Here is a 61,080-nt window from a genome sequence, read left to right on the forward strand (position 1 = left end):
GATAATGCAAGAATGGGTTAACATCCGTCAGGATGTGGCCCAGAAATTAATTGACAGCATGCCAGGGTGGATTGCAAAGGTCTTGAAAAAGAAGGGTCAACACTGCAAATATTGACTCTTTGCATCAACTTCATGTAATTGTCAATAAAATCCTATGACACTTATGACCTGCTTGTAGTTATACTTCAGTATTCCATAGTAACATCGGACAAAAATATCTAAAGACACTGAGGCAGCAGAGTTTCATTAATATTTGTGTCATTCGCAACACTTTTTGGCCAAGACTGTACACTACTTACCCATACAAAGCTACATGTTCATTTGTCTACAGTACACACAAACATCTATTTATATGAATGACACTCTACCTGACCTGCCCATTTCTTTACTGACACAGATTGTGGATAGACCTGGAAAGGCTGGAGATGGCAGAACAGTTTCAGCAGCATACATTTGGCTAGATTTTGTAGCTAGCACACAAAGTTAACTTTCATTGGCTGCCACATCGGCAAACTAGCTTGACAGATTATGGCAATTTTTTTGTTCTATGTGCATTTCATATGTTAATTATTGCTCAAATGGCGTAAACAAGCTCCAGCAGTAAAACCCTGCTTCTTAGAAACGCTGGTCGGAGCTACGTTGTTAGCCACATAGCTACCTGGATAGTGAAAAAGTTATTGAATCAGTTCCAGGTCGTCGTATTGCAATCCTGCTGAGCAGACGGTCAGATCTCACAACGCCCAGATAAGTGTTTACCTTTCAGGATTACGCAGCGCGACAGCAATAAAGTCGACCTGGAACGTAACCATGCTGACTAGCAAGCTAAACGTGTCGTAAGTTTTACAACTGTAGATATACATTGTTTAGCGATTACATTAAACACAACAATTACCCCCTGAGCAACATCCGACGAAGTCATCTCGGAATAAAGCAGCTAATAGCTACAAATACTAACAGGCTGTAAAGAAAATAGGCTCAACTAAAAAAGTTGAAAAATCGACCATCTACGTAGCCATGAGAGGAATGTAGGCTTGCACACTTTTTTCATGGTTGGGGAGACACGAGTGATCGTTATGTTTGTGTTTAACAAAATCAACTATATATATGAAGTACTACATCTTCTGATTTTGTGTTATGTATTCATCAAATTGTGAGTACAGGGTAGTTATTTTGAACTGCAGGATTGTTAGTTACTATATAGCGACCCCCATAGAATGAATGGTATAAACCACTTTTCCGGAAATTCGTTGGACATACATGGTGTGAAACTAAGTAGACATTTTGGTTCCCTGCGCGACTTTGACTGACCGACCACTAATATAGATTCCAAAATGGCGTTTCAGGGGTCACAGTTTCCCAATGTTGTGGTTGCCTATGAGGCGTGGACAGAGATAATTTTGGGGAGATGGGAAACGCCATTGGAATCTTATTAACGCTCAGTGTGTACGTTGCCCATGCATCGTCTATGGCCCACGCGGTACATTTCTGGGACTAATGAGTGACTGGGCGTTAGCTCAAAAACACAACATTAGCATGAACATAAGTATTTTCCGAGATTTTAGATAATTAACTTGTTCTCTGAAATCGTGAAATGACGTACTTTCAAGGAAAATAGGCAGGTTTCTCGACTCATACCCTGATTTTGATAAGGGATTGTGAGAAGATTCGTTTGCAACCACTCGAAGCAGCATTTACAAGTGAACGCGATCGCTTGACATTCTGCTGTTTGGGGCGTTATGCCACGTTCAAGACAGCTGGGAAAGAACGAGCTCCGACTGGGAAAATCGATTTGAACAGCCATCCAACTAGGAATTCCAACTCTTCCTAGAGCTCTGACTTTCCGAACTTAAAATACAGACTTCATTATTTGACCTCGTATTTTTCCGAGTTTCCGGGTGTTTTGAACGCTGCATTATAGACAGATAGACATTGAGCCAGATATTAAACCGGATGTATAAATGTGAAGCATCCGGTTGGCGTTTCCTCTCACTACCAAATATGTTAATGCGAGGAAGCCCAGTGACCGGCATGGTGAGAAGTTGGATTGAGATGGATTTTGGCCAACATTCTGCTAATTTTCTAATCGATGAAACATTTGATCTCCATACGGTTTTATGTTTCCAAAACTATAATCTATAACAAACAGAGTGGACTGCGTTTTGCAGACTTTACCCTTTGCCAAAGTAAAACAAAAATGCGTTGTTTAGGAGTGCGAATTGCCTTATTGAGCACTTCATAGTATGCGTTCCCTAACGAAAATATGCAAATAAATACTAGAACGTGCCATTGAGATCTCACTAGCTAGTGCATGGCTCTTCCCATCTCCTTGCTAGTTCTACCCACCACGATTAATTTCCTCCCATTGGAAACGACAGCCTCTGGTCTATCTTGGGTTAGTTATAAAAATCTTTAGTGTTACGTTCATTACACAAGGGTAACTATCTCCTCCTTTCTCTAATGTCTCTGTAGTGGATCGCTGTAACCATAGAAATAAAACGGATAGACAGGTCTGCTTGCAAAAGTGGGTCCTTCCTTACTCAACTCTGGGTGGGTAACAGTTCTATTAATTTCTATTCTGTATCAAAGAAGCACAAGGTCTGAGGATGATGTGATGAGACAACACCAACCAGGGCAGGTGAAAATCGTATTTGTACGGGCTGATTAAACTCTAGCTAATTTATAAACATAAAAAGGAAGATCTTTTTTTTTTTTTAGATCTGTAAGTGGTTTACCGTAGCCTTTTAATTAATTTTTAATCAGTAATGGCGACCGAGTGCACCCAAGAAGCGGTTGTTCAATTTCTAACCGAGCGAGGAGGGAGAGTGAAAAACAAGATATTCATTGGCTATTTCAAAGCTGTTTTCCCAGAAGACCCTGACCAGAAAGCAATTGTTCGGGAGAAATTCAAGGGATACGTGGACAATGTCGCATTTGTAAAGTTGGAGAATGGAGTGAAATGTGTATGTTTAAAAAAGAAGTATCGAGTTTCATTGAAGTGTACAGTGGAAAAAGACAGCGAGTGCAATGGTAACGGGACAGGCACCTTATTGGAACAAGAGGACAGCGGTGCTGCTATATCAACATCATATAAGAACTTTATAGAAGATAGATGCAGTTGTGGTGCACAGTCAGTATCATCTGCTGGGCATGTGCACTCTTGGGAAATCACTGCAAACGAAGAGGCACAAGACATTTCACTTGGCTCAGGTTACGGAACTGACAATGCCACGAGAGCGAGACCGCCTGACATTTCTGGAATTATTTTGGAAGGTAAAATTGTAGAAAGAGCTGCGTTAACAAGGTCTGTAGTTCAAAATAATAGTCTATCAGACAATATGGGAAATGCGTTAGGCATTGGTGGTAATGCAGAGCAGAAATTGACCAAGAGGGACATTCATTGCAACCGCACGACATTGCAACCGCATGACATACCGAAAATTGCAGTGATTGAGGCGTCACCTTTACCTACATCCGCGGATGGCTCTATGTTCCCCTTACCCATACGTCCATTTCCAACTAATGCACAGGACAGCCTGCTGTCCCGTCACCCTTCAACAGAGGACGGGGCAGACGAAAGCCAATATTATGATTTTCAACAGAGCATATCTGGGAGTGACAGCTACACACCTAAAAGTAGCCGTAATAACTTTATTGAGCTCATGATGAACAGCTCCCTCCAGGTGCGACGCAGCATGGTGTTGAGGAACTCGGACTCCGCCTCTGTGGTTTCCTCTACTACAGACGAAGACGGTGCTTCAGTCACTCTGGACCCGTTGGAACACGAATGGATGATGTGTGCATCCGACGGCCAATGGGAGAGTCTCCACCGTCTCCTTTCCTCTGAACCGAACCTTGTCATGAAGAAGGATTTTGTGACTGGGTTCACCTGCCTGCACTGGGCCGCAAAGCAGGGTAAACAAGAGCTGCTGGCGCTTCTTGTGAACTTTGCCAAACAACACACAGTGCCCATCAACATCAACGCCCGATCAAGTGCCGGCTACACGCCCCTACACCTAGCAGCAATGCACAACCAAGTTGAGGTGGTGAAGTTACTGGTAGGAGCCTATGACGCAGACGTAGAGGCCAGAGATTACAATGGGAAAAGGGCGTGTCAGTATCTTACAAACAGTGTGGCCGTTGATATCCGTGACATCATCGGGGCGGGTGTTGGCGGCGACTCGGACTCAGAGAACACAGACTATGGGGATGGGGGGCGTTGGAGGTTGTCTAAAGTTCTCCAGTCTAATCTGACGCCCCTCAAACTGCACAATCACAGCGAGGAGGACACAGGTGATGGAGTAGACCAGGCCAGACAGAAACCCTTGCTGAGGAAATCGTCCTTTAGCAAGATGAGGCCCAAACTCCAGAAGATCCGCTTCAGATCTTCGCAGATAGTTCACAGCACTTCGTTCCCAGCACACTGTGAGACAGAGGAGCTTAACGGGTCCAGGAAAAGCTCATTTAAATCCAGACCCATGTCAAATCTGTTTGGCTGAGGAATAGCCCCTAAATTCACTCGACAAAGAGAAAGTAAACTACTACAGAGCAGAATGACTTACACAATGGGGTATAGTTTGATGTTACAAGTGTTTATGTTTTTTTGTGGCATAGACCAAGTCTGGTGTTACACATACTTAAGGGTTTTCCTCTAGGCATTATATGAATATACTGAACTAACAGAATATGGTATTACATAATCTATTGAGTAACTGGCCAGATTGTCACCCCTGGTTAGGCTAAAAATGTCTGTGATAACTCTCTTATCATTCCGAAGTATCCAAGTAGGTCTTATTGTTTGTCTGCTTGAACGCTTAACGTATATGTAAAGCTGTCTGTAAACCCACTGGGCAAAGATGTCATTTTAACGTCTAGTTTTGATTTCCATTTGGTTGAGTATAACTAATTTGAATTCAGTGTGAAATCAACAAAAAAATGACACAATGTCATTGGATTTAGGTTAAAAGTTGGGTGATTTAAAAAGATACGATTAACTTACATTGATTACTTTTTTTCAAAGTCAATCAGTTTTCCACGTTGATTTGATGCCTTCATATTGACTTTTTGTTGTTGGTTGAAATGACTTGGGAACCAGGTTGACTCAACCTGTTTTTGCCTAGTGGGAAGTGTTTAAACGTCAAGTTATTTCACCACATGGTAGAAACAATGTCATTGATTTCACAACGCTTGGGAACAATTCTATCTTATTACTGTCAGACTGTTATTTGTTTATTCTCCCTTTTATATTTACGTTGCTTAAAGCACTTTGATTTTAAACTGTTATTGATCCAGCTTTCCTGCGGTTGATGCCATTCAGTCCACCTGAAAGACTTTGAGAGGGGAATTTACTTCCTCTTTGTGTTCAAGTGGACGATTGGAGGCCAACGAAAAGGCCTCTGGTCCTTTACGTCTGTAATCAGGATCAGTAGAGGAGATTTCTGTGTCACAAGGTACGCGGTTGTAGAGTGCATGGTAGGCCGACTGTTTATAGTGATGAAAGATCAGGTTTCACAACTATTCACTTTTAAAAATGTAAATTTTTTTGACCTGATAGCTCCTTATTTTGAGTTGTCTAAGGTTGCAGTCGTCTGGTATCAAGTTGTAGGTTACCCTTTGTTCTGTTTTATATCAACAAGCTCAGGCTTGCTGACCCAGGAGAGCCTAGCTCAGCTGAGAGTGAGCAAGAGAGACTAGTGTACATTTAGTGCCATCAGAAAGTGTTCATACTCCTTGACTTATTCCACATTTTGTTGCGTTACAGCCTGAATTCCGAATTTATTAAATATATATGTGTTTCTCACCAATCTACACACAATACGCCATAATGACAATGTGAAAACATGTTTTTAGAAATGTTTGCAAATGTAATAAAAAAAAAGCATGAATATCTCAATGACGAAAGTATTCACACCCCTGAGTCAATACTTTGTAGAAGCACCTTTGGCTGCTATTACAGCTGTGAGTCTTTCTGGGTAAATTTCTAAGAGCTTTCCACACCTGGATTGTACAGCATTTGCCCATTTTGTAAAAAAAATATTCAAGCTCTTCAAATTGGTTGTTGATCCTTGCTAGACAACCATTTTCAGGTCTTGTCATAGTTTTTCAAGTAGATTTAAGTCCAAACTGTAACCCGGCCACCCCGGAAAATTCACTGTTATCTTGGTAAGCAACTCCAGTGTAGATTTGGCCTTGTGTTTGAGATTATTGTCCTGCTGAACTGTGAATTCATCTCCCAGTGTCTGGTGGAAAACAGACTGAACCAGGCTTTCCTCTAGGATTTTTCCTGTACTTACCTCCATGTATTTGTTTATCCTGAAAAAAATCCCCAGTCCTTAATGATTACAAGCATACCCATAACATGATGCAGCCACCACTATGTCTGAAAATATGGAGAGTGGTACTCAATAATGTCTTATTGGATTTGCCTCAAACATAACACTTTGTATTCAGGACAAAAGGTTAATTGCTTTGCAATTTTTTTTGCAGTATTACTTTAGTGCCTTGTTACAAACAGGATGCATGTTTTGTAATATTTTTATTCGGTACAGGCTTCCTTTTCACTCTGTTAATTAGGTCAGTATTGTGGAGTAACTACAATGTTGTTGATCCATGCTAAGTTTTTTCCTATCACAGCCATTAAACTATTTCACTGTTTAAAAGTCACCATTGGCCTCATGGTGAAATCCCTGAGCGGTTTCTTTCCTCTTCGGCAACTGAGTTAAGAAGGACGCCTTTATCTTTGTAGAGACTGGGTGTATTGATACACCATCCAAAGTGTAATTAATAACTTCACTATGCTCAAAGGGATATTCAACTTCTGCTTTTTTATTTGTACCCATCTACCAATAGGTGCCCTCATAGCCGTGGGGAGTAAGGGTGCTGAGGGTGCTACAGCACCCCCTGAAAAATCATAATAGTAAAAACAATATGAATGAAATATAAATAATCTTTTGGAAAATATATATATTTTTCACAAAAGTGATGCACTGGGCCTTTAATAGTCCTGTATTAGTGAACTGATTTAGCCTTCTGTTATAGCCTTTAGTTTTTGTGCAATGTTGCACTGAATTCTAACACTTATTTTTACTCTGCACTTTTGTTATTTGTTAATATAACTGGAGTGTATTTAAGATTTTTATTTTTTTTTGCAAATCATTGTCTCACATGTACTAGTCTAATTGTTTGTCTAGATTAGATTTAAGGCCTACTACATATGGCATTAGCTGTTTTGGGGGAATTTAATGGTTTCTCAGTCAATGGTTTTTATTGCTGAATAGCCTACAGTAATGCTACATAGGTTACTGATTTTGCTACTTGATTTATTGTACAGTTACCTTTTTATTATGCAATTATTCTTTGTTCTTTTATCAACCACCTGCTGCTAATTACGATATTCAAAGGGCTGGAACGGTATTTCTCGTCTGTCTGTACATTAAATTATATTATAGTCCTCTTTTTGATGATCAAACAAAAGAATGTTAACATAAAAAAATCTGACACCTCACTGTCTACAATCATTTAAGATCCCATGTTCAATACTCTGTCTTCAATAATGTTTTCAAAGCTAGATTGTGGAGTCTGTATTTTTATCATTTGGAAATGTATTCCTACATCTTTGTGTTGCTTAACAGAAATATCAAACTACTGTTAGCTCTGCCTTTACCCGACCTGATAAATTAACTGTCATACTGTCACTATTGAGATCTGTCTTGTTCTGTTTAATGCAGCAGTCTGTGACAGTAGTAACTAATACACCGTGTCCATAGTTCGGAATATTTCTGCACAACCAGTAGTGCACGCATGTATTTATTTACTTATACTGTGTGCAAGATGGCTTTTATGTTCTCTTAAGGGCTCTTAAACAAACATTGTTTTTATTGCATGTGAATTTCTGTGCCCCAAAATAGGATGCCACGTTGGGTTCATTGTGGGAAATGAGTATGCCACGTTTTCAATGGTAATTGCTGTATGACTAATCTTAGGCAAATCTCAGCAGGTATTTTTTGTATTTTATTCCTCCATTGAGTAATGGAGTGGAATAGCATTGACACAACCTTTTTGTTGTAAATCATTCAGTGAAATGAAACGGTACATATGGACCATCTTAGCTCCACTCTACAGAGAGATGTGTTTGTCCTTGACCGGGTCAATACATTACAGTCATTACAACCTAGATTGATTGAAATTATATAACTATAGAATATATATACTGTACAGTGCATTCAGAAAGTTTTCAGGGCCCTTGACTCTTTCCATATTTTGTTACGTTACAACCGTATTCTAAAATTGATTTTTTTTTTTTAATCCCTCTTTAATCTACACACAGTACCCCACAATGACAAAGTGAAAACGGGTTTTAAGAAAATTTTGCACAATTATACAAAAAAACCAGAAATACCTTATTAACATAAGTATTCAGACCCTTTGCTATGAGACTCAAAATTAAGCATAGGTGTATCCTGTTTCCATTGATCTTTGCGGTGTTTCTACATCTTGATTGGAGTCCACCTGTGGTAAATTCAATTGATTGAACATCATTTGGAAAGGCACACATCTGACTATATATGGTCCCACAGTTGACAGAGCATAAACCAAGGCATTGTCCGTAGAGCTCCGAGACAGGATTGTGTCAAGGCACTGTCCGTAGAGCTCCGAGACAGGATTGTGTCAAGGCACTGTCCGTAGAGCTCCGAGACAGGATTGTGTCAAGGCACAGATCTGGGGAAGGGTTTCAAAATATTTCTGCAGCATTGAAGGTCCCCAAGAACACATTGGCCTCCATCATTCGTAAATGTAAGAAGTCTGGAACCACCAAGACTCTTCCTAGAGCTGGCCAAGAACCCAATGGCCACTCTGACAGAGGGCCAGAGTTCCTCTGTGGAGATGGGAGAACCTACCAGAAGGACAACCATCTCTGCAGCACTCAGCGGCCTTTATGGTAGAGTGGCCAGACGGAAGCCACTCCTCATTGAAAGGCACATGACAGCCTGCTTGGAGTCTCTCAGACCATGAGAAACAAGATTCTCTGGTCTGATGAAACCAAGATGAAACATTTTGGCTTGAATGCCAAGCGTCATGTCTGGAGGAAACCAGGCACCGCTCATCATCTGGCCAATTCCATCCCTACGGTGAAGCATGGTGGTGGTAGCATCATGCTGTGGGCATGTTTTTCAGCGGGATGGACTGGGAGACTAGTCAGAATCGAGGGAAAGATGAACGGAGCAAAGTACAGAGAGATCCTTGTTGAAAACCTGCTAGAGAGTGCTCAGGACCTTAGACTTGGGCGAAGGTTCACCTTCGAATAGGACAACGACCCTAAGTACACAGCAAAGACAACACAGGAGTGGCTTCGGGAAGTCTCTGAATGTCCTTGAGTGGCCCAGCCAGAGCCCGGACTTGAACCCCATCGAACATCTCTTGAGAGATCTGAAAATAGCTGTGCAGCGACACTCCCCATCCAACCTGTCAGGGCTTGAGAGGATTTGCAGAGAAGAATGGGAGAAACTCCCCAAATATAGGTGTGCCAAGCTTGTAGCGTCATACCCAAGATGACTCGAGGCTGTAATCACTGCCCAAAGGTGCTTCAACAAAGTACTGAGTAAAGGGTCTAAATACTTATTATTGTAATACATTTGCAAACATTTCTAAAAAACAGTTTTTGCTTTGTCATTATGGGGTATTGTGTGTAGATTGAGGGGAAAAAAACTATTTAATCAATTTTAGAATAAGGCTGTAATGACCAAAAAGGTGGAAAAAGTCAAGGGGTCGGAACGCACTCTATATATAAAACCATTTCAGGTCGTCAGTGATGTGCACGTCGCGGAAGTTGAAGCTTTTGACGCTCTCCACTGAGGCCCCGTCGATGTGGGGACGTGCTCCCTCAGCTGTCTCCTGTAGTTCACCATCAGCTCCTTTGTTGACTTTGAAGGAGAGGTTATTTTCCTGGCACCAATCCGCCAGGTCTCTCAGTCTTGAACTTTGGGGCTTATGGTGTATAGGGCAGCCCGACAACCTAAACCTCCTAACCAATAGGTACTGTTCATCCCTTAAAAGACAGCAAGTAGAACTTAGCTTTGCATCCCAAATGGGATCCTATTCCTTACATAGTGCACTACTTCTAACCAGAGCACTATGGGCCCTGGTCAAAAGTAGTGCACTATGTAGGGAGTAATGTGGCATTTGGGACGTATCCCAGGGGATAGAGCCCAGACAGTAGAGAGAGTTGGAGGACATCAGAGAACACAGGGCTTTGTGGAATTGCGCACAGTTGGAGTTTGAAATTGAAACGGCTGACGTGGAATCAGAATGAGTCACCAGAGGGACTGCTCCCTTGCTATCTCTGTATTCCTCTCTCTCTCTCTTGCTATCTCTGTATCCCTCTCTCTGTCTCTTTCTCTCTCGCTATGTCTGTCTGTCAAAGGATGTTCACCTAGCTCAAGAATTATTATCTCACACAGGCCAACCAACAAGGTCAGTATGACAGTCTCTCCATATCTATTTATGATTCAGGTTTTAAGCCATGTCTAAATTCTTCCACTGAATCCTGTCAGACTGATAAGGTCTGACAGGATCCAGTAGATCCTTGATATGTTGAATGTCCTTTTACTTCTGTTCAAGCCTAAGCCTGCACATCTCCTTTGAATTACCAGTCCGATGCGTTAAATATATTGTTTGGGCGTTACCTTAATAGTCTACTCCACCTACATGACTCAAACCATGTGTTTTGGTTACCTCCAAATACAGACTTCCATCTAGTTTTCCATACCCTTGAAACACTCTTTACCACATAAATTGGTTCATAAGACCTCAAGGCCTTTGTTTTGCACAATCCAAGGTTACTATACTCAAGAGGTTTTTATGACCTATTTTACAAATGAAACTGGTATAGTTGACATTTACAGTGAGATATAAATCTGACCTTGAGTTGGTGCTTTCTGAGCAAGACACTGAACTGCTCTAGCAAGTCCACAAGGTGGCACTGAATGGCAAAGCCATTCTCTCTCGCTCTCTCTTTCCCCTCTCACTCTCGGTCTCTTTCTCCCCACCCCTTCTTTCCTCTCTCTCTTCCCCCTATCACTCTCTCTCCCTCTTTCTGTCTGTCTGTCTGTCTGTCTCTCGCCACTCTTTCTCGCTGGTTAATATCATGGATGAGATGGGAGTGTATCATAAATTCAGCGGGAGGTGTACTAAATCCTATGTGGCTTAGCCTTCACATTGTTACAGACAGTCGCTAGCTGTGTTAATGAGGACACTTAATCTGACACCGCTGGGGACTGGAATGGGATGTGGGCTACATGAATCAACCGCTCTGATGACTGTGCATCCCAAATGGCACCCTATTCTGTATATACTGCACTACTTTTGAGGGCTCTGGTCAAAAGTAGTGCACGATATGGAATAGGGTGCTATCTGGGATGTTCACTATGACCCTGACTAGACTAGACTAACTGAGCTATACGGTATATGCCCTTATTCAATTTAATCAAGTCTCTCTGATCTAAAGTAAAAATACAATTTAGTTTGTTGCCTTCTACCAACGTGTACGGCTTACCATTAGGCAGACGAGTCAAATGCCTCAGGCTACACATCATTAAGGAGCCTTGTGAGCTGGGCATAAAATAAAATCATTTCTCCGCTTGAGGCTCATCCATGCTCCACTCGAGACATAATAATAAAATCCCCCTCAAAATATGTTTTGTTTTAAGATAGAGATATTTTTGCATGGGCTGCGTCTCAATCCGCCTACGTCGGCCTTCCGCATCTGCGGTGGAAGGTGGTAGAGCTCCAGCGGTGATTGTCAGACACAGGAGGTTGGTGGCACTTTAATTGGGGAGAACGGGCTCGTGGTAATGACTCGTGGTAAATACATCAAACACATGGTTTCCAGGTGTTTGATGCCATTCCATTTGCTCCTTCCCAGCCATTATTATGATCCATTCACCCCTCAGCAGCCTCCACTGTTGTCAAACCAGGAGATATCGCGAAAATCCGTCTTCTCACGAAAGCGGTGGTGTTCTCCATTTTTCTCTCTGACACCCACAAGTGTCAACCTGGAACTGGGCCGAAAAATGAATGGATGTGAAAGGGCATTACCCACGTCAAAGGTGTACAGGTAATTCCAGGATAAAAACAATTTTCACATTTTCTTTCATGAGAGTTCTTATATCTCTCAGATATAGGACAGACACTTCAAAACATACTTCCTTTTGACTACATGTTTGACTATCTGTTTTTCCATGTATGAATCTGTTACTGAATGGGTTTCTATGGGCTAATAGAAGCAAGGCCAAATTCAATGTCTCATCCAATATTTGTTTTATATATATATATATATATATATATTTTATACCTATAGGGGTCCTAAAATTCTAAATCAAATAGCTGGTATCCTTGGTATGACCATCTTAAAGCAATTCCATATGTTACTTTAGTAGGAGTCTCACATTGCCATACCTCCAAAATCACGACGCTCTCACGACTCCCTTGGAGGTTTGAATGGTACACAGGCTCCCAGTAGCAAGATTATGATTGGATGTAACATTTAAAAAACCCTCCCCCCGCACGCCCGTTGGTTCTTCGTGATATGTCCGTCATTGTTGTAAGACTAGAAAGGACACATTTTGCAGAGAGTTGGACCGTATGCTAGTTTGCAACATTGCAGAAAATTAAAAAAAACCTGAAGGAAAAACTGAATTCTGTTTCGTCAGACGTGTGCTCTCTACACACATTCCACATACTACATTAACATATTTTGATGGGATTTTAATCAGTGATTTTCCGGTCATCCTCACCATAGACTGTCAAATGAATCGCCACGCACTGTTGCACCTACGACACTAATCTAGTGAGCACTATTGGAGCGCCGGACAAGCAAGGCATTTGATTGGTTTGGCGTGTAGCAAGGAGTTACTGATTTACACTGGGTCTACACCCTTGTTTAGCTATTTTTCTGCCATGAACGTCTTTAGGCTTTCCTGTATTAGGGAAGCCTGGTTCTCGACGAGGCTAGCTTAGTAGAAACCTAGTCTCAAGGCCATTAGACTCTAGGGCAGAACCCTGCTGGTGGCCCATGGGCTGAATTTGGCCCGCGGGTGATTTTATTTGACTCCCCAATTCTTCTGAGCAAAAACAAACAAACTAAAAAAGATATATATTGTAATGAAACGGGCAGGGAGCAGGTCTCGAACCCTCGACCTTCGAGCCCGAGGTCCGGCGTGTTATCGATTGTGCCGCAAAAACATGCTCGTGCGGCAGAGTCGATTTCCGCGTTTATAAACCCAGGGTCGTTACAATACTCCCTCCTTTCAAAGAGCGCGTCCTCACGACTCTACGTCTTACAGGAACGCGCTCACCGGCCAAGCACACGCACTGTCGTGGATGCAAGGTCCGATCACTTCTGACACCAATGTAATGAAACAGGCAGGGAGCGGGTCTCGAACCCTCGACCTTTGAGCCCGAGGTCCGGAGCGCTATCGACTGTGCCGCAAAAGCATGCTCGTGCGGCAAGATGACGATTTCCGCAGTTATAAACCCAGGGTCGTTACAATATATACAGTGCATTCGGAGAGTATTCAGGCCTCTTGACTCTTTCCACATTTTGTTAAGTTACAGTCTTATTCTAAAAACGTATGATGTTTTTTTGCCTCATCAGTCTACACACAATACCCCATAATGCCAAAGTGAAAACAGAAGAAACAAAGTATTCAGACCATATGCTATGAGACTCGTAATTGAGCTCAGGTGCATCCTGTTTCCATTGATCACCCTTGAGATGTTTCTACAACTTGATTGGAGTGCACCTGTGGTAAATTAAATTGATTGGACACAATTTGGAAAGGCACACACCTGTCTAAGGTCCCACAGTTGACAGTGCATGTCAAATCAAAAACCAAGACATGAGGTTGAAGGAAATGTCCATAGAGCTCCGAGACAGGATTGTGTCGAGGCACAGATCTGGGGAAGGGTACCAAAAAATGTCTGCAGCATTGATGTTCCCCAAGAACACAGTGGCCTCCATCATTCTTAAATGGAAGAAGTTTGGAACCACCAAGACTCTTCCTAGAGCTGGCCGCCTGGCCATACTGAGCAATTGGGGGGAATGGTCAGGGAGGTGACCAAGAACCCGATGGTCACTCTGACAGAGCTCCAGAGTTCCTCTGTGAAGATGGGAGAAACTTCCAGAAGGACAACCATCTCTGTAGCACTCCACCAATAAGGACTTTATGGTAGAGTGGCGAGATGAAAGTCACTCCTCAGTAAAAGGCACATGACAGCACGCTTGGAGTTTGCCAAAAGGTACCTAAAGGACTCTCAGACCATGAGAAACAGGATTATCTAGTCTGATGAAACCAACATTGAACTCTTTGGCCTAAATGCCAAGCTTCCCGTCCAGGCCAATACCATCCCTACGGTTAAGCATGGTGGTGGCAGCATCATGCTGTAGGGATGTTTTTCAGCGGCAGGGACAGGGAGACTAGTCAGGATCGAGGGAAAGATTAATGGAGCAAAGTACAGAGAGATCCTTGATGAAAACCTGCTCCATAGTGCTCAGGACACTCCCCATCCAACCTGACAGAGCTTAAGAGAATCTGCAGAGAAGAATGGGAGAAACTCTGCAAATACAGGTGTGCCAAGCTTGTAGCATCATACCCAAGTAAACTTGAGGCTGTAATCACTGCCAAAGGTGCTTCAACAAAGTACTGAGTAAAGGGTCTGAATACTTATGTAAATGTGATATTTCAGTTTTTTATTTGTTATACATTTGCAAACATTTCTAAAAAACAGTTTTTGCTTTGTCATTATGGGTTATTGTGTGTAGATTGATGAGGGAAAAAAACAATTTAATTAATTTTAGAATAAGGCTGTAACATAACAGAATGTGGAAAAAGTCAAGGGGTCTGAGTACTTTCGGAATGCAGTGTATATACAGTACCAGTCAAACGATTGGAAACACCAACTCATTCAAGTGTTTTTCTTTACTTTTACTATTTTCTACATTGTAGAATAATAGTGAAGATATCAAAATGACAAAATAACACATCTGGAATCATGTAGTAACCAAAAAAGTGTGATTCTCCCAAGTAGCCACCCATTGCCCTAATGACAATTTGCACACTCTTGGCATTCTCTCAACCAGCTTCATGAGGTAGTCACCCAGAATGTATTTCAATTAACAGGTGTGCCTTAAAAGTTCATTTGTGGAATGGCTTTCCTTCTTAATGCATTTGAGACAATCAGATGTGTTGTGACAAGGTATGGGGTATACAGAAGATAGCCCTATTTGGTAAAAGACCAAGTCCATATGATGACATGAACAGCTCAAATAAGTAAAGAGAAATGACAGTCCATCATTACTTTAAGACATGAAGGTCAGTCAATCCGGACAATTTCAAGAACTTTGAACGTTTCTTCAAGTGCAGTCACAAAAACCATCAAGCACCATGATGAAACTGGCTCTCATGAGGACCACCACAGGAAAGGAAGACCCAGAGTTACCTCTGCTGCAGTGGATCATTTCATTAGAGTTACCATCCTCAGAAATTGCAGCCCAAATAAATGCTTCACGGAGTTCAAGTAACAGACACATCTCAACAGCAACTGTTCAGAGGAGACTGCGTGAATCAGGCCTTCGTGGTCAAATTGCTGAAAAGAAACCACTACTAAAGTACACCAATAATAAGAAGAGACTTGCTTGGGCTAAGAAACGGAGCAATGGGTGGAAATCTGTCCTTTGGTCTGATGAGTCCAAATGACAGATTTTTGGTTCCAACCGCCATGTCTTTGTGAGACGCAGAGTAGGTGAACGGATTATCTCTGCATGTGTAGTTCCCACCGTGAAGCATGAAGGAGGAGGAGTGATGTTGAAGGGGAGCTTTGGTGGCGACACTGTCTGTGATTTATTTAGAATTGAAGGCACACTTAACCAGCATGGCTACCACAGCATTCTACAGCAATACACCATCCCATCTGGTTTGCGCTTTGTGGGACTTTCATTTGTTTTTAAAAAGGAAAATGACCCAACACACCTCCAGGCGGTGTAAGGGATATTTCACCAAGAAGGAGAGTGATTGGAGTGCTGCATCAGATGACCTGGCTTCCAGAATCACCTGACCTCAACCCAATTGAGATGGTTTGGGATGTGTTTGAGAGCAGAGTGATGGAAAAGCAGCCAACAAGAGCTCAGCATATGTGGGAACTCCTTCAAGACTGTTGGAAAAACATTCCAGGTGAAGCTGGTTGAGAGAACGCCAGGAGTGTGCAAAGCTGTCATCAAGGCAAAGGTTGGCTACTTTGAAGAATCTAAAAAACAAATCTAAAATATATTTAGATTTGTTTAACACTTTTGTGGTTACTACATGATGTGTTATTTCATAGTTTTGATCTTTTCACTATTATTGTTCAATGTAGAAACTAGTAAAAATAAAGAAAACAATTGAATGAGTAGCTGTGTCCAAAGTTTTGACTGGTACTGTATACATTTTTTAAATATTTTATTGTTAGACATAAAAGACTGTAAAAACACCAGCAAATCAGCTCCAAGTGATTTTAATTTTGGAAATCTGTTCCAAAGTATTCCCATGCATAATAAAGAGCCATACAGTATGTGATCGTATACAATATTATATCCGTTTAGGCTTCTTGTGGCCAATTTACGGTTGACAAATTATTAGTAATTATGGTCCGGCCCCCTGACCATCCGCTCAAGAGAAACTCGGCCCGCGGCTGAATCTAGTTGATAGTCCCTGCTCGAGCGGGATACAATACACATTTATTTTGTAAAAAGACAGGTGCTGCTGATAATACTGCCATCGTCGTCAAGGCAGAGGACATGTATGTATAACCCATGTATCTGATGCTGTCTGGCCAAAAAGAGTATGGCATGTCAGAGTATGGCATGGGTTTACATATAGTAAGACTGGGGGGTGCCGTTTCGCTTGCTCGGATGCTTGCACCGGTGAGATCGTTTCAGCCGCTTGCAAATTGACAGAAAGTTGGCGGGCGCACAGTTTGAACGCTGGAATTATTTGGGATGAACGTGCGAAGGTAACCTACTCTTTTGATGTGATTTGTTTGACAATCAGATGAAAACATCATGACTCGTTGTGTTTATGGTACATTTAAAAAGGTAATACGTTTTTTAATTATTTTTTTTAGGTGGGGGGAGCTCAGATTGGCCTCTGCCTGGGCCTCCAAATCACATGGGCCTCCCTGCCCATTCATCAGATCACAGAAACATACAGGAACTCAAATCCTTCTGTTCACCTGATTTAGAATTCCTCACAATCAAATGCAGACCGCATTATCTAACAAGAGAATTCTCTTCGATTATAATCACAGCCGTATATATTCCACCCCAAGCAGACACATCGATGGCTTTGAATGAACTTTATTTGACTCTTTGCAAACTGGAATCCATACATCCTGAGGCTGCATTCATTGTAGCTGGGGATTTTAACAAGGCTAATCTGAAAACAAAACTCCCTAAAATGTATCAGCATATCGATTGCGCCACCAGGGTTGGCAAAACCTTGGATCACTGTTATTCTAACTTCCGCGACGCATATAAGGCCCTGCCCCGCCCCCCTTTCGGAAAAGCTGACCACGACTCCATTTTGCTGATCCCTGCCTACAGACAGAAACTGAAACAAGAAGCTCCCACGCTGAGGTCTGTCCAACCAAGCTGATTCCACACTCCAAGACTGCTTCCACCACGTGGACTGGGACATGTTTCGTATTGCGTCAGGCAACAACAGTGACGAATACGCTGATTCGGTGTGCGAGTTCATTAGAACGTGCGTTGAAGATGTCGTTCCCATAGCAACGATTAAAACATTCCCTAACCAGAAACCGTGGATTGATGGCAGCATTCGCGTGAAACTGAAAGCGCGAACCACTGCTTTTAATCAGGGCAAGGTGACTGGTAATATGACTGAATACAAACAGTGCAGCTATTCCCTCCGTAAGGCTATCAAACAAGCTAAGCGTCAGTATAGAGACAAAGTAGAATCTGAATTCAACGGCTCAGACACAAGAGGTATGTGGCAGGGTCTACAGTCAATCACGGAATATAAGAATAAATCCAGCTCAGTCACGGACCAGGATGTTTTGCTCCCAGGCAGACTAAATAACTTTTTTACCCGCTTTGAGGACAATACAGTGCCACTGACACGGCCTGCAACGGAAACATGCGGTCTCTCCTTCACTGCAGCCGAGGTGAGTAAAACATTTAAACGCGTTAACCCTCGCAAGGCTGCAGGCCCAGACGGCCCAACACACTGACTCAACTCCAGCCACTTCAATAATGGGAATTGATGGGAAAGGATGTAAAATATATCACTAGCCACTTTAAACAATGCTACCTAATATAATGTTTACATACCTTACATTATTCATCTCATATGTATACGTATATACTGTACTCTATCATCTACTGCATCCTTATGTAATACATGTATCACTAGCCACTTTAACTATGCCACTTTGTTTACATACTCATCTCATATGTATATACTGTACTCAATACCATCTACTGTATCTTGCCTATGCTGCTCTGCACCATCACTCATTCATATCTTTATGTACATATTCTTTATCCCCTTACACTGTGTATAAGAAATTAGTTTTGGAATTGTTAGTTAGATTACTTGTTGGTTATTACTGCATTGTCGGAACTGGAAGCACAAGCATTTCGCTACACTCGCATTAACATCTGCTAACCATGTGTATGTGACAAATAAAATGTGATTTGATTTGATCATAGTATCAATGGGGGTCATAAATGTCTAACCTAGGCTCTGTGTATGTCCATTCTGCTCAAACCAAAAATGCACAATACCATATGAAATCCACAATGAGACCAATTCTGTGTCCATGTTCATTAATTATTCTGTATCATCAGAGGCATCATCTGTTGGCTGGCACAGACTTCAATACATCCTTGACTATCCGGTGCCCCCGCACAATTGACTCTGTACCCAGTACCCCCTGTACTATATATAGCCTCGCTATTGTTATTATACTGCAGCTCTTAATTATTTGTTACTTTTATTTCTTATTTAGGTATTTTTCTTAACTGCATTGTTGGTTAAGGTCTTGAAAAGTAAGCATTTCACTACACCTGTTGTATTCGGCGCATGTGACAAATAACATTTGATTTGATCTACCATTTACCTTACCATGACCTCCCCTTAACCTTAGTTGTGAACATAATGAACATATTGGATTATCTGTGAAATGTTCTCTGACACTGTTGTTTGGCAGAAACCAGAGCCACGAGAAGGACATACGCTCCTTTCCTCTAGACTTGAGAAGGTTCTGAGGCTGGTTCTGAAGCTGACTTAGGATATTAAGCCCTCAATGTGCCTGTACTGCATGTTCACTAACAGAGGGTGCTGTGGCTGTCACAGATGATGTGTACATCTATTCCCTGGATAACGTCAAATCCTATTTTACAGTCTGGCCATGCCTTATTGAAATGTCTGCCCGAGACACAATCCATTTCCTCTGAAAAGGCATCACAAGGGAGAGTGGTGTGTGTGTGTGGTGGAGGGGATTTCCAAGAACAGTCTTTCAGCCACAAAATAGGCTAGACCCATTTTCTACATGAGCAGATTCATTATACTGCTATTCCTTGTTGCATTACACATCTAATTAACTTTAAATAGGCCCTCTACTCAAGTATGCTAAATTGAATCCTGAGCTGACATGGTTAAGTAAATCTCCAGTGGTTCAAGAGAACATTGCATAAATTGGAAAGGGGATGCATGTGAATGGCTGTGTCAGGATTGTTTAAATTATGGCAGAGTTTGTGTAAGTAATTGTAATAGGAAACAATGTATTGTGGATGTAATTAGTGAGGCAAGAATGCTGTTTGTGCGAGTGTGCTTGTACAAAAATGACAGAGTTTTCTGTTTGAACTTAAACACATATATATAAAAAGCATAAATGTTCATGCAAAGGCATAACTTCTTACACGATCATTGATGCAGAGGCCTCTTCTATCATGCTCTTCTTTAAACACATTGGGCCCGATTCCAACCCGAGTTCAGTGCAGGTAAATGGAACGTTTTTTTTCTCTTTTTGTGCACTTGTTAATTCTGACCTTGAACTTAAGCGTGAGAACAGCATGCGTGCTATTCACCCGCTATTCGTTTTGGGTGGAGATTGAATAAATAAACAAAGGTGTGGCGGATTCCATAATAATTCCACCACCTTTGCGCACGAGGAAACCATGAATGAGGTCTAGTGAACCTACCAGTTTCAAGAGAAAAAAAGCATCCACCTAATTTTTTCCAATAGAAATAACATAATTCTCCATACACTGTAATTTACAACTTGATAAGCGCTGTCGATAAGAGCTAGGTAAATTAGTCATCTGTTTGGAGAAGGGAATTGTGAATATAAATTACACTTGTTTTTAGATCTATTTGACCTTATAATCGCTGGAGACGTGAAACCAGTCATATGGCAACAAACTGTAGCATATCAACAACAAAACAATCTTTGTCCAGTTTGAGGTGAGTAATCGCTGTTCTGACATCCAGCTCTTTTCGGTCATAAGAGACAGTAGCAGGAACATTATGTACAAAATAAGTTACAAACAATTTTAAAAAAAACATAACAAAATAAGCACAGTTGGTTAGGAGCCTGTAAAACGGCCGCCATCTCCTCCAGCGCCATTATATGATATTAGCTACTATCAGTATCAACCGTCAGTAGGCCTAATAACCAAACATTTTCAACTGCCAATTTACTGTTAGTTCCCTTCAGTTGGTATAGCCTACATTCATTTGCATCCTCTGTAAACACTGTCACTGCCAGTGTGATTGTTGATGAGGATCATTAGTAAAAGTTAACAGTATAAAAAACAACAACCTGTAGGCTTACGACAATGAAGCAGAGTGCAGACCAATCCGTGAGAGTTTGAGCCCAATGCATGGCGCAATACTTGGCTGTCACCACACAGTTCCATGGTTAGCGCAGGCAATAGACGAGGGTATATTCTTGCTATTATAATTCTATGTACACTCATCTTTCAACATTACCATGGGTTGAAGAACTGAATGTGCCAATTTTCTGAATGAATCAAACCAATGTTTTCTTCATTTTGTGTGTAAAGGCTCTCCGGACGTGTTTTTTTTAATGATTCTTAATTACTTTCCTAAACCTAAATAATATACAAGAGTATCTTTTTTATCTACCAATTGGTGCTAAAACAGAGACGAATATGTGTATATTTAGATTGATTTCTTTCATTGATCCCTAATTTTCTGAACCCGTTCTCTCGATATATTCTAGTGAGTCTGTGAACACAATTCTAGCTAAAAGCTACACCATATTTAAAGGGAGGGCTTTGGATAAATCCACTGAAACCACTATTCAATGAAAACTCCCATGAGAAAATCTGTTGGCCAGCAAGTGGGAGGGTCTTCAGCAGTTGAATTCAAATTATTCAGAGCACAAGGTAGCCACACCTGCAGAGCGTGTTACTTGTCTGAATACCAAATACTGAGAAGGGCGTAGGAAAGGCGTACATTTCCTATATCTGAATTGCCCCCTAGTGACAGACTGTTGCCTATTGGAAACAGATCACTCATCATCACTGTCTATTAGCATTTGATCTGAGAGCTCCTCTCCCTCCTTTTTACAGAGAGGAGACAGGGAGAGAAGGAAAGAGAGAAAACGAGAGGGGGGACATGGGGGAGGAGCCCAACGTACAGACCACCCTATTGGTGGAATGACATGAGATTAGATGATGAGATTATTAATTGTTGCAATACTTTCTGATTGACCTTGAAAAGCCTTGTTGGATGTCATTGTTGGATGATAAACATTTTGAGGTCAGGGCTTAATTATATGGCCTTGAAAATGTCATTAGACCTACCTACCTACCTAACTAACAGCATTTGTCAACATCTAATAGACCACAGGGAGGAAGAGGGTTTTGGTACGCTTCATCATTGTGGAATTTAGCATTCACAGCCTGTTCAAAAGGGATGGATTCTCTTCCCATGACTCTAGGCTGTCTCCAACACAAGGATGTACTCAGTTGCCCTTTTTAAAAGGGGATTAATCATAATATAGATAAATTAAAGGTTCAGTCCTCAATGGATTGTACCAGTGACTCACACTACCGGCAGGAATCAGTCTGTATTGCGGAAGATCCGCATTAAAATGTAAAGGTCATTTCCGATGCAACGTTTACTGTGCAGCATTTACCGTGAATGCAGTCTCCGCAAAGCGGGAACATTGCCTTTAAATTCCAATCGAGCGATACTGATTGAATCCAGCCGTAAATCAAGTTATGGTACTGCCAGCGATGCAGCTAGCAGATTGTGCATTCTCTTTTTAAATTATGGTTATTTGATTTGGTGTTTTTCCATGACAGAAAATATAATTATTGAAGCTTTTAGCACGAGCTCGTTTGAATAATCAGAACGGTAAAGTAGCTTCAAAACCCACAGGGATCTTTGTCCCAACTCGGCTTGATTTTCTGCTTGATTTTAATCTCACTCTTGCACAAATATGAGGAATGAATCGATAAAATGCCTGAATGAATAACATGGGTTTTAATCAGCCCTATGCTCTCACTAGGGCTAAAATCCAGTCTTGCTCTTGTTGTTTTGTAATTAAAAACGTTAATTCGCCAACATGGCAACATCCACTCACACACAACAGCCATATTAATAATAATTAAGCCAACAGCCACACAATACATCAGTGTCCCTTTCCTGCAGTCAAATGACCTAGGGGCCTCATGGGTGGAATGTTTATATTTTTCATAATTTAATAATTAATAAAAAAAAATCAAAAACCGCCAAAAATCCAGTGTTTCTATGTGAAATGGTTTTGCTATATTTCAGTCTTCTGTGATGTACATAAAGTGTAATATTGGGATGCAAACTCAAAATGAAATACCCTTCAACACTATATCTGACATGGTACAGCGGTCTTCATTTTTAAGCCCATAATCATGTGTGTAAGGTGTATACTTCTGTTTCAAAGTAGTTTTTGTTTAAGATCCTGATTTAGCCCACTGCTTTGAAAGGTTAACAGGTTGAGCAACTCATGATAGAGTCACTACACTCTTTGCAGGTTAATTAAACTTAAACCTTAACTCAACCCTAAATTTATCCCTTACCCTAATCTAGCCATCGAGGATGAACATTGCATCTGGACTTTCCTTGAGCAAGAAACCTCACGGTAGAAGCACAGGGAAATGGAATCCTTCTCCTAACCTAACAATAGCTTCATGTCCACATCCTGGTTCAACCCTAACCCTATCTTCATGTCCACATCCTGGTTTAACACTAACCCTAGCTTCATGCCCACATCCCAAATCAACCCTAAATCTAGCTTCATGTCCACAACCTGGTTCAACCCTAACCCTAGCTTCATATCCACATACTGGATCAACCCTAATCCTAGCTTCATGTCCACATCCCAGTTTAACACTAACCCTAGCTTCATATCCACATACTGGATCAACCCTAATCCTAGCTTCATGCCCACATCCCAGTTCAACCCTAACACTAGCTTCATATCCACATCTTGGCTCAACACTAACCCTAGCTTCATGCCCACATCCCAGTTCAACCCTAACACTAGCTTCATATCCACATCTTGGCTCAACACTAACCCTAGCTTCATGTCCACATACTGGATCAACACTAACCCTAGCTTCATGTCCACATACTGGATCAACCCTAACCCTAGCTTCATGTCCACATCCTGGTTTAACACTAACCCTAGCTTCATGTCCACATCCCAGTTCAACCCTAACACTAGCTTCATATCCACATCCCAGTTCAACCCTAACTCTAGCTTCATGTCCACATCCCAGTTCAACCCTAACCCTAGCTTCATGTCCACATCCTGGTTCAACCCTAACCCTAGCTTCATGTCCACATCCCAGTTCAACCCTAGCTTCATGTCCACATCCCAGTTCAACCCTAACCCTAGCTTCATGTCCACATCCCAGTTCAACCCTAACTCTAGCTTCATGTCCACATCCTGGTTTAACACTAACCCTAGCTTCATGCCCACATCACAGTTCAACCCTAACACTAGCTTCATATCCACATCTTGGCTCAACGCTAACCCTAGCTTCATGTCCACATCCTGTTTCAACACTAACCCTAGCTTCATGTCCACATCCCAGTTTAACACTAACCCTAGCATCATGTCCACATCCTGGTTTAACACTAACCCTAGCTTCATGTCCACATCCTGGTTTAACACTAACCCTAGCTTCGTGTCCACATCCCAGTTTAACACTAACCCTAGCATCATGTCCACATCCCAGTTTAACACTAACCCTAGCATCATGTCCACATCCTGGTTTAACACTAACCCTAGCTTCATGTCCACATCCTGGTTTAACACTAACCCTAGCTTCGTGTCCACATCCTGGTTTAACACGAACCCTAGCATCATGTCCACATCCTGGTTTAACACTAACCCTAGCTTCGTGTCCACATCCTGGTTTAACACTAACCCTAGCTTCGTGTCCACATCCTGGTTTAACACTAACCCTAGCTTCGTGTCCACATCCTGGTTTAACACTAACCCTAGCTTCGTGTCCACATCCTGGTTTAACACTAACCCTAGCTTCGTGTTCACATCTCGGTTTAATCCTAACCCTCAACCTTAACTCGAGCCCTACACCAAAAGTGAAATAAGAAAATAACGGCCTTCTTAATAAACATCCGTCTTTCCGCCGCATAATACTCTGGAGTTGGCAGCTATTTCAACCATGCTGTATGAGTGAAGCTGACAGAGCCAGATGTGCTTCCCTGTGGCTCCGGCTACATTGCTAATGCTAACTAGCCCCCAGTGCTTTCCCCCCTTTTTACTTTTTAAGGACTTCTACTCTTCCACAGTACAGTTCACAGAGGCAAATTACACTCTTTAGGGCCAAACGACTGGTCTATGTGAATTAGTTTCTTATTATTGTTATTCAGATATATGCCACATACTGTATGTGTATAATCCCTGCGGGACTTGAACACACAACCTTTGTGTTGCTAACGCCACACTCTAACTGAGCCCCGCGGGACCACATGGAGCTATTACCTCGCTAAGGAGCCCCAGGACCCGGTCTTATCTACGCTGACTATCAGGTCTGCTGGAACGACCGCAGGGAACAAGGCGATAAGTGCTAGTCTACAGCTCCCCTGCACCACCCTGTGACAGAACAAGAGGATGTCATTTGCATATATAACTAGAGATGGCTGACTTCCCCCAAAATCACTACAGTCAATTAAATACTATTCAGTACTCACTATATATCACATAGCACACATAAACATAGAAACACATCTGAACACGGGGTTAGTGATCTTGTGGCTCTAAATCTTTAGCTGTCTGCTTGAGACTGTAATAAATTGTACTGATGCAAAATAAAAGGCTAGGAAAGGAAGCAACCTGATGCAGAGCTACGGGTCGAAGCGTCGTCTCCGTAACACATGCATGGGATCACAATGACTTCCTTTTTGCTCAGACCTGATGCAATTCTTTCTTCTTAAAAATAAAGAGAGGAAGAAAAAGAAAAACACGAAGACCAAATCATTGACTCTTTATCCTCTGGCCATTGAGACATGGCTGTGCTGCTGAGGCCGGCCCAGTATAGTTTATAGATTCACACTGATATGACTCTCCTCTCTCAGTATGGATTTATAGAAGAGCCTTACCCAATCTCAGGAATAATATGGAGACAGAGACGTGGTAAAAATCCTTGTGTAACTCGTGAATAAAACATTGGATTCCCCAACGTGTGTGTGGCCTACTCTACTCATGGTGCCTGAAGAGCACAGTGTTCTAAGCCGTCCTCTTTGACACACATTAGGTATGACGTGCGAGTCTGAAGAATGACAGATTGGTTTGTCAGATGCTTCGAAAAGACTGATGCCCTGCTTGCAAGCTGTAGGGGTATTACTTCCACACAGTAACATAATACATGTCATGGCCTGTCACACACACACACAGAGACAGAGACAGAGACAGAGAGAGTCCCCGTGGTTATGAGAGTAATTGGATCCTTCTTACTTACCTTTACACAGAATGAATGTCCTTGAATGAATCATCTCCCATCATTCTGACAGTGCCTGTGTTTGACTTGAACAAGACACCCCCCCCCCCCACACACACACACTATTGTCAATATGTTGAAAATGATAATACAATTTCGTCAACCATTATGCATTACTGCACATAGTAGATTTTATGGGGGATAGCAATTAATTTACAATAGATTTTTATTTAGATTTGTGTCCAATGTGGACATCCTTCTCTATGACATGAGTGAGGACAACACAGTCACATCTAAGAACCACTCAATGACTTGAAACTCAAATGAATAACTACTTAATTAATTAGTACAGTACAACTAAAGAAAACATGGAAAACAAGGCATCGTTCACAGTGATTGTGGTAATACAATGGACAACCGAATTACTTCAGATGAAAATGCCCTACTGAAATGTTTACACCTTGGATGTATTATATCTAATGTTTACGGTGTTTATTATTTGTTATTATTCTCTTACTTTTTTGTTGTTGTTGGTATTTTCTTAAAACTGCATGGTTGGTTAAGGGCTTGTAAGTAAGCATTTCGCAGTAAGGTCCTGTCGTATTCGGCGCATGTGACAAATACAATTTGATTTTCATTTTCATTTCATTTTTGTCTCTTATATCTGCTTTTTATCCAGCATTAGACTCATAACACGTGTTGTATCATAACAAAAGCAGATGGAAGCTTGGAGGAGAGTCCTCTTCTCTTCAAACCTTCCACATTAGTATTCTAAAGAGCATGTAAGTATTGGCACTGTTGTTATTGAATAACTGTTGTCTTGGGGCATGTACAGAACTGAACCTTACACTGCTTAGGCATGCATACACACATACAGTACTTGAACACAAAACACACAAGACAAAACGTTGACGATATCCTGTATGAGAATTTCGACACGCACACCTACAATGGATTGTAGACACCTAGAAGAAGTTAGATAATGAAGATGTGCAGCCCCTATTAACCATCGCAATTAAAAAGATGTCATAGCAAGTGTTTGTAATTCCAGCAGCCATCGAACACGAGCACAAATTACAGGCAGCGCCCAAGTTAGAACTCTCCACACTAGAGACCTCTTATCATGAGAATCACTTACAGTAATTTAAAGATTCAGAATCTAAGACTGGAAATGGCGAGTCTGAAAATACGATCCACCAACCATTAACATGTTATTACTGTTTCAGAACACTTAAAGATAAGCATCATTTTGTCATCACAGTATGCCACAGAGACATCAAAAATCACGACAACATTTCACATCAGTCACAGTGAAGTGGAGATAGCAGGGCAGAACATCCCCTCTGGGCACAGTAAGTCAAACAAGGCAAAGGCATCTACTGTACTATGAGGAAGCTCGTTGTCAGTTTTTTCCCGGGATGACGACAACAACAAGGATTGGACACACGCATTAAATGAGGCAAGTGCAAATTAAGCGGGAATAAGGCTAACCAAGTTTGAGTCTCATGGTGGTCATTGTTAGCCCTTCACCAAAGAATATTTGATATGATATTTTCGATCACAGCTATGAGGCGGTACATCTACAGATATTTGGTCCAGTCCTTGATGGGAGTCAGGGGTGGACTAGGACCAGAAATGGCCTCTGGCATTATTCTAACACAACATCATTTTTTTCCCTTTTGGCCCCCATTATTAGCCAGATAATGAGCATTTTGTTTAAAAAAAAAGATTTACACAGGCCCACTAGGATAAAAATGGACCAGCCCATCTGGCATTTACCCAAAATGCCAGATGGCCAGTCCGCCCCTGATGGGAAACCAAGTACGAGAAAAAGAATGGACAGAGGGTCCAATTTTAGACAGAAAAAAAGATGGGTCTGTTTCGAAGAGATATTAGTAGCTCCGATGTTGTTCTTTGTGTTCTTCAATGTTTTGTTATCTGCGACTCCAGAAGAGGGAGCTACAGTACCAAAGCTTAATACATTTGGCAGCAGAACTTGTATTGCAATATAAAAAACATCAATTCCATCACTCAATGTGCAGTTCAGCATGTGTTTAATAGAGCTTGTCGCATGGTAGAATGGGTGTCTTCAGAACTGTTGTTGCGGAGGAGGAGCTATGTTAGAAGATATGAAATGCTGAAGAGTCGATTCCATTGCTGGTGTGTTACGCAGTACTATGAGGACAGAGGTCAAGAGAGGACAGTTACTGTAGAGGCAACAACCAAGGTTTGTGCTGTAGCTAGATGTTGCTAAGTAATCAGGAAGCCTAAGTCCACAGGCTGTCGCTGTATGTAGTGCTGGCTGGGGCTGACTTGGGCTGTATCCCCTCACTACTAAAATATGCACTTGTGCTCTCCTCCCCATGAATTTAAAGGCTAGAGGGAGTTGCTACCATATCTCCTATACCAGTGCTTTTAAATCCATGAAGGGAAGGGAACAAGTGCACACTTGGGGCCGAAGGGAAGGCTTGAGAATTGGGACACAGCTTGGTTGTTGTTGACGCTGGAGGGAGGTGTCATGCCACTGATCTTGGCATACTTCTAAGATCATGGTTCCTGGTGTCTCCTCTAGGACTCCCGAAGACCAACCAGCGCACAGCACTGTTTCCACAGCTCAGCCCTCACGTTGTGATCGTAAGTAATGTCAGCGGATTCAGTTCTCTCCCCGTTATAGAAGTAGCAGCCTCCGACCCCCTCCAGCTGCGAGGCAGTGGCAGCCAGGATAGATGTAGACGCTCCCTCGGCTGGGGTCTGGAGATGACACAGAAATAACACTTTAAAAAAGAATGGACAGGCAGGGACAGGCTAGTTCTTCAGAAACATAGTGGTCCTCTGTTCCATTTTCAAAATTGTAAACTGAAGCCCAGTTCTATCAATCATTCGAACCGGCAACATCAACGCTTTCATAAACAGGATGGTGTCCCCTGTTCCATTTTCAAAATGTAAAATACATTTCACAGCTGAATTGCTAAGCAGCTTCAGTTAGTTACACCTTGTCCCCAATTGCTAGAGAGGCGGCTGGGCGGACGAGATTAGAATTAGGCTATTTAGATATATGACAAACAGTTTCTACAGCAATCTAAGGCGTCCAGACATGTGTATATAAAATGAATATTCGCCTTGGACAGCACACATATACGTCTCACTTATAAAATAAATACTTGTAGAGAAAGGAAAAGTGACGAACATTGAACGAAACAATATTTCATGCAGGTCCATATTTCTTAGGGTGATCATCACTTGTAATTTGGACAAAGGCTTGAGCAACCATCTGTGGCCAGTCGGCATCACATAGCTGCCATCCAATACTGCAGTTAGTTGGCCAAACAAGTGCTGCAATACTAAATGCTGCAATACAAAATGCTGCAATACTTGGCAATCCAAACCTCAGTGGATATGAGACATTTTTCCAAACACACACAACCCGAACAATCAGACAGATAATGAAATACGATTCGGCGCTAGACCCCAGGTCCAAGATAAAAGCCTCCAATTATGACGGAGATAAATATCAATGTCTGACAATATCAACTCACTATCTTTGTGGAATATGAGTATTGAGGAAATGAAATCCAGATGTTTTGCAGGCTATCTTTATATTGTCACCCTTGAAATACTGTATTTTTTTTTTTAACTCTTAAAGCCCAACAAGCTTATTTTCCCAGCACATTTCTCTGTGTTAAAAAGGACAGTCATCTAAATCTATTCAGACAAAAAAAGCAAATTGTCTACATTGTCCCTATTATAATGCCATAATACAGAATGAATCTGTGAACATGCAATGTGATGTTTTAGTAGCAGATTCAAGGGTCATTTAAATAACTATGAAATAAATACAATTACCAGTACTGCCACATGCATTTTGCTTGCAGCTAATTTGTTGTTTGCCGCTAAATTTTATAAGCAGGTTGACGTTTATTGGGACGAGGCAGAACTGAGCAATTTCCGTAAGATGGGCATGTTGCAAAGCCAAAATTGGCTTTATTGTAAAAGTTCATGAAAACAAAAAGTACATTTTGTTCTTAATTTAAGGATAGGGTTAGGCATTAGGTTTTAAATGATTTGATGATTTTGTGCCAGCTAGTGACCACTCTGCAGAGCTGCCTTCAGAACAAGATTCATGAAGAAAAATGCTAAACTGCTAATGATAATGGGGATTATTGGCACAAGTTTCTCACAAATTGTGATGTAGTTTTCATGAATACACACACCCTCTCACCAGTGGAGGCTGCTGGGGGGGGGGGGGGCAGTTCATAATAATGGCTGGAACAGAGCGAATGGAATGGCATCAAACACATGGCATTAAAAGCACCTGTAAACAATGTTTGATGCATTTGATCCCATTCCACCTATTACGCTACTGTCATTACCACGAGCCCGTCCTCCGCAATTACGGTGCCACCAACCTCCTGTGCCTCTCACTCACCTGTGGTTCGGAATAAATTGACCACCCCATTTAACACACCATTTGATGCGACTATAATTCACATGCTTTTACTATCTCAGAACCCCAAGAATGCAATTATAATCCTTTTTAAAACACCGGGATTCTACGGCAATATGATCAACAGAAAAAGTCATTATGAAGCCTGAGCAGTAAAAGCCTGGACCATTCCACATGTGTTGCACCTTATTAGTATTCACATCAATCACCGCTGTTAAGCATTGATCAAGCGTAGAAGCTTCACCTATTACCATATCTATCTTCGGTGCATTTTTTTCCTCAAGTATGCCAAATTCCAAAATAATTGTAAAGGTCGTTTACCGTACCCTTAACAGTCTTACAGAACTGTCAAGCATCGTTTATGTTATCCTATAGGGAAGTATAAGACAGTTAGGTGAAATAATATGACACTGTTGTTAGTTTTGAGATGGAATGTGGCCCATATCTACAGTGTATTTGATGCATTTTTCCCCCTCAGGTGGCCTTTAGATATTCGAATGGTCATCTAGATTAAGATTCTACTTTACCCTAAACAGCATTTTGGCAACAGGTTTCTTGGCTGCCTGGGCTGGAATGCAGAGGTTGTTGTACAGGTCAGTGTCCACCATGCCTGGGTCTACTGCGTTGGATGTTACTGGGAACCCTCTTGCTGTTATCTTCTCCTGCAGATGGTGTGTGAAGAGAACTAGAGCCAGTTTACTCTGAGAGTAGGCACCATGCACACTGTAGCAGGACCTGGAGGGAGGGAGAGAGAGGGATGGGGAGAGAAATGGAGAAAGAGGGAGAGGACGAGAGACCGTTTATCTCGGGTTAAGCCATGCTTTATAATACGATAACTTGGCAGTTTAGTATGTCCAAATAACCTAAGCGAATTAACATACATAACGTACTTATTCTTGTTGTCTACAGCCTTGTTGTTCTCAATCCAATGCCCCCTACTAAGCTATCTGCATGACTAAACCCAATGTCTATTATACAGTGTCTGTACTGTACTGAATAGATGGACTTATTGTTAACACCATAAACACTGTTCAAAAGCAAAGCAACCTCTCTGTGCAAACGCACTGTGAAGGTCATAAGAGCATCGGACTGTGAAATATCCAATCTATAACGTGTGTTCCCCCCCCCCCGTTTCTTTTTCTTACAGCGTGAGATTGTTTCTAGATGGCACCGTTGCAGCTAGCCCTTGTAGCCGGCAGCATCATCCACTCATTTCTCCCAGATGTGACGAAGCCATCTGTCACATCTAAATTCGCAGGCGAGAAAGAGAGAGACACCGCTGTTCTGCCCTTGAGGCAAGGAGCCTCTCAAAACAGACTGTATAATAATGGTTTATCACACAACACTATCTGTCATCAAAACCTAATAATGTTGTCCTGGTAAGAACATTTTAGGAAATGTTAGTGTTTTTATTGAGGTAAAATATTTTACGAGTATCAAAAAAGGTTATGGGAAAAAAAGGTTATGGGAATCAAGAGGCTTTGTCGGCCAATGAGATTCATTGGATATAGCTTGTATCTTGAATTGAGAATGACATTCACCCGTAGCCAACAGATAAATACTACTACCACAGTGGTAATGGTTTTAAATGTGCTACTTGATTGTCCATCAACCATGACTAATACCAAAGAGATGACAATACCACGTCGGGATTTTGATTTCGAGAGATTGATTCAATTTCAGCAATCAATTGACACCTGAGAACAATGTTGGAAGCCATATACCAAATAATCTGGGTCTGTATTCATGAAGCGTCTCAGGGTAGGAGTGCTGGGATCATGAATACAGACGCAGGTCCTGGTCCCCTACCTGCCCTGTAGGTCTTCCATATTGAGTCTTCCAACGTAGTGTGTGGCGGAGGACATGGTGACGACGCGGGAGCAGGCGTCGTGTCTCCCAGACATCTTCAGTTTGTCCAGGAGGAGGTTTGTCAACAGGAAGTGTCCTAGATAGTTCAGACCAAAGTGCAGCTCGAAACCGTCCTCCGTTGTTCCCTCGGGAACCAGCATGACACCGGCTATGAAGGACAAGCAATATGACATTTCAATCAAAGTGCTTTACAGATACCCAGGCTAAAAGCCCAAAGAGCAATGCAATGCAGAGGCAGAAGCATAGCGGCTAGAAAAAATACCCTAGAAATATTCAATCGATATGTCGACAAGATATAACAGCTGTCTACATGGCATATATTCTTAATAAGTTATTATTAAAAACACTCCCTCTATAGACGCCACACCTCTAGGTGTGCTATAACACTTGCAGATGATGGTCAACAAGACCTGTCTGCAGATCAGTCTATCAGTCTATGGTCTCTCAAGCAGACACCGTTCCCCTAATGTAGACTGAAACGGCTCATTACTCGAACTTAAACACCATTGACTACATGGTAATGGAGATTACAACGATTCGTTTGTCAATAACACTATTCGACACGCAATTAGACGTCGAAAGTGAAAGAGATACAAGGTGGCATTAGGCCTTGCTTTGCTTACTAAAGCATAGGGCATAGACAGAGAGAACTCACGGCGTGACGACAACTCTACTGACGGGGGGAATTCAGGGAAATCAGAATGCTATAGGAGCCTACGTGCCAAACGGCACCCTATTCCGTATCTAGTGCAGAACTTTTGACCAGAGCCCTATGGGTCCTGGTCGAAAGTAGCATACTATACAGAGAACAGGGTACTGTTTGGGACACATCCGGGGTCTGTGTAGCGATGACCTTTCCCTATCATTACTCTCTCAATGGGGTGGCACTAACGTCTGCACTACGCCCTTCCTTCGGCCTCTACCATCCATTATCCATCAGCAGGGTGTGATAAGTGATGTTAGCTGCTGAGACTGGTGAATTATTAATTCAGCCCGTTTGTGAGCAGAGAGTGGCTGACTGCTACCACAGCATGGAGCCCCCCAAGCCAGTCAGTACCGGAGTCTCCAAAGACCTTCTCTCAATAAAAGCTATTTTGTTCAAACAAACTGCCACGGAGGACTACACAATAGGGCTTCACCTGAAATGGCGCCAAATTCCTATAGCAGAGCACTACCTCATAGTGCTCTGGTTAAAAGGGGTGCACGAAAAGGAATAGGGTGCCATTTCAGAGGCCTCCGAGGACCCGGAGACAGGAGGCTTGATTTTTCAGATGAAATAATTACGCTGTGATTCCCTTTAAAAGGTGAATGTTGTGGTATATTGAATAACGAGGTTGTTTGGCGTATAAGTACCATTGTTGACAAGGACGTGAAGTGGTAGAGCCCTGGCTTTAAACCTGTGGACAAACTGCCGTACCGACCTCAGGGAACACAGGCGCAGGAACAGAAACACCACTGTGTACAGAACACAAAACATACAAACAACATTAACACTCTTCTATGCCTAAATACAGTTGAAGTCGGAAGTTTACATACACTTAGGTTCGAGTCATTAAAACTTGTTTTTCATCCACTCCACAAATTTCTTGTGAACAAACTATAGTTTTGGCAAGTCGGTTAGGACATCTACATTGTGCAAGTAATTTTTCCAACAATTGTTTACAGACAGATTATTTGACTTATTGTATCACAATTCCAGTGGGTCAGAAGTCTACATACTAAGTTGACTGTGCCTTTAAACAGCTTGGAAAATTCCAGACAATGATGTCATGGCTTTAGAAGGCTAATTGACACCATTTGAGTCAATTGAAGGTGTACTTGTGGATGTATTTCAAGGCCTACCTTCAAACGTAGTGCCTCTTTGCTTGACATCATGGGAAAATCAAAACAAATCAGCCAATCTCCACAAGTCTGGTACATCTTTTGTTGCAATTTCCAAACGCCTGAAGTTACCACGTTCATCTGTACAAACAATAAAATGCAAGTATAAACACCATGGGACCACACAGCCGTTATACCGCTCAGGAAGGAGACGCATTGTCTCCTAGAGATGAACGTACTTTGGTGTGAAAAGTGCAAATCAATCCCAGAACAACAGCAAAGGACCTTGTGATGATGCTGGAGGAAACAGGTACAAAAGTATCTATATCCACAGTAAAACGAGTCCTATATCGACATAACCTGAAAGGCCGCTCTGCTCCAAAACCGCCATAAAAAAGCCAGACTACAGTTTTCAACTACACATGGGGAGAAAGATTGTACTTTTTGGATAAATGTCCTCTGGTCTGATGAAACAAAAATATAACTGTTTGGCCATAATGACCATTGTTATGTTTGGAGGAAAAAGGGGGAATCTTGCAAGCAAAAGAACACCATCCCAACCGTGAAGCACAGGAGTGGCAGCATCATGTTGTGGGGGTGCTTTGCTGTAGGAGGGACTGGTGCACTTCACAAAATAGATGGCATCATGAAGAAGGAAATGTATATGGATATATTGAACCAACATCTGAAGACATCAAGCATACGTTGAAAGTTGTGGCAAAATGGCTTAAGGACAACAAAGTCAAGCTATTGGAGTGGCCATCACAAAGCCCTGACCTCAATCCCATAGAAAATGTGTGGGCATAACTGAAAAAGCATGTGCGAGCAGGGAGGATTACAAACCTGACTCAGTTACACCAGCTCTGACAGCAGGAATGGGCAAAAATTCACCCAATTTATTGTGGGAAGCTTGTGGAAAGCTACCCAAAACGTTTGACCCAAGTTAAACAATTTATAGGCAATGCTACCAAATACCTATTAAGTGTATGTAAACTTCTGACCCACTGGGAATGTGATGGAAGAAATAAAAGCTGAAATAAATCATTCTCTCTACTATTATTCTGACATTTCACATTCTTAAATAAAGTGGTGATCCTAACTACCCTAAGACAGAGAATTTTTACAAGGATTAAATGTCAGGAATTGTGAAAAACTGAGTTTAAATGTATTTGGCTAAGGTGTATGTAAACTTCCGACTTCAACTGTATACAGGCATCAACAAATTACAAACAAACATTACAATTTTCCTATGCTTATAATACATTTTTTTATTAATTTTTTTGATTTCACCTTTATTTAACCAGGTAGGCCAGTTGAGAACAAGTCTTCATTTACAACTGCGACCTGGCCAAGAAAAAGCAAAGCATTGCGACAAAAAACAACAACACAGAGCTACACATGGAATAAACAAGAGAACAGTCAATAACAATAGAAAAAGCTATATACAGTGTGTGCAAATGGAGTAAGGAGGTAAGGCAAAAAATAGGCCATAGTAGTGAAGTAATTACTATTTAGCAAATTAACACTGGAGTGATAGATGTGCAGATGATGATGTGCCAGTAGAAATACTGGTGTGCAAAAGAGCAAAAAAAGTAAATAAAAACAATGTGGGGATGAGGTAGGTAGTTGAATGGGCTATTTACAGATGGGCTGTGTACAGCTGCAGCGATCGGTGAGCTGCTCAGATAGCTGATGCTTAAAGTTAGTGAGGGAGATACAACCCTAACCCTTTTTTCTCCCTTTTTAAAAAAACCTTTATTTAACTAGGTTAAGTTTTCCAATGACGGCCGAGGAACAGTGGGTTAACTGCCTTGTTCAGGGGCAGAATGGCAGATTTTTACCTTGTCAGCTCGGGGATTCAATCTTGGAACCTTTCGATAACTAGTCCAACGCTCTAACCACTATAGGCTACCTTCCGCCCCAACCCTAACCCTAACATAGACGTCTGCTTAGCTACAGTAGTACTAACACTGGTCAGGACAAGACGTCCTCCTTAAATTTAGCTTTACATCAACCATTGACATACCAGTCCATAAATGGCAAGACAAATTATTGCAAAGGCTTTCAAGGAGTAGAAACTTCCAAGTAAATGTTATATGCATAAAGTCCTCTCTCCTCATACACATAAAGCACCCTCCTTGCATGTAACATCTCAGGAATCCTAATTATGCAAATCCTAATCTTATACTTCCTTTCCCCCTGAAGGATAAACAGCTGTATGATAAGCCATGGTCTCATTCAGTAGTACACAATAAACCGTGAGACTAAAACTGAACAACGAGGTAGATTACATTATGGCAATACACTCAGTGACCTGGCATGAATTAAACATGATCTCATCAGCAGTGTAATAAAAGAGCACAAAGCACATGTAGATGTAGATCCAATATGCCCTGGTATGGAAACTATAACCGACGAAATGTTACAAGAAAAGGTGGAGAGTTAATTGTGTACGCAGGAATCATTCTGATGGGCCAAATGACAGCGCGTTTATTTCCATCACCCACAGGAAGAGACAGAGTGGACAGAGTGCTTCACTGAACTTTACTCATCTGCATAACAGTGCAAGGCAAATAGATACCGTTTGTATCTTGATAACTGCTCCAACGTTAAAAAAAAAGAAGAAAAAAGGGCCACATTAAATCCTAATTAAATGAAGTCAAAGCATTTTAAAAGTCAACGCTATAATGTGACAGGAACAAGAATGTCATGACTGAAGCTCGCTCCATGGCTAGGAATTCAGGGTTTTACACAATAGTATCGAGTAAGGACATTAGCCCCACACACACACGCACACACACACGCACACGAATCAGAATGTCATATCTCTGAACCACTTGGTACAGCTTGTGGCGTCCCCGAACCAAGTGCTCAAGCACATAATTAAACAAATTACTGTCCAATAATTACTCTGCATTACACTAATCACGGGACTCTTCCCCACTGAGTGTAAAGAGTGAACAGTGTTTCAAGCATTGTTGAGCTGACGTATAAATGGCTCCATAAAATAAGAGTAGAGAAAGCTAGAGAAATCCACGATAAAAGTAGATGTTCTGTTGGGAATGAGTACTACAGATTAAAAGATATTCAGCAACTCTTGGTAGGAAAATGGAAGTTTGCTTCAAAAATCAACCTTTTATTGTTAAAATCTTTCTGTAAATGGCTTCATAAGGGTACTAGGAAAGACCCATAGGAGATGTGTGTGTGTGTGTGTACTAACGACCCATAACTGTACTGAACAAATTTGTGCAAAGCGAGGGGTCAGAGAGGTCAATTGACAGCCATGTAGCTGTAGAGAGGAAAGGACAGAGGACATCTCTCTGTAATAATCAGTGTGTCACAGTGAGTCAACAAAGGCCTTGCTAGCTAACGATGTCATATCTTAAGTGGGAGATAACAGAGCATTCGCCCGGCTAATGGCTTGTAAAAGGTCATCCCAAGAGACTGTGATTTACAAAGAGTAGAAATTGTCCCTTGTATGACTAACTATATGGTGGTTATATGCTTTAGAAATCATTGCAGTGGAACTCATCTAACACCGTACAGATATCCAAAACGAACGCATAATTATTCCCTTTCTCCTCCTTCCTTTCTTCTACTTCAACACTTAAACTCTCGTAAATATCAAGCTCTTAGGATTTTACTGTGCATTTATCCTCCAAAAAAATGAACATAGCCATAACAAATGTAATATCTCCACTGAGAATGTGTGATCCCCAATAAGCTATCTCTATTCTAAATCACAGTCCAATATTGACCAATATTTGCATAGATTACAATAATTAATTGGATAAAATACCCATGCTGTAGTAAATATTGTTCCAGTTCATCTCTGGTGCCAGAGCTTTGTCATGGTGCCAGATCTGTCATGAAGGAATGAAGGGTATCCTCCAGACTAGTCACAGTGCCAAATAGCCAGCTGGAGGGCACAGACGAGAAGGCGTCGTGCCATCTGGAAAATCAACAAAGATGTCTCATCCAAAGACGTGTTGAAATACTGAATTACATTCTCTCTCTGACCAGTTCTGACCAGCTGCTGTCCAATAACAGGAAAGGCAACAGGCTGGCTGCTAGTTTGACCATCCAGCGGCAACTCGGAGCTCAATTTCTAGGAGCTTATAGGATAGATTGATGCTGCTCAGAAAAAGGAGAAGGCAGATTGGATGGCAAATCAGCAGGATGTCCCATTGGCATGAGATTCATCTCTCACTCGTTAAAGGAGATGGATGCAGCCACTGGTGTCGCAAACTAAAACGCTGGGCTGTCTATGACACTTAAAAAAAATAATGTCACCAACTTTCATTGCCGAGAAATGGCAATGATCATAAAATACCAGCAGATGCTGTATGTTTCCAGATGACCGTAAATAACAGGTTGACTGTACAGCAGTACAGCGGTTGCGGTCCCACAGTATCACAGCAAAACGTGTTGAATGGACAAAGGCTCAGACACGGCGACGGCAAACAGCTAAAAGCCACGGTGTCTGTCCAATCGTTTGGCCACGTCGCGGTGTGTTATAGCATTCACCTGCTGGGGTTTCAACGAGATCTGGCTGTTTTTGCTGGTTTGTAGAATCATCGGTAGAATTGACTGTTGACATTCTGGTCAATGGCACGCGGCCGTCCATAGCTCTGAGCCCGGCTTCCCAAAAACCATTTTGAGGATAAACTCATCGTTAGAACTTTGTCGGATCACCTTTAAATCTCGGCACTGTTTTACAAAACCGTGGGCACTACAGTTGCCCTTGAGAAACGCTTTGTATGTAATGGCTGTCTCAGACCATTCGTAGAACAGACAAGTGCATCGTTTTTTGACCGTCCGCGTCACTTCATACACAGATGATCTCAGCTAACACAAAATCAACTTGTTTATCTGTCTTTCTTTCAGATAACTTCAGGACGAATACAAATACAAAGTCGCCAATGTCTTTGCAATTGTTACAAACAAGCAAAGGATATTATGATGCTTCAAATGAAAACCGAGATAACTGTATTACAATATCCATACAGTAGGCTATATATAGGCATGTATTTAAATGATATTGAACTCAATGTAATGTTCATTCAATTTAGTTTTATTTAGCTATTTGTAGGCTACGCTACTGTCTGTAATGTTTGCCTCAATATATTTACTAATGTGTAGCCTAACATGTGCCCAATGATGTGCCAAATCTTCATTTAGTGTTTTGTTAAACTAGGCAAGTCAGTTAAGAACAAATTCTTATTTACAATGACGGCCTACCAAAAGGCCTCCTGCGGGGACGGGGCCCTGGGTTTAAAAGTACAAATAAATTAGATAAAAACAAAACACACATCCCGACAACACAACACTATATAAAGAGAGACCTAACACAACAACATAGCATGGCAGCAACACATGACACAACAACATGGTAGCAACACAACTTAGCAGCAGCACAACATGGTAGCAACACAAAACAGGGTACAAACATTATTGAGCACAGACAACAGCACAGAGGGCAAGAAGGTAGAGACAACCATAAATCACGCAAAGCAGTCACAACTGTCAGTAAGAGTGTCCATGATTGAGTCTTTGAATGAAAAGATTGAGATAAAACTGTCCAGTTGAAGTGTTTGTTGCAACTCGTTCCAGTCGCTAGCTGCATCGAACTGAAAATATGAGCGACCCAGGGATGTGTGTGCTTTGGGGACCTTTAACAGAATGTGACGGGCAGAAAGGGTGTTGTATGTGGAGGATGAGGGCTGCAGTAGATAACTCAGATAGGGGGGAGTGGAGCCTAAGAATGTTTTATAAATAAGCATCAACCAGTGGGTCTTGCGACGGGTACAGAGATTACCAGTTTACAGAGGAGTATAGAATGCAGTGATGTATCCTATAAGGAGCATTGGTGGTAAATCTGATGGATGATGAGAGAGCTTCCTACTGCCTGAGCTATGTTGTTGATGTAAATTGAGAAGAGCATGGGGCCTCGGATCGAGCCTTGGGGTACACCCTTGGTGACAGGCAGTGGCTGAGACAGCAGATGTTCTGACTTTATACACTGCACTCTTTGAGAGAGGTAGTTAGCAAACCATGCCAAAGACCCCTTAGAGACATAAATACTCCTTAGCACACAATAATGGAATAGTCAACCATATCAAAAGCTTTGGCCAAGTCAAAGAAAATAGCGGCACAACATTGCTTAGAATCAAGGGCAATGGTGACATCATTGAGGACCTTTAAGGCTGCAGTGAAAACAGATTGCAAACCAGAGAGCAAACGAAGACATCAAGAAAGCCAGTGAGATGATTATTGACAAGTTTTTCCAGCACTTTTGATAAACAGGGCAACATAGAAATAGCCCTATAACAGTTAGGATCAGCTTGATCTCCCCCTTTAAATAAAGGACGGACCGTGGCTGCCTTCCAAGCAATGGGAACCTCCCCAGAGAGGAGAGACAGGTTAAAAAGTTTGGAGATAGGCTTGGTGATGATAGGGTCAGCAACCTTAAAGAAGAAAGGGTCTAAACCATCTGACCCAGATGTTTTTTTTTGGTTTAAGTTTAAGGAGCTCCTTTAGCACCTCAGACTCAGTGACCGTCTGCAGGGAAAACTTTGTAGCGGGGCAGGGGAAAAAGAGGGAGGAGCATCGGGGCTAGTCGCATTAGAGGGGGTGGAAGTTGAGGAAATGTTGTAACGGTTCTCTTCTTCCTCTTCCTCTGAAGAAGAGGTGTAGCAGGGATCGGACCAAGACGCAGCATAGTTATAATTCATGGTTCTTTTAATAACGAAACTATACATGAAATAGACTACAAAACAAGAAACATGGAAAACCCGAAACAGTCCAATGTGGTACAAACACTGACACAGGAGACAACCACCCACAAAACCCAACGCAAAACAGGCTACCTAAATATGGTTCCCAATCAGAGACAATGACTAACACCTGCCTCTGATTGAGAACCATTGCAGGCCAAACATAGAAATAGACAAACCAGACACACAACATAGAATGCCCACCCAGCTCACGTCCTGACCAACACTAAAACAAGGAAAACACACAAGAACGATGGTCAGAATGTGACAGACGGTCAAGGATGCATGGTTGAGTCAAAAAGAAATCCTGACTTAATGAAGTGGTGATTTAAAGAGCTTGGTTATGTGCTTCTTGTCAGTAAGCACATCATCAACTTTAAGGGACACGGGCAGCTGTGAGGAGTGTTTATTCTCCAGGTCTTTTCCAGAACCGTTTTCCAGAACTTCTTGGGGTTAGACCCACAGAGAGAGAAGTGCTTTTTAAAGTAACTAACTTTGGCCTTCCGGATAGCCTGAGTGCACTTATTTCTCATTTGCCTGAACGAGAGTCAGTCAGCCTGAGTATGCGTGTGCCGAGCCTTTCACCAAATGCAATTCTTGAGGTGGAGTAACTCTGCATAGATCACATAGGGTAAGCATTAGAATATGCCGGCTAAATATTTGTTGCTATAGGTCAGAGTTCAAATACATTTTTTATTGAGTGGATGGCCGTAGGCCAGAACATAATTACAAATAATTTGAAGGCTACAAATTGACCGCAAGAAGCCCAAACAGATATATTTGACTAAACATAATCATTTCAAACCTTGCTTACATTTGTAAACCATCATGTGTCTCTCTATTATGAGTGGGAATACTTGGGAACAGATTTTCTTAATTAAAATCCCCTGGAGCTGATACATTACATCTCTATGGGAAACCGGGCCCTGGTTGATTTCCCCTCTTATGTAGACGTCTCTGAAGCGGTCAGTCTTGAATAGGGAACAAGGTTAAACTGTGGAGGGGGCTGAATAAATGAGGCTTAATAGGACCTGAAGCTACTGTCTCTAAACATTGTCTTGCCTGGCTGGTGATTTAGCAAACACATTCTGACAACACACAAATCTGTTCTATTGTCTCCGTATGCTGCTGATGAAGCAAGGTTAGACATTCTGGCCATACAAAGGTCAGAGGAGAATTCCTGGTGACATGCCACACCAACATTTCCTCAACCATCCAATCTAGGACAGCAAACAAACACAGTGGTATGGAGTGATTATGTGTTGGGTGACGAGGACAAACTCCCGACATATAGAGCTAATACCAAACGTGCTCAGATATAGGAGAGGGCATGAAATACACATACAAAAATTAGCTCGGAAATGCATCTATATGGCAGACATTGTTATTGGCTCTCAGGCCGACTAGAACACACTATATAAGACAACAAGATATCCCTGTTCATGTAGGAACTCTTACCGTTTTGCCTCCCACATAACTTGTTAAGAGGTTTGCTAATCACTGCTTGCCTGACAGTACATGCCAGGGCTGGGCGGAGAGGGGGAGACGAGGGGGATTCCAGGCACCAAGGGTACATTTCTTGTTTTTAATACAAACAAGCCCATTTCTCATTTCCACGTCTGTCATTATTATTCTGTGGCGCAGGGCGGCAGGGTAGCCTAGTGGTTAGAGCGTTGGACTAGTAACCGGAAGGTTGTGAGTTCAAACCCCCGAGCTGACAAAGTACAAATCTGTCGTTCTGCCCCTGAACAGGCAGTTAACCCACTGTTCCCAGGCCGTCATTGAAAATAAGAATGTGTTCTTAACTGACCTGCCTGGTTAAATAAAGGTAAAATAAAAACAAAGGGCGTACATGACAATTGTGTTACCCTGGCTGACTGGAGCTGTGCTATGATCATTGTCATCTTAGCACCAGTGAGGAAGGGAGAAGAGAAGCTGTCTGCTTGGGATCAAAAGATGCTGTCTTCCCTGCTCCTTTCCAAACAGCCTCTCTTTAAATCACATCTGCATGACCATGAAACTGAGACTGGTTGGCAGCAGTTCGCTTTCCTCCTCGTACTCATCAAACACAAGCACAGACAAACAAACATCTCCCTCGCCTTTCCCCTGCTCCCATTCGCGTGACACGGCTTTGCTTTTATCAAAATAAATGGAAAAGGTACATTTAAGGGAATATTTAGAGAAAACCTGCAGCCTTTAGGTAATTGTCTTTGGAATGGACTCTGGCGTCCAAACCTCCTCTGACAAGGTGCAGGTGGACAGACATCCTCCCTCGGTTACAAAGCAGGAGAGTAGTTTACTCTTACCAACGTGCACCCACATTTTTACCCCGGGAAACACAGGGCACTCATGTACATAGGCCTATGTCTGAATAGCTTTACTGCCTGTGTATAGGAGTGGACCTATTTGAGAGGTAGCCTATTTATTCTGTAATGGCTGTGTGGAAACGATAGAGACAGAGGGAGAGAGATAGAGCGGGAGAGAGAGGCTATAAGGGAAATTGTTATGAGGAAATTACCTTTCCCCTCGCTGCCCTCTTCGTGGATCTTCTTCACAGCTCGCAGGCCTTCCTCTTCAGAGTTCCCAGCTGGAGGAGAGAGGAATGATGAGGGGGGAAAAAGAGGATGGAGGGAGGGATGAATGAATGGGGGTACTCTGGAGCAGCAGGTATCCTCCCCTCATCATAGAGACCAGGGAGAGCCAAGTGAAAGACTAAACCTACACTTCTGATTTGGGTTTCATTGATTAATTGAAGCAGTGACACTTACATTAATAATGATTTCCTTGCAATACCCCATTACATTTGATTGGAGAGTCAGATTTGATTAGGTTAGGAAATAACTGCCTTAGGCAGGGATGTGTTAGCAATGTTTCGAAGATTCCCTTATGGACTGTAGTGAAAATCAGTGCAACAGCATAGCATTACTCAAGCTACAATTGAACAAAACATGAACCTAAGGATATTTAGCACACAGGCTTCAACTATGTTGGATTGAGCCTTTTAGAATGATTTGGGAGATTACTGAGTCATGACCAAAGGGTGTGTGTACAATACCTATAACCACATGCATGCCAAGACTGGCCAGGTGTCTTGCAGTCTCATAACCCATTCCTCGGGCACCCCCCGTCACTATGGCAACCCTTCCATTTTGTGTGGGCAAAACTGTGTGAGGAAGAGAAAGAAAACTAAGGTCCATATGTTGCCATTGCCTTGCAATACAATGGAACATCTATGGGTTGATACAAACAGGCATATTTATCCCATCCAGTCCAACCTATCACTGAGAACAACTCAATTACGAGCAATCAAAGCTTAAATTCCGCTAACTGAGTTCATTTTGTTTTGCCCATTCTAAAACACACAGTACTTCCATTTTGGGGCAATTTGTGTTGGAACAGAGATTACATTGGGTTAAAATCTGCAGTTATTGAAGTGTACAGTGTGGGGTCGGACTGAAGTTGAGTGAGTCACAGGTAAATATGTCCGTAACGACCTCTAGTCCTGAAACACGCAGGGAGGTAGAACCCTTCAATATTGATGCCAAATAGATCCATTTTGCTTGACAACAACAGTTCCTGCCCCTGAAGATAAAACGACCTTGCGCAACAAGCACACAAAGCACAGCATGCAGCGGCCAGACAGTTTAGCATGACTAAAATTAGAGCCGCAGTGCATATCTATGCACTGAGGGTAATCAGGATGGTTGAGATTTCAACTCTATTACATTTCTCCCCATCAGATTTGCATCACATTTTCGAGTGGCGGCTGGTGGGTGGCTAAATGGGCAGTTCATTGCTGATTTCCATTCCCGAAACAACTGTAACACAGAGGAGAAGCCTATAAATACAATTTGTTACCTTAGTAGTCCCATCGGGACTCATCTGAGGAAATTGTATTGGACACATTGAACACAAAATGAACACGAGCAAGCAGAGATTCAAATGACATAGGTTATACTTTATGTTCTTCTGAGAGTTCAGTACAGATAACAAAGCTTGGCACGTCAAAAGCTTATCTCAAACGTACTGTAAAGACATCTTAAACAGTCTAAGGACTTCAAAGAGCAAAGCAAACAAGGACTCAGAAATGACTTGAATATTTGGGGCATTAAAAGACATTTAGCCCTACATCAAATAAAATTGCAGCATGATCAGAAATGGAAAATTCACCAGATGTTACACTCACATCAATCCTTTTTACTCGTAGACAACATAAGAATATATGCTGAGGAAATTTAGTTAAGTATTTCCTTTAGGATTAGGGTATTGTAACTGTTTGGTAGTGGGCAGCGGCCTGCCCAGTTATTCCATGGTCTGACCCAGAGTCCGGCTCCAGTCTCAAGCCCCATTCCCCTGAGTCATCCTCAATAGGTTCAGACTCATGGCATCGCCGTGAGTTTTCATAGAGAAACACCTGTTGGTCTACATGTGCCAGGGTGAGGTAGTTCCTCTTACCACAGAAGAAAGTCCCTGAGGATCTGAATAGTCTGTGGGAGGGGACACTGGTGGCGGGGACACACCAGTACTTCTGGAGCACCTTGGGGAGAGTAGGGAATAAGCCCATATGGTCCGACCACCAATGGAGAGGGCCTTCGTTGAGACCCAGGAGCTTCTGGGATTTGAAGTTGCTCAGCTCTTCCACGACCTGAGCGTGTAGCTCCTCTTGGTTCTCGTCATTGCCTGACTGGCAAAATATCACAGCCAAAGGGTGACTTAAATGTGACTTAAATGTAAATGTAAATGTATGCATTGCTAAATGAAGGAAACAGTTTGTCAAGAGTCATTGGGTGGCTCATCAGAAAGAAGAGCCAATTCAACTGTGACCACATTCTCATTCCTCTGTTTCTCAAGAATGGCTTTGGCCTCCTCAATGACTTTACTCTCCACTTGGGAGCGGTCATTGGGGGACAGGAAAGGAAGACTCTTGTAACGGGGATCCAGGAAAGTGGCGACGTTGAGAAATGTTGCAATCCCAGACGTCTGCGGGTAGGTGCTGGACAACACCTTGGAGATGACCTCTTTGGCATGCCAACCTCTTTTGTGTCCCCTTCTTTGGCCTTGAGGGTTGTGTTCAGCAGCATGTGAAGAACTGTCCTCACCATACTAAATGGTAGGATATCTACAGTCTGTTATCATGTCAGCTACCAATTTGAAAGGTTGCAGAACTCCAATCAATCCCTCAACCATGTTCCATTCACTGTCCTTGAAATTCAGCTGATGGTTGTCACTGTCCTCCATGAGTACCACACTGATAATGGCCTGCAGCTCTTTCAGGCGCTGGAGCATAGTCAGCGTGGACACCCAGGATCGGACCCTGTCTCTGATGAGGACACACTGGGCTAGGCCTTGCTGCCTCTGCTTCTCACACAGCAGATACATAGCCATCATGGACTGCTGGAAATAATCAAAAATGTTTGCGGCAACGTTCCAGAAATCTGTTAACAGCTGAAAGGCCTCGTCCATCCCTCAATTTTTAGTGTTGTAAAGGCAAGGCATCTGCACGGATAGATCCAGAAGAGAGCAAGCTTTCACAATGTCCAATGAACCGTTAATGGTGGCACCGTTGACTTTGTGAGTTATCCCCCATTCAACAAAGGCTTCGTACAATGCTCCGGTAATATTCTCAGCTGTATTGTCCTCTGGAACTTCAAAAGTTTTCAGGCACCTGGAACTCATGGAGAAACCGGAACCTAGTCCGTTTTCGTTCAAAGAGTGCATGGACAGGGAGATGTAGGTCCTGTTCTGGGTTTGGCTTTGCCAAAGGTCAGTTGAGACACCGCAGTTCACCTCACCCAGCACTGCACCTCGGATCTGATTGTACCTCTGTGGTAGGGCCTTCATTGCCACGTCGATTCTGCTAGGGGGCAAGTACCTTGGATCTGCAGTCCTTAAAAGGGCCTGAATCTGGATTCTTCCACCACAGACACGGGGTACATCCCTTCACAGACAAAGCTGAAGAACGCAGATGTCAGATCATTATGCCGTCGGTTCATATTTTAGAATGCTGGGCTCTGCTTCAGGATGGCTCCCTGCTGTATAGGTTCAGTCTTTATCTTGGAGTAGGCCGTTGCGACTGCCTCACGCATCTGCTCTGTGTTGCTCCTCACAAATTCACAGAACTCAAATGGGTGGTTCTTCTCCAGGTGGTAAGAGAGATTGGAGGTGTTGCTGGAATATGCTCTTTTACATTTTATAATTCAAGGAAAACCCTACAGGCCAAGCCCACTGCGCCACCCGGGAGGTCCAGAATATGCTCTTTTGAGTCATACATATGTGACAGAAGATCCTCCTCCAGTGTAGTATACACCCGTCTGCATCGGTGTAACAGCCGAAATAACTCCATACTTTACTTTTTGCCTTTGGATGTGCGACAAAGTGAGGAAACACCTTTGGCCTCCATTTTGTTCCTTTGAGAAATATCCTTTTAGGTGCCTTCACTAATTACTGAGTACCTAACAAAGGCAGTGAGATAAAGGTAGCGTGAGATAACAAAGGAAAACGTCAGACAGGGGCTTTTAACGCAGTAATTAATAGGCTATAACTACATTTTTTCTTATTTGTAATTCAACCTATTCTCTGAATAAATTATTCTAAGAGCCAGTACAGAATTGAACTTGCCTCTCCCATGCTGTGGAGGACATTGTGTATAAATCTAGGGGACACAATGCAATCTGCTTTGAGTATTGACAATTTTGTTTATCCAATCATCTCTCTAATTACTAGCCGGTCTTATCTTGATTGGGATACAAAAAATTGCCTGACTCTGTCTCTCACCATAAAGCATAGGGCCCAATTACACAAGCATATTTTGCCAAGGCTAAAACTAACTTCAGTACAGCTTAGGCTCTAAATGACATCACTGAATTCTTAGCATGCTTTGATATGATGGGGGGTCAAGGCTAATTGGTATTTTCTATAACGAGACAGAATACAACATTGCTATTGTGTCAGTGCATAGGCTAGACCACAGTTTCACATGAGGATTTCAACATTCAGCCATTAGGTGAATATGGGGAAATATGGGATAAAGGTCATTGATTTCCCCTATCCACCCAAATGCACTATAGTTCACACAAGGCAATGAAGATATGTAGTGAGATGACCATGACATGTGATTCACCTTACAAGGAATGGTATTATGGCATACTATGAATTCTGAAAATGTGCATAGGAATATATATTTTGTAAACATTCCCATTGCAGCTTTTTGTAGAATCAGTGAGCATACAAACAGTATACTCAAATTGAGGGTTAAAGTACCCTAGGTCTGGGGTTGTGTACATTTGTGACAATAGAATGTTGATATTAATTCATATTTTGTGCTTGAAAATACTGGTTATGGAAAGCAGATCATGTCCTAACAACAAAGGATATAGGTACAGTAGTAGTGGACTATCACATAACACTTGCAGCATGATTTAAGACAGATCGTTATATTAATTCCTCGACAATTTGTTTAACAGTGGTTGCATTTGACATTAATTCGTTAGCTAGTCAGTCAATTTGGCCATTGTTGTTGAAAGCCTTCATTAGCTAGCTATGTAGTTACCGTTAACAGGCAGCTCTAGCCAGCAGCTAACGTTAAAGGCTAGGAGAAGTGATCACCACTCCTGCTGCATTCAATATCTGTAATGAATACGGGGATGAACATCAGTCTAATCTGGTAACGTAAAAGGCTTGTTGAACAGTTGATACAGAATAACTTTAACTCCCACTAAATACAACCTCAAAATTGGTAAAATGAAAGACAGTAGCCACATCTCTGTGCCAGGTCTCTCCGTGTGTTTCAGTCCTTGGATTCCGTGCTACTCTGCACACTTGTGCCTCGCTAAATTCCTCCTGCCCTGTGAGTGCGCCGAAGCGCGCTCCGCCCCTTGACATTCGTTTTGGCGCCTCAAATCTGCATCACGAATAGGGCACGCAACTGGCAGGAGGCGTAGAGATGTGAGGGGAGAGTAGAAAAAAAAGGCCTACTCTTATCCTCATGAATCTCATCTCACCTCACCGTCTGTACAGTGCGTCAAATATAATATTATCCGTTGTTTTTTTTAGACTTCTTAATTCACAAATCCAGTTATAACATTTTAGCCAGATACATTTTTATATATAATTTCAAATTAAGCATTGGCTTTGATTGTAAGGCTTTGACGAGTCGAAAATAGTTGAGGTTCACTTCTGTTATAGGGGAGAGTGGGATAAGTTGAGCCAAAAGGGGTAAGTTGAGCCACTTGTTTCTAGGGAAACCATACACAACGTTTATAATTTGACCAAATATTAAGGAAGAGGTCATCATTTCATAGAGTTTGCAAAGGAAGAAACCTCAAGAAACCCCAAAATATTTTCTCCAAGTCAAATTAATGTATTGTGTTAGAGGTTTCATGATGCTTGTACTGTATCTAAACCCAATTAGATCATTTTAAAATATTGTTCTATACATCGGTTGAGTTCTCTATAAGCTTCAATATGAGGTCCTAAACCTAGCATGAAAGTGCATCCTTGAAGCTGTGTGGGCTAATATGTTCAAATTGAGCCAATGTTTGAGCCAATGGCAAGTTGAGCAAATTGAAGTGTTTTCTTCCCACACGTAATGCAAGGCATTATCGGTGGGATGTAAGGTAATAACAGGGCCTGGCCTAGGTTAAAAGTGTTTTAAAAAGTACAAAGTGTTTGTTAGGTATTAAAAGCCTGTGTTTAAAAAAATGATTTAAATGCTTAAACGTTTAAAAAGTGATTGTGTTGAATTGTTTTGGGGAAATAAAGATAGACATGGTTTTAAAAATGTAGTGGTAATATTTAATTCAGTAAAGAAATTTGTAGGCGGATTAATTTATCCTGTCCCTTCAATTTACCCCTGGGGTAAGTTGTGCCAAGAGACCACTTTCTTTGTACAAGCTATGTTTTCAAAATTGTTGTGTTTACATGAATTCTGATTATTTCCAGTGATACAAACATTCTGAAATATATGTAGATATCTTTGTTAGAAAGAATACTATATTTCCCTTGGCAGTGTGATGCTGAGAAAAAAAAGTGCTCAACTTACTATCATCTAAGGAAGGATGAATGTACATAATATTGCCTAAGGCCCAAGGGGTTGTGGCAACTCCAAGATTTAGGCTTTTGCTTAGTGCAACAAAGTCTTGAGTGAAGTAAATGACCAGGACTGATAGACCCTGTCGGTGCTTGCATTGGTGCCGGGATCACACAGGAGTCTATCAGTTTATCCCAGCTTTCCCAAACTAAGGGTCGCGACCTCATGTGAGGTTGCCTTATTTGAAAATGGGGTCGCGAGAGAAACTCTGAAATAAATGTTTTAAACATTGTGCATGGTTCATAGAACCGGGGTTACGTCAGTAACCTCTGGTAGTCGCTAGATGCAGTTGTAATAAACAGAGCGGTTTCTGTTTTCTTGATACAAATGTGTCTCTATCTTATGTGTCTTCTGTTTCCCTCTACAATGCCCACAAGCCGAGCAGGACTCATTAGAACAGAGTGGACAAGACCAGGCACTAAATCAGACTGGGGGGAAAATACATTATCAATTAAAGCAGGAAGCACCTGTGACTCGGTCTACAAAAAAAGTGGTCAGATGAAGCAGATGCTAAACTACAGGACTGTTTTGCTAGCACAGACTGGAATATGATCCGGGATTATTCCGATGGCACTGAGGACATCATCCCCACAGTGACTGTACATGCATACCCCAACCAGAAGCCATGGATTACAGGCAACATTCACACTGAGCTAAAGGGTAGAGCTGCCGCATTCAAGGAGCGGGACTCTAACCCGGAAACTTATAAGAAATCCCACTATGCCCTCTGATGAACCATCAAACAGGCAAAGCGTCAATACAGGACTAAGATCGAATCCGGGAGGGAGGAGGGAGGAGGTGAGGGCCCTCGGAGTGTGGTGTCAGGAAAATAACCTCACGCTCAACGTCAACAAAACTAAGGAGATGATTGTGGACTTCAGGAAACTGCAGAGGGAACACCCCCCTATCCACATCGATGGAACAGTAGTGGAGAGGGTAGCAAGTTTTAAGGTTCTTGGCATACACATCACAGACAAACTGAATTGGTCCACTCACACAGACAGCATCGTGAAGAAGGCGCAGCAGCGCCTCTTCAACCTCAGGAGGCTGAAGAAATTCGGCTTGTCACCAAAAGCACTCACAAACTTCTACAGATGCACAATCGAGAGCATCCTGGCGGGCTGTATCACCGCCTGGTACGGCAACTGCTCCTCCCTCAACCGTAAGGTTCTCCAGAGGGTAGTGAGGTCTGCACAACGCATCACCGGGGGCAAACTACCTGCCCTCCAGGACACCTACACCACCCGATGTTACAGGAAGGCCATAAAGATCATCAAGGACATCAACCACCCGAGCCACTGCCTGTTCACCCCTCTATCATCCAGAAGGCGAGGTCAGTACAGGTGCATCAAAGCTGGGACCGAGAGACTGAAAAACAGCTTCTATCTCAAGGCCATCAGACTGTTAAACAGCCACCACTAACATTGAGTGGCTGCTGCCAACACACTGACACTGACTCAACTCCAGCCACTTTAATAATGGGAATTGATGGGAAATGATGTAAATATATCACTAGCCACTTTAAACAATGCTACCTTATATAATGTTACTTACCCTACATTATTCATCTCATATGCATACGTATATACTGTACTCTATATCATCGACTGCATCCTTATGTAATACATGTATCACTAGTCACTTTAACTATGCCAATTTGTTTACATACTCATCTCATATGTATATACTGTACTCGATACCATCTACTGTATCTTGCCTATGCTGTTCTGTACCATCACTCATTCATATATCCTTATGTACATATTCTTTATCCCCTTACACTGTGTATAAGACAGTAGTTTAGGAATTGTTAATTAGATTACTTGTTGGTTATTACTGCATTGTCGGAACTAGAAGCACAAGCATTTCGCTACACTCACATTAACATCTGCTAACCATGTGTATGTGACAAATAAAATTTGATTTGATTTGAATCATACTACACCGGCTCCGATGCTCGTTGGATGTGGCAGGGCTTGCAAACTATTACAGACTACAAAGGGAAGCACAGCTGAGAGCTGTCCAGTGACACAAGCATACCAGACGAGCTAAATAACTTCTATGCTTGCTTTGAGGCAAGTAACACTGAAACATGCATGAGAGCATCAGCTGTTCCGGACGACTGTGTGATCACACTCTCCGCAGCCAATGTGAGTAAGAACTTTTAATAGGTTAACGTTCACAAGGCCGCTTGGGCCAGACGGAGGACGTGGACGTGTACTCCGAGCATGCGCTGACCAACTGGCAAGTGTCTTCATTGACATTTTCAACCTCTCCCTGTCTGAGTCTGTAATACCAACATGTTTCAAGCAGACCACCATAGTCCCTGTGCCCAAGAACACTAAGGTAACCTGCCTAAATGACTACCGACCTTCTAGCACTCACGTCTGTAGCCAGGAAATACTTTGAAAGGCTGGTCATGGCTCACATCAACACCATTATCCCAGAAACCCTAGACCCACACCAATTTGCATACTGTACCAACAGATCCACAGATGATGCTCTCTCTATTGCACTCCACACTGCCCTTTCCCACCTGGACAAAAGGAACACCTATGTGAGAATGCAATTCATTGACTACAGCTCAGCGTTCAACACCAAAGTGCCCTCAAAGTTCATCACTAAGCTAAGGACCCTGGGACTAAACACCTCCCTCTGCAATTGGATTCTGGACTTCCTGACGGGCCGCCTCCGGTGGTAAGGGTAGGTAAGAACGCATCCGCCACGCTGATCCTCAACACGGGGCCCCTAAGGGGTGTGTGCTCAGTCCCCTCCTGTATTCCCTGTTCACTCATGACTGCACGGCCAGGCATGACTCCAACACCATCCTTAAGCTTGCCGATGACACAACAGTGTTAGGCCTGATCACCAACAACGATGAGACAGCCTATAGGGAGGAGGTCAGAAACCTGACCATGTGGTGCAAGGACAACAACCTCTCCCTCAACCTGATCAAGACTATTGTGACGTAGAAGTCCGTCACTGGCCGCGGGCAGCATTTGGTTCTTTAACGCACACACATATTCATCACTCCTCCCTGCGCCATTATAAGATAAGTTAACAATGTGGGTCGACACACAAATTAACTTCTGTCTTGGTGCATGCATTTCACACTTGTCAATGTTCATATTTGAGAGATACAATAATTATTATACTTATCAATGTTGTGGATGAGCGCATTGTTTGTTTGTTCTGTTCCTCTCTCTCCATCTCTGTAGCTTCCGGGTATGCTGGAAAAGGACCCGAGCTAAGGGAATTGGGTTGGCTTTATAGTGCCTGTCCCAAATGGCTCATTAATGCATATGGGCATATTGAAAGATATTGTCAGTAGTGATGTAATGTATTAAATGTTATGTTGGGATATTGTTTAAAACCGTGTTGCAATGTATATCCTTTAGTATGTTTAGTTCATGGGAAATGTAGGTTTGTATTGTTAATTGATTAATTAATTAGGGTTAATTGTTCTGAGGGGAGGGGCTAGCCCTACAAAAGGAGACTCTCCTCCAGTCTCTATGGTGGCAGTGGTGGGATGGCGTACCGCAAATCAGTGAATTCCAACAAGAGAGGTAAAGGAATGTATACAGGATTGCGTTCTCAGCAACAGCATCAACTGTCAGAAAAGGTACCTGAAGTTGAACCGGGGTGGAATACCATGGAATCGTCTGGTGAAGAAGAGGTCAAGTATGAGAAACTAGGAGCCCGACCGCGGGGCCAAAGACAACCAGAACTGGGTGAGCTGCTGGCTGAAGGAGCAGTTGGGGGACCAGAACCACACCCAACCATGGTAACCCTTTTTCAGCAACTTTTCACCTGCCTTGAGAGGAGGGATGAAGACCTCAAGCAGGAGTTACGTGGCCTACGCCAATCTATCCTCACAGCTCCCCACCAGGCAGAACTCGTCAGTGAGAGCCCAAGATTGGGTCTTCCAACACCAGGACGACAAAGGCTCGATGCAGCAGGGACTTCAACTCCACAGCAGGCACCCCAAGCAGTAATGAGGCCAGCACCAGGAGACCAGTCCAGCAGTGTTAACGTCCATCTTCCAGCATTCCTGAGGAAGGAGCCAAGATGCCCTCATACCAGCAGGGGGAGGACATTGAAAACTACCTGCTGAGGTTTGAGCGCATGGCTAAGACGTGGCAGTGGCCTGAGGTAGAGTGGGCCTGCAGGCTTGTCCCATTGCTCACGGGCAAGGCCTTAGAGGCTTACACAGCAATGGATGAGGGGCTGTCCAATGTCTACAAGGGCTTGAAGGAAGCGCTGCTGGTGAAGTTTGACATCTCACCGGAAACCTACCGTCAACGCTTCAGAGCTGCATCAACGCCATCGGGTGAGTCGCCGACAGAGACGTACCACCGCCTCAAGGGTCTCTACCGACGATGGGTTCGACCGGGGAGAAGACACAGGACGAAATCGGGGAGGTCATCATCCTCGAGCAACTTCTACAGGTTCTACCACGCGACATTCGAACCTGGGTCCGAGAGCACGAGCCCAAGGACGGGCTTATGGCGGCCAAGCGTGCACTGCAGTATCTTAATGCACGTAAAGGGGGCCCACCACAACCTGCAGCACCCGCTCCAAGGAGTCTCAGAGACACAAGGGACATCAGAAACGCCAGAGATGGTGGAGGTAACTCTGGGGGTTATGTGTCTGGGAGGGAGGTAAGGGATCATGCAGTTTGCTCTGATGGGAGGGGTCTGACCTGTTTTTACTGCCGGCAGCAGGGGCACAAAGCTTCAATGTGTCCGCTACGTAAATCCAAGCTCTCAGGTTACTGTTATGTACCCAGAGAGGGGGATGGTGTTCAGAATAGACAGACTCAGGAAGGGTCATGCTTGGTACCTGTAAAAGTGAATGGTAAAAGTCTTACTGCAATGATTGACACCGGCAGTTCCCTGTCATTGATCAGAAAAGGTAATGTACCTGTTAATGACATTGATTATGGTCATCAGACACTGATCCAATGTGTCCATGGTGACCAGTCACAGCAGCCCACAGCTGAACTCACAGTTGAGATTCAGGGTCAGAAATACCTCCTCAAAGTTGGGGTAATGGAGAAGCTACCTTTTGAGATGATTTTGGGGAGGGATGTGCCTGTACTCTCTGATCTGTTGGGAAGTGTGGGGGGTCAGCTATATGGGCAGTCAGTTTGCCAGTCTGATGTTCAGATGGCATGTTCAGTTGTCACTCGTGCCCAGGCCAAAGCTGGTTTACAACCTCTGCCTGACTTGTGTGATAGTCTGTGCGAGGGGGAACCAAAGGGCCCAGAAAGTCACGCCGCCAGCGGCGTCTTGAGAAGTATGTGGGAACCCCTGTACCTGTTGCTGATGTGTCTGGGTTAGAGGTGCAATGGGATGTTCCACAAAATTTTGCTACACTGCAGAAGTCTGACACAACCTTGAAATGTTTGTTTGACAAGGCCTTAGCTGGGGACAGTCAATCTTCATGTGGGGGGATTTACACAGTAGACAACCACATACTCTACCTTGGGTCAGAGGCAGATAGCAGGAAGTTGGTGGTGCCATCTACCTGTAGACCACTTGTTCTCAACCTTGCACATACAGTTCCATGGGCAGGCCATCTAGGGCAACATAAGACCTATCTTAGGCTAGGCTCCCGTTTCTTTTGGCCCTCCATGTATACTGATGTACAAAAATACTGCAAATCATGCCCCACGTGCCAGAAAACCAGTGCTGTCTGTAGGTCTGAACGGGCTCCTCTATGTTCACTGCCAGTTATCTCTACCCCATTCAAGAGAATTGCAATGGACATTGTTGGACCCTTGGAGAAGAGTAGTGCAGGTTACAAGTATATATTGGTGATCTGTGACTATGCCACCCGGTTCCCAGAAGCCTTCCCACTCCGTTCCATAACCACTCCAAAAATAATCAGTGCTCTTGTTCAGCTCTTCTCTCGTGTAGGAATCCCAGATGAAATCCTGACGGACCAAGGGACAAACTTCACCTCGCGACTGATGGTTCAACTCCACCGACAGCTGGGCATTAAAGGCTTGAGGACTACTCCCTACCATCCCCAAATGGATGGGCTCGTAGAGAGATTCAATCAAACACTCAAGAACATGCTGAGGAAGTTTGTGGCTGACACTGGTAAAGACTGGGATAAGTGGTTACCCTTTCTGCTTTTTGCTTACAGGGAGGTGCCTCAGGCATCGACAGGTTTCTCGCCATTCGAACTCCTCTATGGATGGCCAGTGCAAGGACCACTGGACCTGCTGAAGAAGTGCTGGGAAGGTTCCCCAGTAGCTACCTCAGGACAGGGGATTGTCCAGTATGTCCTCCAGATGCGAGACAGGTTGGAACGGTACCGAGAGGAAGCTAGAGCAAACCTTCAGCAAGCCCAGAAGGCCCAGAAGAGAGGCTATGACCAGCACGCTCGCCACAGAGAGTTTGAGCCAGGACAGAAAGTCCTGCTCCTCCTTCCCTCGTCTACCAGCAAGCTCCTTGCGCAATGGCAAGGACCGTACCTAATCGGGAGGAAGATGGGCCCAGTGACCTACGAGGTGCTGCACCCGGACAAGGGTAAGAAGAAGCAAACCTACCATGTGAACCTTCTCAAGGCCTGGGAGGAGAAAGAGGAACTCTCCAAAGGAAAGTCCTTTCTGGTCCGCAGAGTAGAAGAGGATGAGTCGGATGGGGTCACAGAGGCATGGAAAGAACGAGCAGAAGTCATACTGGCTCACCTGGAAGACGACAAGCAAGATGAGCTGAAGCAGCTGTTTGGCAAGTATCCGGCCCTCTTCAGTCAGAGACCAGGAAGAACCAAAGTCCTAGAACACGTCATTCGTTTGAAACCTGGCCAGAACCCTGTCCGCCAGCATCCTTACCGTGTGCCTGAGAGGCTGGTGGTAGCCCTCAAGGAAGAGGTCCACACCATGATGGAGATGGATGTTGTCGAGCCATCTTCAAGTGAATGGAGCAGCCCTATTGTCATTGTCCCAAAGAAGGATGGCTCTTTGCGCGTCTGCATGGACTTCCGTAAGGTGAATGCCATCTCCCAGTTTGATGCCTATCCCATGCCCCGCATTGACGACTTACTGGAGAGAATAGGTAGAGCTCATTACATCACCACATTGGATCTCTGCAAAGGGTACTGGCAGGTGCCCCTGGATGAACAATCCAAGGCCTACACGGCATTCCGGACGCCAATGGGCCTGTTCCAGTTCAAGGTCATGCCGTTTGGCCTTCATGGGGCCCCTGCGACTTTCCAGAGGCTGATGGACAAGGTCCTCCAGGACTGTGACGATTACTGTGCTGCTTACTTGGACGACGTGGTGATCTACAGCCACTCCTGGGAGGAGCACATACAGCATCTTAGCAGAGTACTGGGGAAGATCCATGAAGCAGGCCTCACGCTTAACCTCCTGAAGTGTGAGTGGGCGAAACAGGAGACAAAGTACCTGGGTTACCAGCTGGGTAAGGGTGAAGTTCGGCCTCAGGTGGAGAAAGTGGAGTCCATCAGGAATAGCCCTCGACCCAGAACCAAGACACAGGTGAAGTCCTTCCTAGGTCTGGCAGGGTGGTACCGGAGATTCATTCCACAGTTTTCGACCATCGCTGTCCCTCTGACCAACCTCACTTCGAAGGGGGCCAGCAACCCTGTGAAGTGGACTGAGGAGTGTGAGGAAGCCTTCATGACACTGAAAAACGACTGTGCTCATTCCCTGTTCTCCAGACCCCTGATTTTCAGAAGAGATTTCTCGTGCAGGTGGACGCTTCGGCTGTAGGAATTGGAGCTGTACTGGCCCAAGGGGAGCCAGGAGAAGAGCTTCCTGTGCTGTACCTGAGTCGGAAGCTATTGCCCAGGGAAACCAGGTATTCTACAATCGAAAAGGAGTGCCTGGCTATAAAGTGGGCCCTAGATAGCCTCCGTTACTACCTTCTTGGGAGGGAATTTGACCTGCACACGGACCACAGAGCACTGACCTGGATCCAGACCATTAAGGACCGGAATTCTCATGTGACCAGGTGGTATCTGGAGCTCCAGCCCTTCAGGTTCTGTGTCCGTCACAAGGCAGGAAAAGAGAACGTTACTGCGGACTACCTATCAAGGCTCCCGAACATGGTCGCTTCAGGAGAGGAGGAAGGTAATGTGACGTAGAAGTCCGTCACTGGCCGCGGGCAGCATTTGGTTCTTTAACGCACACACATATTCATCACTCCTCCCTGCGCCATTATAAGATAAGTTAACAATGTGGGTCGACACACAAATTAACTTCTGTCTTGGTGCATGCATTTCACACTTGTCAATGTTCATATTTGAGAGATACAATAATTATTATACTTATCAATGTTGTGGATGAGCGCATTGTTTGTTTGTTCTGTTCCTCTCTCTCCATCTCTGTAGCTTCCGGGTATGCTGGAAAAGGACCCGAGCTAAGGGAATTGGGTTGGCTTTATAGTGCCTGTCCCAAATGGCTCATTAATGCATATGGGCATATTGAAAGATATTGTCAGTAGTGATGTAATGTATTAAATGTTATGTTGGGATATTGTTTAAAACCGTGTTGCAATGTATATCCTTTAGTATGTTTAGTTCATGGGAAATGTAGGTTTGTATTGTTAATTGATTAATTAATTAGGGTTAATTGTTCTGAGGGGAGGGGCTAGCCCTACAAAAGGAGACTCTCCTCCAGTCTCTAGAGAGGCAGTTTGGATTGAGCTGTGGATGGGGCAGCATTGTTTTTAAGCTGTCCCATAAGGTAGACGTTGATGGCAGTACTGTTGTTTTTTGTTCCGGAATCACTTGTAAATAAACACCTTTGCACAGAAGAACTTTTGCGGTTCCGCCATCTTTTTATTTTGATAGAGGTTAGGTTATCCAGTTTAGCCTTCTGGCCTACTCTACGTGACACTATGGAGATGATTGTGGACAACAGGAAAAGGAGGACCGAGCACGCCCCCATTCTCATAGAAGGGGCTGTAGTGGAGCAGCTTCAAGTTCCTTGGCGTCCACATCACCAACAAACAAACATGGTCCAAGCACACCAAGACATTCGTGAAGAGAGCACGACAAAACCTTTGGCATGGGTCATCAGATCCTCAAAAGGTTTTACAGCTGCACCATCGAGAGCATCCTGACATGTTGCATCACTGCCTGGTATGGCATCTGCTTGGCCTCCGACCGCAAAACACTACAGAGGGTAGTGCTTACGGCCCAGTACATCACCAGGGGCCAAGCTTCCTGCCATCCAGGACCTCTATACCAGGCGGTGTCAGAGATTGTGAAATGACTCCAGCCACCCTAGGCAGATAACCCACTGTTCCCCGGGCGCCATGGATGTTGATTATGGCAGCCCCCTGCACCTCTCTGATTCAGAGGAATTGGGTTAAATGCAGAAGACACATTTCATTTGAATGCATTCAGTTGTACAGCTGACTAGGTATCCCCTTTTCCCAAATTGCATCCTATTCCCTACGTGAAAACTCTGGTCAAAAGTAGTGCACTACATAGGGAATAGGGTGCCATTTTGGATGCAGTTAGTTCAGACTGCACTCTTAAAAATAAAGGTGCAACTTGGAACCAAATAAGGTTCTTGAGCGCGATGCCATAAGGAAACCATTTTAGGGTCTCTGAAGAACCATAAATGAGATGGTTCTTTGAAAAGAAAATAGAAATGGCTCGTCCCTCCAGGACCGGAATTGAATAGCCCTACTGTATGGTTTTATGCCTGACCTGCATATTTCCCAGGGTGCCTTTCAAGTTATTTTTTTAGCAAGTGACAGAGACATGGGGATTGCATTCTTTCACATTAAGTCCTGTGGCCTTCATAAAGTGAAATCCTAAGTGAATATCTTGTCATTACAATTAAATACTTTAAAGATGCGCTATGCAGAAATGGCCTTTTCCTGATTGCTAAAATTCGAATAGTTTGCCTAATTTCAGTTTATGTCACAAAAGAAGCAAGTATGTCGTAGAGAATCATTGTACCATCTAAATCATTGTGAAATATATTTTCCACAACCAAAAATATTGTATTTTCAGCTGTTTAAAGCTGGAATACAAAACCAAAAGTAAAATACACAAAAACAAAACATAAGTATGGGAAGCATAGAAATAGTGCACATAGAACAGATCAAACTGGAAGAACCATTTCAGTAACATGTGTAATAAGTCCAAGTAACATATTAGAATAGTTTAGTGTATGTTATTTATATTTGAGTAGCATAAGAATAACTAGTTAATCAATGTACATGCAAGAACGTAGATATTGAAACAAAGAATTCTAAAACTCAACCAGCAATAGAGCATGCTGGGAAATACACTATATATACAAAAGTATGTGGACACCCCTTCAAATTAGTGAATTCGGCTATTTCAGCAACACCCGTTGCTGTCACGTGTATAAAATTGAGCACAAAGCCATGCGATCTCCATAGGAAAACATTAGCAGTAGAACATCGTTACTGAAGAGCTCAGTGACTTTCAATTTGGCACCATCATAGGATGCCACCTTTCCAACAAGTCTGTTTGTCCAATTTCTGCACCACTAGAGCTACCCCAGTCAACTGTAAGTTCTGTTATTGTGACTTGGAAACATCTAGGAGCAACAACGGCTCAGCCACGAAGTGGTAGGCCACAGAAGCAACGTCAGCACAATAACTGTTTGTCGCAAGCTTTATGAAATGGGTTTCCATGGCCAAGCAGTCGTGCACAAGCCTAAGATCACCATGCGCAATGTAAGTGGTGTAAAGCTTGCCACCATTGGACTCTGTGGCAATGGAAAAACATTCTCTGGAGTGATGAATTACTTTTCACCATCTGGCAGTCCGACAGACAAATCTGGGTTTGGTGGATGCCAGTAGAACGCTACCTGCCCCAATGCATAGGGGCAACTGTAAAGTTTGGTGGATGTGGAATAATGGTCTAGGCCCCTTAGTTGCAGTGAAATCTTAATGCTACAACATACAATGACATTCTCAGCGATTCTGTGCTTCCAACTTTGTGGCAACAGTTTGGGGAATGTTTCAACATAACACTGCCTCCGTGCATAAAGCGAGGTCCATACAGAAATGGTTTGTCGAGATCGATGTGGAAG

General features: G+C 42.9%; 2 protein-coding genes and 2 pseudogenes across 5 annotated transcripts in view; 1 reads left to right on the top strand and 3 right to left on the bottom strand.

Annotated features, from left to right (window-relative positions):
- The window catches only part of LOC135542522 (septin-10-like), a 9,509-nt gene extending 8,472 nt beyond the window's left edge, over positions 1-1,037 (bottom strand). Inside the window, exons 1-2 of one of the 4 annotated variants that reach the window (XM_064969547.1) lie at positions 893-1,036; positions 369-419 (exon numbers count right to left, since the gene is read on the bottom strand). In XM_064969547.1, coding sequence (XP_064825619.1) covers positions 369-419; positions 893-919 — 78 coding nt within the window. In that variant the 5' untranslated portion in view covers positions 920-1,036. Of the gene's footprint in view, positions 1-368; positions 420-892 lie in introns of all 4 variants that reach the window. The other 3 variants (XM_064969545.1, XM_064969546.1, XM_064969548.1) reach the window with 3 other exon arrangements.
- A 371-nt stretch (positions 1,038-1,408) lies between these two features.
- LOC135542520 (ankyrin repeat domain-containing protein SOWAHC-like) lies at positions 1,409-7,447 on the top strand. The gene has a single exon (XM_064969544.1). It carries the CDS (start codon positions 2,763-2,765, stop codon positions 4,494-4,496), a length of 1,734 nt encoding a protein of 577 aa, XP_064825616.1. The 5' UTR covers positions 1,409-2,762; the 3' UTR covers positions 4,497-7,447.
- Positions 7,448-28,594: 21,147 nt separating this feature from the next.
- On the bottom strand, positions 28,595-48,765 carry LOC135542523 (dehydrogenase/reductase SDR family member on chromosome X-like; annotated as a pseudogene).
- On the bottom strand, positions 45,195-47,720 carry LOC135541074 (E3 SUMO-protein ligase ZBED1-like; annotated as a pseudogene).
- Positions 48,766-61,080: the final 12,315 nt, after the last annotated feature.

This window comes from Oncorhynchus masou, chromosome 6 (assembly GCF_036934945.1).
Source record: "Oncorhynchus masou masou isolate Uvic2021 chromosome 6, UVic_Omas_1.1, whole genome shotgun sequence".
Taxonomy (NCBI): Eukaryota; Metazoa; Chordata; class Actinopteri; order Salmoniformes; family Salmonidae; genus Oncorhynchus; species Oncorhynchus masou.

Excerpts from the sequence above, each read along its gene's own strand:
- LOC135542520 (XM_064969544.1), top strand. The coding sequence starts at position 2,763 with ATGGCGACCGAGTGCACCCAAGAAGCGGTTGTTCAATTTCTAACCGAG.